A 72089-nucleotide genomic window follows, 5' to 3' on the forward strand; every position below is an offset into this window, starting at 1 on the left:
TGATCCACAGCTTTGTGTGGTAGGATGCCTATCCAACTGTTTGACTTGGTCAGACTTTGAGTAGTGAGAGTATAGATGACACCACACAAACACAATCATTTATTCCTTAAACATTCTACTATGTGTCAAACACTGAGCCAAGAAATGAAAGAGGAATGCGCATAATCCTCACTCAGAAGAAACATATAGCCTAATGTGGCAGCAAGGATAGTAACATATAAGTTCTATAAATGATAAGATCATTAACAGAATGAGAAGACAAGCCATAGACCAGACCAGGAGAAAATATTTGCAAATGCCATATCTGATAAAGAATTGTTATCCAAACTATACAAAGAACTCTTAAAATTCAACAGTAAAAAAAGAAACAACCCAGTTAAGAAATGGGCCATAGACCTTAGCAGATACCTTACCTAGAAGATACACAGATGACAAATAAGCATAGGAAAAGGTGATCAACATCACATCATCAGATGCAACCAAGCAAACCAAGACAATAAAATGTCACCGCACATCTATTAGAATGGACAAAATCCAGAACACTGAAAACACCAAATGCTGGTGAGGATGTGGAGCAACAGGAACTCTCATTCATTGCTGATGGGCATGCACAATGACATAGCCCCTTTGGAAGGCAGAAGAAAATTTCTTACAAACCTAAACATACTATGCGTGTGCTAAGTCGCTTTAGTCATGTCTGACTCTCTGTGACCCTATGGACTATAGCCTACCAAACTCCTCTGTCCATGGGATTCTCCAGGCAAGAAGACTGGGTTGCCAGGCCCTCCTCCAGGGGATCCTCCCAACCCAGGGATCAAACATGCATCTCTTATGTCTCCTGTATTGGCATGCAGGTTCTTTACCACTAGCACCACCTGGGAAGCCTGAAACAAACTGAATGATGTAGCAATCAAGTTCCTTAGTAATGGCTTAAATGAACTGAAAACTGATTTCTACACAAAAACCCGTATACAGATGATTACAACAACCTTATTAAAAATTGCCAACATTTGGGAACAACCAAGATGTCCTACAGTAGGTGATTAAATAAATAAACTTTGGTACTTCCAGATAATGAAATTTTATTTAGTGCTAAAAAGAACTGAGCTATTAAGACACACACACACACAAAATAAAACCTGGGAGAACATTAAATGCATATGATTAAGTGAAAGAAGCCAGCCTGAAATGGCTACATGCTATATGGTTCCAACTAAGCAACAATTTGGAAAAGGCAAAACTATGGGAAGTGCCAATGGTTGCCAGGAGTTTGGGGAGAGGGAAGGATGAAGCAGTAGAGCACAAGAGATTTTTAGGGCAGTGAAACTATTCTGTGCATTGTTATAATAAAGTATATACATCACTATATATATATATATATATATACATCTATCTATCTATATAGATATAGATATATAAACTCAGCAGTGGCTACAGGACTGGAAAAGGTCAGTTTTCATTCCAATCCCAATGAAAGGCAATGGCAAAGAAGGCTCAAACTACCACACAATTGCACTCATCTCACACGCTAGCAAAGTAATGCTCAAAATTCTCCAAGCCAGGCTTCAACAGTACATGAACCATGAACTTCCAGATGTTCAAGCTGGATTTAGGAAAGGCAGAGGAACCAGAGATGAAATTGCCAACATCTGCTGGATCATTGAAAAAGCAAGAGAGTTCCAGAAAAACATCTACTTCTGTTTTATTGACTAGGCCAAAGCCTTGGACTGTGTGCATCACAACAAACTGTGGAAAACTCTTAAAGAGATGGGAATAGTCTGGCCGTCCTAAGATGGAGGAGGAATAGGATGGGGAGACCACTTTCTCCCCCACAAATTCATCAAAAGAACATTTAAACGCTGAGTAAATTTCACAACACAACTTCTGAATGCAGGCAGAGGACATCAGGCACCCAGAAAAGCAGCCCATTGTCTTCAAAAGGAGGTAGGAAAACATATAAGAGACAAAAGAGGTAGGGGTGGAGCTCCGTCCCAGGAAGGGAGTCTTAAAAAGAGAGAAGTTCCCAAACACCAGGAAACTCTCACTGCCGAGTCTGTGGTTAGCCTTCGAAGCACAGAGGGCAACGTAACAGGGGGGAAAAATAAATAAATAATTAAACCCCACAGGTTACAAGCCCAACAGTAACTCCCCCAGCGGAGAAGCAGCACAGACGCCTGCACCCACCACTAGCAAGCGGGGTCTGGGCAGGGAGGCGTGGGCTGCATTGCTTAGAGTAAGGATCTGGCCTGAATGCCCCGAAGGCAATCTGAGCCAACTAACTTGGGCTAGCAAACCAGACTGTGGAATAGCTACCACACAAAAAGCCCTAAGATACCGCCAGGCCCGCGCACAGAACAAAGGACTGAACAGAACAAGCTGGCTGCAGACCATCCCCCTCCAGTGACAGGCAGCCAGAGCCAGAAGGGGGCAATTGTAGCCCCAGAGAGGCATTATCTACCAAACTGCAAGCAGGCTTCTTTGCTAATTAAGACTTCTTGGGGTCCTGGACAGTTAACATCTGCCTGAGAAGGTGCACTGGTTGTACACCCAGAAAACTGAGCGGCATGGATGGGGGAGGTGATAAGTCGCAGCGACTGCACTCACCAAACACCTCATCACCTGAGCTGCTCAGACCTGGGAAGGGCACAAAACACAGGCCCAACCGAGTCTGCACCTCTGAAGACTACGCGAGCGCCTGAACCTGAGCAGCTTAGACCTGGGAGGTGCATGCAGCCCAGGGCCGGTTTGGATGTTTCCCAGTGGAGCAACCTAGAGCCTGAGCAGTGTGGGCAGGGAGGGCACACGCTGCATGAGCGGGGGCAGGCCCAGTGTGGCTGAGGCACTGCAAGCACACACCAGTGTTATTTGTTTGCAGCGTCCCTCCCTCCCCACAGCTCGACTGAACAAGTGAGCCTAAAAAAAGTGTCCACCACCGCCCCACTTATGTCAAGGTGGAAATCAGACACTGAAGAGACCAGCAAACAGAAGAAGCTAAAACAGAGGGAACCGTCTTGGAAGTGGCAGGTGCAATAGATTAAAACCCTGTCGTTAGTACTGACTACATAGGAAGGGGCCTATAGATCTTGAGAATATAAGCCGGACCAAGGAACTATCTGAAAATGAACTGACCCCACAATACCCACAACAATACCAGAGAAAGTTCTAGATATATTTTTACTATTTTTATGATCATTCTTTTTTAATTAAAAAAATTTAAGCCCTCTATTACTCCTTTAATTTTCACTTTTATAACCTACTATTACTGTGCAAAAAAAAAGACCCTAAAAAAGACCCTATTTTTTAAAAAGTCTACATATATGTATACATTTTTTTTTACAATTTTTGTGACTTCGTTTTTTTTCTCTTTCTTTTTTCTCTTCTTTTCTTTAATATTGTATTTTTGAAATTCCAAGCTCTTCTTTTCTTTAATATTGTATTTTTGAAATTCTGAACTCTACTCTATATTTTTAATCTTTGCTTTTTGGTATTTGTTATCAATTTTGTACCTTTAAGAACCCAATCTTCAGTACCCATTTTTACTTGGGAGCAAGATTACTGGTTTGACTGCTCTCTCCCTCTTTGGACTCTCCTTTTTCTCCACCAGGTTGCCTCTGTCTCCTTCCTACCCCCTCTCTTCTCCACCCAATTCTGTGAATCTCTGTGTGTTGCAGACAGTGGAGAACACTTAGGGAACTAATCACTGGCTGGATCTGTCTTGCTCCTTTTGATTCCCCCCCACCCTTTATCCTCCTGGCCACCTCTGTCTCCTTCCTCCCTCTTCTTTTCTCTGTATAACTCCATGAACATCTCTGAGCAGTCCAGTTGTGGAGTGCACATATTGAAGTGATGACTGGCTAGCTTGCTCTCTCCTCTATTGATTCCACCTTATCTCATTCGGGTACCTCTAACTCTCTCCTCCCTATTCTCTTCTCCATGTAACTCTGTGAACCTCTCTGGGTGTCCCTCACTGTGGAGAAACTTTTCATCTTTAACCTAGATATTTTATCAATGGTGCTGTATAGAAGGAGAAGTCTTGAGACTACTGTAAAATTAAGTGACAACCAGAAGCAGGAGGCTTAAGTCCAAACCCTGAGAACACCAGAGAACTCCTGACTCCAGGGAACATTAATTGACAGGAGCTCCATACCTGCTCCTCCATTGACAAATGCCTCCATACCTACACTGAAACCAAGCACCACCCAAGGGCCAACAAGTTCTAGAACAAGAAATACCACACAAATTCTCCAGCAACACAGGAACATAGCCCTGAGCTCCATTATACAGGCTGCCCAAAGTTATTCCAAAACCATTAACATCTCATAACTCATTACTGGACACTTCATTGCACTCCAGAGAGAAGAAATCCAGCTCCACCCACCAGAACACCGGCACAAGCTACCCTAACAAAGAAACTTTGACAAGCCACCTGTACAACCCCACCCACAGTGAGGAAACTCCACAATAAAGAGAACTCCACAAACTGCCAGAATACAGAAAGGCTAACCCAAACTCATCAATATAAAAAAGATGAAGAGACAGAGGAATACCCAGCAGGTAAAGGAACAGGATTAATGCCCACCAAACCAAACAAAAGACGAAGAGATAGGAAATCTACCCGATAAAGAATTCCAAATAATGATAGTGAAAATGATCCAAAATCTTGAACACAAAATGGAATCACAGATAAATAGCCTGGAGACAAGAACTGAGAAGATGCAAGAAAGGTTTAACAAGGACCTAGTTCAGTTCAGTCGCTCAGCGTGTCCAACCCTTTACAACCCCATGAATCGCAGCATGCCAGGCCTCCCTGTCCATCACCAACTCCCAGAGTTCACTCAAACTCATGTCCATCGAGTCAGTGATGCCATCCAGCCATCGCATCTTCTGTCGTCCCCTTCTGCTCCTGCCCCAAATCTCTCCCAGCATCAGAGTCTTTTCCAATGAGTCAACTCTTCGCATGAGGTGGCCAAAGTACTGGAGTTTCAGCTTTTGCATCATTCCTTCCAAAGTAATCCCAGGGCTGATCTCCTTCAGAATGGACTGGTTGGATCTCCTTGCAGTCCAAGGGACTCTCAAGAGTCTTCTCCAACACCACAGTTCAAACGCATCAGTTCTTCGGCACTCAGCTTCCTTCACAATATAACTCTCACATTCATACATGACCACAGGAAAAACCATAGCCTTGACTAGACGGACCTTAGTTGGCAAAGTAATGTCTCTGTTTGGAATATACTGTCTAGGTTGGTCATAACTTTTCTTCCAAGGAGTAAGCATCTTTTAATTTCATGGCTGCAGTCACCATCTGCAGTGATTTTGGAGCCCCCAAAAATAAAGTCTGATGCTGTTTGCACTGTTTCCCCATCTATTTCCCATGAAGTGATGGGACCGGATGCCATGATCTTCATTTTCTGAATGGTGAGCTTTAGGCCAAATTTTTCACTCTCCACTTTCACTTTCATCAAGAGGCTTTTTAGTTCCTCTTCACTTTCTGCCATAAGGGTGGTGTCATCTGCATATCTGAGGTTATTGATATTTCTCCCGGCAATCTTGATTCCAGCTTGTGTTTCTTTCAGTCCAGTGTTTCTCATGATGTACTCTGCATAGAAGTTAAATAAGCAGGGTGACAATATACAGCCTTGACGTACTCCTTTTCCTATTTGAAACCAGTCTGTTGTTCCATGTCCAGTTCTAACTGCTGCTTCCTGACCTGCATACAGATTTTTCAAGAGGCAGGCAGGTGGTCTGGTATTCCCATCTCTTTCAGAGTTTTCCAGTTTATTGTGATCCACACAGTCAAAGGCTTTGGCATAGTCAATAAAGCAGAAATGGATGTTTTTCTGGAACTCTCTTGCTTTTTCCATGATCCAGCAGATGTGGGCAATTGGGTCTCTGGTTCCTCTGCCTTTTCTAAAACCAGCTTGAACATCTGGAAGTTCACAGTTCTTGTATTGCTGAAGCCTGGCTTGGAGAATTTTGAGCATTACGTTACTAGTGTGTGAGATGAGTGCAATTGTACGGTAGTTTGAGCATTCTTTGGCATTGCCTTTCTTTGGGATTGGAATGAAAACTGACCTTTTCCAGTCCTGTGGCCACTGCTGAGTTTTCCAAATTTGCTGGCATATTGAGTGCAGCACTTTCACAGCATCATCTTTCAGGATTTAAAACAGCTCAACTGGAATTCCATCACCTCCACTAGCTTTTGTCGTAGCAATGCTTTCCAAGGCCCACTTGACTTCACATTCCAGGATGCCTGGCTCTAGATGCGTGATCACACCATCATGATTATCTGGGTCGTGAAGATCCTTTTTGTACAGTTCTTCTGTGTATTCTTGCCACCTCTTCTTGATATCTTCTGCTTCTGTTAGGTCCATACAATTTCTGCCCTTTATGCAGCCCATCTTTGCATGAAATGTTCCCTTGGTATCTCTAACCTTCTTGAAGAGATCTCTAGTCTTTCCCATTCTGTTCTTTTCCTCTATTTCTTTGCATTGATCACTGAAGAAGGCTTTCTTATCTCTTCTTGCTATTCTCTGGAACTCTGCATTCAGATGCTCATATCTTTCCTTTTCTCCTTTGCTTTTCACTTCTCTTCTTTTCACAGCTATTTGTAAGGCCTCCCTAGACTGCCATTTTGCTTTTTTGCATTTCTTTTCCAGGGGGATGGTCTTGATCCCTTTCTCCTATACAATGTCATGAACCTCATTCCACAGTTCATCAGGCACTCTATATATCAGATCTAGGCCCTTAAATCTATTTCTCACTTCCACTGTATAATCATAAGGGATTTGATTTAGGTCATACCTGAATGGTCTAGCAGTTTTCTCTACTTTCTTCACTTTCAGTCTGAAGCTTCTGGTCTTGTTTTGGTTGACTGTATAGAGCTTCTCCATTTGGCTGCAAAGTATATAATCAATCTGATTTTGGTGTGGACCATCTGGTGATGTCCATGTGGAGAGGTCTAACAGAATGTAGTCCACTGGAGAAGGGAATTGCAAACCATTTCAGTATTCTTGCCTTGAGAACCTCATGAACAGTATGAAAAGGCAAAATGATAGGATACTGAAAGTGGAACTCCCTAGGTCAGTAGGTGCCCAATATACTACTGGAAATCAGTGGAGAAATCACTCCAGAAAGAAAGAAGGGATGGAGCCAAAGCAAAAACAATACCAAGATGTGGATGTGACTGGTGATAGAAGCAAGGTCCGATGCTGTAAAGAACAATATTGTGTAGGAACCTGGAATGCCAGGTCCATGAATCAAGGCAAATTGGAAGTGGTCAAACAAGAGATGGCAAGAGTGAACATCGACATTCTAGGAATCAGCGAACCAAAATGGACTGGAATGGGTGAATTTAACTCAGATGACCATTATATCTACTACTGTGGGCAGGAATCTCTCAGAAGAAATGGAGTAGCCATCATGGTCAAGGAAAGAGTCTGAAATACCGTACTTGGATGCAATCTCAAAAATGACAGAATGATCTCTTTTCGTCTCCAAGGCAAACCATTCAACATCACAGTTATCCAAGTCTATGCCCCAACCAGTAATGCTGAAGAAGCTGAAGTTGAACGGTGCTATGAAGACCTACAAGACCTTTTAGAACTAACACCCCCAAAAGATGTCCTTTTCATTATAGGGGACTGGAATGCAAAAGTAGGAAGTCAAGAAACACCCGGAGTAACAGGCAAATTTGGCCTTGGAATGCAGAATGAAGCAGGGCAAAGACTAATAGAGTTTTGCCAAGAAAATGCACTGGTCATAGCAAACACCCTCTTCCAACAACACAAGAGAAGACTCTACACATGGACATCACCAGATGGTCAACAAGGACCTAGAAGAAATAAAAAAGAGTCAATATATAATGAATAATGCAATAAATGAGATAAAAAACACTCTGGAGGCAACAAATAGTAGAATAACAGAGGCAGAAGATAGGATTAGTGAATTAGAAGATAGAATGGTAGAAATAAATGAATCAGAGAGGGAAAAAGAAAAATGATTTAAAAGAAATGAGGACAATCTCAGAGACCTCCAGGACAGTATTAAACGCCCCAATATTTGAATCATAGGAGTCCCAGAAGAAGAAGACAAAAAGAAAGACCATGAGAAAATACTTGAGGAGATAAAAGTTGAAAACTTCCCTAAAATGGGGAAGAAAATAATCACCCAAGTCCAAGAAACCCAGAGAGTCCCAAACAGGATAAACCCAAGGCAAAACACCCCAAGATACATATAATCAAATTAACAAAGATCAAACACAAAGAACAAATATTAAAAGCAGCAAAGAAAAACAACAAATAACACACAAGGGGATTCCCATAAGGATAACAGTTGATCTTTCAATAGAAACTCTCAGGCCAGGAGGGAATGGCAGACATACTTAAAGTGATAAAAGAAAATAACCAATAGCCCAGATTACTGTACCCAGGAAGGATCTCATTCAAATATGAAGGAGAAATCAAAAAACGTTACAGACAAGCAAAAGCTGAGATAATTCAGCACCACAAAACCAGTTCTCCAGCAAATGCTAAAGGATATTCTCTAGACAGGTAACACAAAAAGGGTGTATAAATTTGAACACAAAACAATGAAGTAAATGGCAACGGGATCATACTTATCAATAATTACCTTAAACGTAAATGGGTTGATGCCCCAACCAAAAGACAAAGACTGGCTGAATGGATACAAAAACAAGACCCCTATATATTTGTCTACAAGAGACGCACCTCAAAACAGGGGACACATACAGACTGAAAGCGAAGGGCTGGAAAAAGATATACCACGCAAATAGAGACCAAAAGAAAGCAGGAGTAGCAATACTCATATCACATAAAATAGACTTTAAAACAAAGGCTGTAAAAAGAGACAAAGAAAGACCCTACATAATGATTAAAGGATCAATCCAAGAAGAAGATATAACTATTATAAATATATATGCACCCAACATAGGAGCACCACAATATGTAAGACAAATGCTAACAAGTATGAAAGGGGAAATTAACAATAACACAATAATAGTGGGAGACTTTAATACCCCACTCACACCTATGGATAAATCAACTAAACAGAAAATTAACAAGGAAACACAAGCTTTAAATGATACAATAGACCAGTTAGACCTAATTGATATCTATAGGACATTTCACCCCAAAACAATGAATTTTACCTTTTTCTCAAACGCACATGGAACCTCCAGGATAGATCACATCCTGGGCTATAAATCTAGCCTTGGTAAATTCAAAAAAATTGAAATCATTCCAAGCATCTTTTCTGACCACAATGCAGTAAGATTAGATGTCAATTATAGAAGAAAACCTATTAAAAATTCCAACATATAGAGGCTGAACAACACGCTGCTGAATAACCAACAAATCACAGAAGAAATCAAAAAAGAAATCAAAATATGCATATAAATGAATGAAAATGAAAACACAACAACCCAAAACCTGTGGGACATTGTAAAAGCAGTGCTAAGGGGAAAGTTCATAGCAATACAGGCATACCTCAAGAAACAAGAAAAAAGTCAAATAAATAACCTAACTCTACACCTAAAGCAACTAGAAAAGGAAGAAATGAAGAACCCCAGGGTTAGTAGAAGGAAAGAAATCTTAAAACTTAGAGCAGAAATAAATGCAAAAGAAACAAAAGAGACCATAGCAAAAATCAACAAAGCCAAAAGCTGGTTCTTTGAAAGGATAAACAAAATTGACAAACCATTAACCAGACTCATCAAGAAACAAAGGGAGAAAAATCAAATCAATAAAATTAGAAATGAAAATGGAGAGATCACAACAGACAACACAGAAATACATAAGGATCATAAGGGACTAATATCAGCAATTATATGCCAATAAAATGGACAACGTGGAAGAAATGGACAAATTCTTAGAAAAGTACAACTTTCCAAAACTGAACCAGAAAGAAATAGAAAATCTTAACAGACCCATCACAAGCACGGAAATTGAAACTGTAATCAGAAATCTTCCAGCAAACAAAAGCCCAGGTCCAGATGGCTTCACAGCTAAATTCTACCAAATATTTAGAAAAAAGCTAACACCTATCCTACTCAGACTCTTCCAGAAAATTGCAGAGGAAGGTAAACTTCCAAACTCATTCTAATCACCATCACCCTAATACCAAAACCTGACAAAGATACCACACAAAAAAAGAAAACTACAGGCCAATATCACTGATGAACATGGATGCAAAAATCCTTAGCAAAATTCTAGCAGTCAGAATCCAACAACACATTAAAAAGACCATACACCATGACCAAGTGGGCTTTATCCCAGGGATGCAAGGATTCTTCAATATCCGCAAATCAATCAAGGTAATACATCACATTAACAAATTGAAAAATAAAAGCCATATGATTATCTCAATAGATGCAGAGAAGGCCTTTGACAAAATTCAACATCCATTTATGATAAAAACTCTCCAGAAAGCAGGAATAGAAGGAACATACCTCAACATAATAAAAGCTATATATGACAAACCCACAGCAAACATTATGGTGAAAAATTGACAGCATTTCCCCTAAAGTCAGGAACAAGACAAGGGTGCCCACTTTCACGACTGCTATTCAACATAGTTCTGGAAGTTTTTGCCACAGCAATCAGAGCAGAAAAAGAAATAAAAGGAATCTAAATTTGAAAAGAAGAAGTAAAACTCTCACTGTTTGCAGATGACATGATCCTCTACATAGAAAACCCTAAAGACTCCACCAGAATATTACTAGAGCTAATCAATGAATATAGTAAAATTGCAGGGTATAAAATCAACACTCAGAAATCCCTTGCATTCCTATACACTAATAATGAGAACATAGAAAGAGAAATTAAGGAAAAATTCCATTCACCATTGCAATGAAAAGAATAAAATACTTAGGAATATATCTACCTAAAGAAACTAAAGACCTATATATAGAAAACTATAAAACACTGGTGAAAGAAATCAAAGAGGACACTAATGGAGAAATATACCATGTTCATGGATTGGAAGAATCAATATAGTGAAAATGAGTATGCTACCCAAAGCAATCTATAGATTCAATGCAATCCCTATCAAGCTACCAATGATATTTTTCACAGAGCTAGAACAAATAATTTCACAATTTATATGGAAATACAAAAAAACTCAAATAGCCAAAGCAATCTTGAGTAAGAAGAATGGAACTGGAGGAATCAACCTGCCTGACTTCAGGCTCTACTACAAAGCCACAGTCATCAAGACAGTACGGTACTGGCACAAAGACAGAAATATAGATCAATGGAACAAAATAGAAAGCCCAGAGATAAATCCATGCACCTATGGACACCTTATCTTTGACAAAGGAGGCAAGAATATACAATGGATTAAAGACAATCTCTTTAACAAGTGGTGCTGCGACAACTGGTCAACCACTTTTAAAAAAATGAAACTAGAACACTTTCTAACACCATACACAAAAATAAACTCAAAATGGATTAAAGATCTAAACATAAGGCCAGAAACTATAAAACTTCTAGAGGAGAACATAGGCAAAACACTCTCCGACATACATCACAGCAGGATCCTCTATGACCCACCTCCCAGAGTAATGGAAATAAAAACAAAAATAAACAAATGGGACCTAATTAAACTTAAAACTTCTGCACAAAAGGAAAGTATAAGCAAAGTGAAAAGACAGCCTGCAGAATGGGAGAAAATAATAGCAAATGAAGCAACTGACAAACAACTAATCTCAAAAATATACAAGCAACTTATGCAGCTCAATTCCAGAAAAATAAACGACCCAATCAAAAAATGGGCCAAAGAACTAAACAGACATTTCTCCAAAGAAGACATACAGATGGCTAACAAACACATGAAAAGATGCTCAACATCACTCATTATTAGAGAAATGCAAATCAAAACCACAATGAGGTACCATCTCACGCCTATGGCTGCTATCCAAAAGTCTACAAGCAATAAATGTTGGAGAAGCTGTGGAGTAAAGGGAACCCGCTTACACTGTTGGTGGGAATGCAAACTAGTATAGCCACTATGGAGAAGTGTGGAGATTCCTTAAAAAATTGGAAATAGAACTGCCTTTCTGCTGCTGCTAAGTCACTTCAGTCGTGTCCGACTCTGTGCAACCCCATAAACAGCAGTCCACCAGGCTCCCCGTCCCTGGGATTCTCCAGGCAAGAACACTGGAGTGGGTTGCCATTTCCTTCTCCAATGCATGAAAGTGGAAAGTGAAAGTGAAGTCTTATGACCCAGCAATCCCACTGCTGAGCATACACACCGAGGAAACCGGAATTGAAAGAAACAGGTGTACCCCAATGTTCATCACAGCACGGTTTATAATAGCCAGGACATGGGAGCAACCTAGATGTCCATCAGCAGATGAATGGATACGAAAGCTGTGAGTACATATACACAATAGATTATCACTCAGCCATTAAAAAAGAATACATTTGAGTCAGTTCTAATGAGGTGGATGAAACTGGAGCCGAATATACAGAGTGAAGTAAGCCAGAAAGAAAAACACCAATACAGTATACTAATGCGTATATATGGAATTTAGAAAGATGGAAACAATAACCCTGTATGTGAGACAGTAAAAGAGACACAGATGTATAGAACAGTCTTTTGGACTCTGTGGGAGAGGGTGAGGGTGGGATGATTTGGGAGAATGGCGTTGAAACATGTATAATATCATATATGAAATGAATCACCAGTCCAGGTTTGATGCATGATACTGGATGCTTGGGGCCGGTGCACTGGGACGACTCAGAGGGATGGTACGGGGAGGGAGGAAGGAGGGGGGTTCAGGATGGGGAACACGTGTATACTTGTGGTGGATTCATGTTGATGAATACAATACAATATTGTAAAGTAATTAACCTCCAATTAAAATAAATAAATTTATATTAAAAAAGAGAGAGAGAGAGAGAGATGGAAATACCTAGTCACCTGACCTGCTTTTTGAGAAATTTGTATGCAGGTCAGGGAGCAATAGTTAGAACTAAACTTGGAACAATGGACGGTTCCAAATCAGGAAAGGAGTACTTCAAGGCTGTATATTGTCACCTTGCTTATTTAACTTTATGCAGAGTACATCATGAGAAACTCTGGGCTGGATGACACACAAACTGAAATCAAGTTTCTCGGGAGAAATATCAGTAACCTCAGATATGCAGATCATACCACCCTTATGGCAGAAAGTGAAGAACTAAAGAGCCTCTTGATGAAAGTGAAAGAAGAGAGTGAAAAAGTTGGCTTAAAACTCAACATTCAGAAAACTAAGATCATGGCATCTGGTCCCATCATTTCATGGCAAAGAGATGGGGAAACAGTGGAAACAGTGACAGACTTTATTTTGGGGGGCTCCAAAATCACTGCAGATGGTGACTGCAGCCATGAAATTAAAAGATCCTTACTCCTTGAAAGGAAAGTTATGACCAACCTAGACAGCATATTAAAAAGCAGAGACATTACTGTGACAACAAAGTCCATCTAGTGAAAGCTAAGGTTTTTCCATTAGTCTTGTATGGATGTGAGAACTGGACTATAAAGACAGCTGAGTGCTAAAGAATTGATGCTTTTGAACTGTGGTGTTGGAGGAGACTATTGAGAGTCCCTTGGACTGCAAGGAGATCCAACCAGTCCATCCTAAAGGAAATCAGTCCTGAATATTCATTAGAAGGACTGATGCTGATTCCAATGTTTTGGCCACCTGATGCAAAGAACTAACTCATATGAAAAGACCCTGATGCTGGGAAAGGTTGAAGGCAGGAGAAGTGGATGACAGAGGATGAGATGGTTGGATGGCATTACTGACTCAATGGACATGAGTTTGAGTTATCTCTGGGAGTTGGTGATGGACAGGGAAGCCTGGCATGCTGCAGTCCATGGAGTCTGAAAGAGTCAGACATGACTGAGCAACTGAACTGACTGATACTTCACTATACATTTGTCAGACATGAAGAGTTACAACACCAAGAAACACTAATGTAAACTATGGAATTTGATTGATGTATCAGGATTGGTTCATTGATTATAATAAATGCACTGCTCTAGACCAGGATGTTGATGATGTAAGAGGCTGTGCCTGTTTGAGGGCAGGGGACATCTGGGAACTTTCTGTACTCTCCACTCAACTTCCCTGACCCTAAAATTGCTCTTTAAAGAAGGGTATATATATGTGCGTGCGTGCGTGCGTGCGTGCGTGTGTGTGTGTGTTTGTAAGTATAATCAGGCCAGATAATCCATTCTGGGGCCTAGAAAGTTTCAATTAGTGGGCAAAGCTGTCAAATTAACCACATAAAACAAATTAGCCTATCCACTGGGAAACCTACATTAAAATTACCTGGGGTGTCCTTTAACGGTGAAGATTATGGAGTCATATCCTAGATTTCCTGAATCAGAATTTCTTAGTGCTGGGAGCTGGTAATCTGCAGTTTTGAAAGTTTTTCAAGTTGTTTTATATTCCATAAGGTTGGAGAATCATTCTCTTTCATTTCCACACTTCTTTTGTATATAAAGCAATACCAAATTGATTCCAAATGTTTTTAATAACTTTATCTTCTTATTGGGAATAATCAGCAAGTTTAATATTCATTAAATTACTACATTTTTTATATTTTATTAACGATATAAACCATGTAGATGATACTGAAATAGATTTATTGGGGACATATATAACTCTGACAAATTTTATTAAGAAGGAATAAAAAATGTAAATAATTTGTGGTTTGGGTAGCATGGTACAAATATAAGTATAAATCCTTTAAAGTGACAATCATCATTAATGCTATCTTTACCGTAAGATATGCTAAGAATGTCTCAATAATAGAAATATTTTGTTGTTTAAATTCAAGGAAATCATGAAGAAACCGTTCAGCTTTGTGTGTTTATCAGATAAGGAGAGCTAAATATATCCTCCCCATACTTCCTGTTTTTATTTCTAAAAGCATAGCAGCTATTCTAGTATATCTTTTGCAGTTAGTTGCCCATAAGTGTGTCTTGGCTGAAAGAGCCTCCCTGTAACTGGTTGTTCAAAATTCTAGGAGAGGTGCTATCATACTGGCTAGATGACAGTGACTCTAACACAACTTCCACAACCCCAATCCTATGCAGCAAAATCTGAATGCCAGTGTTACATAAGGAAAACTCTGCTACCAAATCTCAGTTGTGTCTTTCTGGAACAAAAACTTTTATGGAATGTCATACTCCCATCCCCACATCTTGTGGAATCCTTCCCCAAAGCCACAAGGCCTTCACCAAGGCCACAGAGGCTGAGCCATATCCAAAGTCATTTCTGGAACTGACTGAGCCCCTTTGGAACCATGGCCAAAGCTGTGCAGAACATCACCAGCAAGCTTCCTGACCCATATTAGGCAAAAATGCTCACTCTGGTACTCATCTTATAACACCCTAATCAATCACCCAACCTTCTGGAGGAATTTTCTTTATCTTGAGGCTATAAAAATTGGCTCCTAACCCACTAAAAGAATCAACTCTCACTAGCCTGTCAGGAGGTCAGCCCTCTGTGCTTGCAGCGTCCACATCCTCTCTGCCCTTTATTCTTAATAAACCTACTCCTTTCTGTGATACTACGTGTCTGGAAATTCTTTTGCCATCAACATATTAACTGCCATGACATAATACATTGTTTTCGTATATTTTCTTTAATGACCCATTTACTCTAATAGTTTGAGTTTCTTTAGTAAGCTGAAATGGAATGTCAGTTTTTTCCGTTTTTTTTTTTTTAACCATTTCTCTAAGTCATCTACCCTCCCTTCTATACAATAACATACACATACTTTCTCACATCCCACATTCACTTTTGCAGTAGTTTATGTATTTGCTGAAATAGATCCTAACCTTTGTTATCCACTTTGTATGAGGTCTATTGCATTATTCTCAGAAGCATCTGACCATCCTAAGAGCCTCAGGCTGTTGAATGTTACAAGCTATTTTTGAAATAATTAGACCATGTACACTGGAAATTCAGAAATTCATCTCTTCTTGCTTTACTTTTAAGTGGCTGCAACCTCATTATTTTAAAGTAAATGGCTATCAAATTGCACTACTTTACCATGTATGATCTGCTCCTAATCTTTGGTAAGAAGAACAGCAAGATACAGATAGAGTAAATTTTAGTATGTTGACCCATGCTGGCCAATTAAATATTATGGACTTTTCTCCATTCCATTAATTGTGCTTTTAATTTAGTATCAGGTAAACAATGAAGCAGTTTAAGCCATTAATCTGCACTTACTTGATTATACCTGTTGACAATGATTTTTACGTTTATTCAGACTCCCACTAGTATATTACTGTGTGTGCATGTGCATTCAGTCATGTCCAACTCTTTGAAACCCCATGGACTTTAGTCCACCAGACTCCTGTGTCCATGGAATTTTCCAGGCAGGAATACCAGAATGGGTTGCCATTTTCTACTCCAGGGGATCTTCTTGTCCCAGTGATTGAACCCAGGTCTCCTGCATTACAGGCAGATTCTTTACCAACTGAGTCACCAGGGAATCCTATGCTGCTGCTGCTGCTGCTAAGTCATTTCAGCCATATCCAACTCTGTGCGACCCCATAGATGGGAGCCCACCAGGCTCCCCCATCCCTGGGATTCTCAAGGCAAGAACACTGGAGTGGGTTGCCATTTCCTTCTCCAAGTGTGAAATCCATAGGTTGGTACAAAAGAAATGGCAGCTTTGCACTGTTGAACTTTGGCCTTTGATATTGGAACATATTCTTAAATAAATATGGCTATGTTATACATCATTTTAATGTGCATTTCTTTGTTTATGTTTTTCTGCTACAGATTTATTACTTGCTATTTATTTTATATTTATGTTAGACTATAAAAATGATGCTATACAAAAAGCAAATTCATGAGATCTTTTTATTCGAGTTCAAATAGGATGTAAAGCAGCAGAGACAACTCACAATATCAACAATGCATTTGGCCCAGGAACTGGTAGCAAATGTACAGTGCAGTGGTGATTCAAGAAGTTTTGCAAAGGAGACGAGAGCCTTGAAGATGAGTATAGCGGCTGGCCATTGGAAGTTGACAACGACCAACTGAGAGCAAGCATTGAAGCTGATACTCTTACAGCTACAGGAGAAGTTGCCAAAGAACTCAATGTTGACCATTCTATGGTCACTTGGCATTTGAAGTAAATTGGAAAGGTGACAATACTCTATAAGTCAGTGCCTCGTAAGCAGGCTGCAAATCAAAAAAAAAAAAATCATTATTTTGAAGAGTCGTCTTCTCTTACTCTATGCAACAATAACAAAATGTTAACGATTGAGAACTGTCTCAATCAGATTGTGATGTGTGACAAAAACTGGATTTTATATGACAGCCAGCAATGACCTGCTCAGTGGTTGGATGAAGAAGCTCTAAAGCACTTCCCAAAGCTAAACTTGCACCAAAAAAAAAGTCATGGTCACTGTTTGGTAGTCTGCTGCTGGTCTGATCCACTACAGATTTCTGAGTCCTGGCAAAACCATTATATCTGAGAAGTATGTTCAGCAAATCAATGAAATGCACAGAAAACTGCAACTCCTGTAGCCAGCACTGGTCAACAGAAAGGACCCAATTCTTCTCAATGACAATGCCTAAGCGCATGTCACACAACCAGCATTTCAAAAGTTGAATGCATTGGGCTATGAAATTTCACTTCATCTGCCATATTCACCTGAACCTCTCGCCAACTGACTACCACTTCTTCAAGCATCTGGACAATATTTTGCAGGGAAAATGCTTCCACAACCAGCAGTAGGCAGAAAATCCTTTCCAAGAGTTGTCAAATCCTGAAGTATGAATTTTGTGCTACAGGAATAAACAAACTTATTTCTTGTTGGCAAAGACGTGTTGATTGTAATGGCTCCTATTCTGATTAATAAAGATGTCTTTGAACCTAGTTATAATGATTCAAAATTCACAGTTCAAAACTGCAATTACTTTTGTCCCAATGTAATAACTCAGTAGCATTATGTCACATTCATATATATTAGTCTATGTTACCCACTCACAGTCACTTTATAAATGCATCATATATTAATTGCTATATTTACTACCTCTATTTGCTTAGTAATCTAACAGGATCGATATAAGCATTTGCTTGTCAGGCATGGGGAACATCTACCCTGTATCCAGTTGGTATATTCCACATCTTTATTGCATCATTTATTCTTTCCATTCTTTTCTTATATCATCAAGTTTAAAATTATTTCTCCTTTACATTTAAGAAATTCCAATATTAGATTGATAAAGAAAATTTTCTTATTATGAAAGACTGGAAACAGACACACAATCATCACCATATTTATGTTTAGTTATCTGAATTGGGACTTCTTTTTCAAGAGTATATAGTGAAATGATCTAGAGAATCTAAACCTTTCTGTCCTACATTCTCTGTAGTCCCAAAGAAAAGACTGAGTTTGTGTATCAGGTTAAATGTAGCTGGGTCTAAAAATGATGTCTAAAAATGACATCATTTGGCTTTGGAGAAAAGATTTTACTGCCCAAGGCTATAAACGTAAAAAGCTCCCAAAAAAGTTTCTGGGAGAAATTTTAGTCATTTGTCCTGTGGATGCTTACGACCCAAGCACCAAGGTGAACCTCCTGAAAGTGAAACTTCTCAAGCCAAGGGCCATTGTTTGACTTTCTGTTGGTCTTCAGTAGTAGTGCTGACTGACCCATCAGTTGCTGATCACTGGTGGGAGATCAGGACCAGATTTAACTCCTCACACATATGGTTGCATACTCCGTAGGTGCTTCTTGCACATTTGTTGCCTGTCTTGGGTTCATTCCAATGACTGAATGCTTCAGGGAAGCATAAACAATGCCCTGTTTGTTTTCTTCCAGACTTCGGTTAAAATAAACCCCAGACTCTCTCCGGACCCTAAACCAGGGGTCGTTATCATAAATTCCAGTTTCCAAATGCAATGTTTGGGAACTTTCCATGATGTTGACTTCAGTCGGCTCACTCCTAAAGAACTGGGGGACATCAACCTAAAAGAGAGAGAGAGAAAAAAAGATTTCTCTAATTACAACTTAAGGATGTGATAGTGCGTATCCACTAGGAAACTATGAGTGTAGGCTAAATTGAGTGTTTATACATGGAGAGAAATAATCTGTTCTTCATTGCAGGTGTTGACATCACTCCTTAAAGCAGATTCTCACTTATTAAAGGGTGAAAGGCTTAAAGACCACTATGTTCTTCTGAAAGAGTTATTTTGTGCTTAAAAATATTACTTATTTTTAATTGGAGGATAATTGCTTTACAATACTGTGAAGTTTTCTGCCATACATCAACATGAGTCAGCTATAAGTAAACATATGTCCCAATCCTCTTGAACCTCCCTCCCATCTTCCACCCCATCCCAGCCTTCTAGGTTGTCACATAGAACTGGGTTTCAGCTCCCTTTTATTTACCGTAATTTTTGAGTTCACAGAACCCTTTTTGGCCCCTCTTTGAAATGGAAACCACACATCAGATTAATAAGAAAAGCATAAAATATCCCTTCAGAACATTAGGAGATGTGTAATATAATGTATAGCATTAACACAGTTTAGGATAAAACAAGTAAAGATAAAGCAGAACAGTTACTCTCTAAGGGACAAAAAGAATAAATACTATGAAGAATAAATATTAACCAAGATATATTATTATGACTTGAAACCTGGGACTGGAAGTTGCTGTCAGTTTGATGTGGGTGGACAAAGCTTAGAAAAAGTTGTAAAAATATTCCAGTTGTTATTTCCACCACAAGGATATTCTTACACTTCCAAATTGAGTCAAATATCTTAAGGTTTTCAAGAAAGATGTGAACTTATGTAAACTAAAAGTACTGGAACCTGATTTTTTAAAAAACTTTTTTCAGTTATTTGTTAGCTATTTCTACCTATACAAGGGACCCAGCTGGTAAAAAATGAAGATACCGTGTTAATGCTAAGACTTGTTATTTCAATTTTCTAAATCCCAGTGTTACCAGTCAATTTATGTTCTTGAGGTTTGGCCTAATTTCTTTGAGGTATCAGGCCCATTACCTGATATGCCTAACCTGATAACCTATATGCCTTACCTGCTCTTTTGTCATCCACTTTGTGATGTATACAGAGTTCTATACTGGTGGCTCAGTGGTAAAGAAACTGCCTGCAATGCAGGGGAGCCTGGTTTGATCCCTGGAGAAGGGAATGGCAGCCCACTCCAGTATTCTTGCCTGGAGAATTCCATGGACAGAAGAGCTTGGCTGGCTATAGTCCAAGGGATCTCAAAGAGTCAGTTTTGACCAAGTAACTAACACACACCCCCACACACACACCATGCAAACATGTCTAACTCGGTTCTGACAAATGAAGTGTTAAATGCTGAGTATACTGCCTCCCTCCGATGGCTTAGCTGCCTAGGAAATTACACCGAGGCTGAATGATTGAAAGAAGCAAGATTCATTTAAGCTTCTTTGTCTCTTGACTCAGATGGAAAGTGTCTCAAAGAAGCCTTACTAAAGTTTCTGGAGGAGCTCTGGAGAAGAAGACTGTCATGTGACCTAATAACTGAAAGTTTGTTGCTGAACCATGAAAGACACCAGGATTCTTGGCCTCTGGAGGAGAAGAATTCAGTCCAGGGCCAAAGACGAGGCTTGATGGCTCAGAGCTTTTCTGTAATAAAGTTTTATTAAAGTATAAAAGGGATAGAGAGAGCTTCTGACGTAGACATCAGAAGGGGGCAGAAAGAATACCCGCCTGCTAGTCTGTAGCTGTATGTTATACAGTTACTATCAGTCTGTTAATGAAAGAAAGGAATGTCTCAAAACTCAGAGAATGGCACTAGGCTCCTCACCCACAAGATGCATTTTGAGATAATCTTGGCACCAGGGGAGTCATCCTGGGCCATATTATGATTGATTTGAATCTTGAAGAAAAGCAGATTACCATACAAATGGTTTTGTTTACATGGATTAAGAGAACATGTATGAGTATAACATACTGGTTTGTAAAGTCAGTTCTGAGCCTTTAGGAGAACTGACTTGAAGACAGAGTCTGGGGTAGATGCATAGCATATAACATAGCTTAAGACAAATATTTCCATGAGAAAAATGTATTGGTTAGCTCAAAATTTGAGAAAAGTTAAGTTCAAGTGGAACCAGGTGTCATTATGGCAACACAGTATTTTAAGAAAAACCTCTTTTTAAATTTGTATAGAGAAGGGGGAAAAGTATATCACTAGTTTGTTTCCTTCTGCCACTTAAGAGAGAGATAAAAAAATGTCTGATGCTTGCAGCCTATTTCCTCCGTTTGGAGACCCGTGGCCTTCCTGCCTGTTCAGTTCAGTCACTCAGTCATGTCCGACTCTTTGCGACCCCATGAATCACAGCACGCCAGGCCTCCCTGTCCATCACCATCTCCCGGAGTTCACTCAAACTCACATCCATCGAGTCTGTGATGCCATCCAGCCATCTCATCCTCTGTCATCCCCTTCTCCTCCTGCCCCCAATCCCTCCCAGCATCAGAGTCTTTTCCAATGAGTCAACTCTTCGCATGAAGTGGCCAAAGTACTGGAGTTTCAGCTTTAGCATCAGTCCTTCCAAAGAACACTCAGGACTGATCTCTTTTAGTGGTTGGATCTCCTTTGGACTGGTTGGATCTTCTTGCAGTCCAACAGACTCTCAAGAGTCTTCTCCAACACCTGCCTGTTCAGTTCAGTTCAATTCAGTCGCTCAGTCGTGTCTGACTCTTTGCGACCCCATGAATCGCAGCACTCCAGGCCTCTCTGTTCATCACCAACTCCCGGAGTTCTTACCCTCTCATAACTAGCCATAAATCTTTAACATATCAACAAGGTCTCTGTTGTATTTTTCAATCTATGTAGTTTGTCAACTCAATTACCTGCCTCCCATCCCAAAAGATGGCTAGTTTCCATGGAAAACTTTTTTAGAGTAATTATGTAAAAGAAAACATGGTGGCTGAACCTATTCTCTGGCACCTGATCAAAGTGGGTGGGTGCCACAAGGCTGGTGCACCATGGTGTGGTGGGTAGAGATGGCAAAACAGAAGCAGCTGTCTTATTCTATATTTGTATAGCACTCCACATTCTGTAAAGCACTTCAGAAAATACGTAATTCATTTATTTTTACTAAACAAGTACTTTCATATCCTCTAAGGACATCCTGGAATAGGATTAAAATTTTCACTTTTAAAGGTATGTTTTATATTATCCTTTCTCTACTTTGGATTTCTATTCCACTGGTTCACATATAATTCCCTCTTAACAAAATTGAAGTCTCAAAGATCTAATACAGTATCTCTTTGATTATTTTCTGAAATGCTTGATAACTCAAATGGGGCAAAACTCTGAATTCCTATGAAATACATGAAGATCATAAAACAAAATTCCCTGATAATTGTACACATAGAAAAACCCCCTCTTGAGTTCAACTGAAAATCATAAATAATTCATCCAGTTTACACAGAAAGAAATGTAACTATATTCTGGCCAACCTGGGCTTTACATGTCCAGTAAATTATTTAGATTTTTTTTTTTACCTTGCCAAAGCATGATTGATATTAGTACCCTGACCAGGGATAAAACCCAAGGCCCCTGCAATGGAAGTTCGGAATCTTAACCACTGGACTGGTTAAGGAACCAGGGAAGCCCCTAGATCATTGTTTTAAATGCTGTCATAGCTTTTAGGGCTCATTGTAACAGAGTGTAGTTTGTTGTTGTTCACTGTAGAAAGAAAGGAAATCACATTTAAGAAAATTTCCCTATGTGAAGAAACAAAACATTAGCACCCAACACAATAATACTAAAAATTTCATACAAGTTTCTTAATTTGAATTTATTTACTTTTATTTAATGTTAAGCTACCTGGTGGGGAATGCTGAGTACCATTTAATATTATATGTAGAACTATTGGTTATATCTGCCTCTGGCATTTCTGGAAATTTTAAGACGTTAAATACACCTTTATTAATACTCCTAATGGAAACACCCACACACACACAAATTCTTTTCGTGGTACCTTGTTTATGACTATCTGTTTTTAATCAGAGCTACATAAAATATTTTTCTTGAAATATGTTGCTTCATTTTGCATTCTATTTTGAGTTCCAGTATTTACAGAACATTGAAGCCAAAGGAAAGGTCTAAACTGATATTCCAAGAACTTGTGGGGAAACTGCTCTGCTTCTGAAGAACCTTTTGCTTTGTCTACCAGGTCTCCTCCTTAATGAACACACACACATTATGAGTGATTTTGCATAGTAACTAGACCTGTTGTCATGCTTCTTTATCTGCTGGTATGACTCATTAAGAAATCATACTTGATTTTATGAGGTTATTTATGATTCATTCTTTTATTTACTCCCACCTGCAGGAGATAGTGAAGAGCAGGGAAGCCTGGCCTGCTGTAGATCATGGGGCTACAGAGAGACGGACACGACTTAGTAACTGAACAACAACCCTTCTGGAAACACTTAAGGCACTTTTGTGAGAATAAATCAATAGACTGAAGTCACATAACAGGTTGAGAACAGAGTCAATGTTGTATAGTTCAGACTCTGACTTTTCTGCTTAGATTCTACACTGCCTTCTATGCCTAATAAGACTCACTTATGAGATTTGCTAATCTCAAGGAAGAGCTTCCCAGGTGGCTCAGTGGTAAAGAATTTGCCTGCCAATGCAGGAGACACAGGTTCAATCCCTTGGTCTGGAAGATCCCTTGGAGAAGGAAATAACAACCCACTGCAGTATTCTTGCCTAGGAAATCCTATGGAGAAAGGAGCCTGGTGGGCTATAGTCCATGGGGTTGCAAAAGAGTTGGACATGACTTAGCAACTAAACAACAATCTGGAAGAATCTTTGCTACCGACTAAAGTAAATGTAAAATAAACACATTTTAAAAGTAAGTAAATGCATATAGCATTTAGAATAGTGCTTGGCACATGGTGTTACATAGACTCAATTAAATTTTTTAAAATATATAAATATTAGCATGGTATAACACAGGTTGTGTTATATACCATTAAACATACCAGGTTAGTATCCCTTCCTGTTGAATTAGAAAGCTTCTTTTGTCTCCCTGCAATTCAAAAGGAAAAATAAAATAAAAAACCAAAAGAGGTAAAGAACAGCACAAAATAAAATTCTTCCTCAATTCCTTGTAAGTTAGGGTCATTTAAGAATATGGATTCTAGAATCAGATTGCTAGGTTGAAATTCAGTCCCAGAAGTGGGGATGCCTCCCCACGCACTCTCACCCACGTGCACACCATCTACAGCATTATTATTAGTTTGGGCTTCTTTATTTGCTATGTCCATCATGACACACAAACCTCTGTTTGTGAGAATTCGTGCTGTCCATTTTGTTCTTTGGTTCTTCACTTCCCATTCCAGAAGAGCCTATGGCATAGCCAAGAGGAGGGCACAGGACCTAGCCCAGCACCTTAAAAACCTGGGGATCTTTTTTCTGGGGACATTCTGTATGTAATGCCACACTCCCAGCTGTCCTGTCACCTAGACAGCTGGGATCTCCTCTGGCCTAGTTCACTTTGAATGTGGTAAATCAAAAGATTTATCCTTGCTTTTTTTCCTGAACCTCCAGCTACCTCAAGAAAGGTGGTGGAAACTGGAGGCGGGGGGCAGCATTGAAAGAGCCTTGGTGTTGCAGAAGTGGAGTTGGAGTCACAGAGGAGTCTCTCAGCATCCTGAGAAGGTTCCAGGCTCCAGAATTCCTCACCACAAAACACCAAGAGCACTTTTGCTCAGACAAAGCTTTCTCTTGTGGCAGCAATAAGGATTGCTCTGTCCAGCTTAGTTTCTATAGCTACACTGTGGCTGCTGCTGTGGAAAAAGGAATTAGACAAGATGACTGAGGGGGAAAAAGGAAAGAGAGAGAGGAGTGACCTGGTTTCGACCCCAGCTAGACCAGAATTCGTCATGCCCCTCTCTCTTACGTGTTTAAGTGCTTGCTAACGACCTTAAGTGAATTCTTACAGAAATAGAAAGTAATTGTTTTCAAAATACCACCTCTCTGATCATAGTCAACCACGTTTTTCAAATGCATTATTGTTGGGTAGGGATTCAGTTCAAGCATCTGTTTATGATCGCGACAGTCAGCACAGACGTAAGAATTTCCTTTGGGGACATTGGGTTTTCATTTAGACTGGGGTGTGGATGACTGGCATAATGTGAAATGACTGTGGAAAACAGGACCAGACAAACTAACTCAATGCACATATGTTGATCTATGAAATTATTTCAACCTCCTTTTCAACACCCTGAATGTTAGAAGAATTCCTCCTATGATGGACCCAAGTAGAATGAATAAGTCCCAGCAATATTACCTCCTCACCACAAGCCTTTGTTGTGGTGAGCATGCCTGTTTAAGACTAGAGGAGATCTGAATTTATCCATTTGCCTTTCCAGTGGAAAGATGAGTTATTCCCCATGACATCACTGTCCATGGTTTATAGTAGAATATTGTGGGAAAACCCACCGGAAACTAACTAAAAATCTATCAGCCACTGTAAATGAACCTCAAATGTGTGGCACAGAGCAGCAGAGAGAAGACGGAACTCACCTCGGTGCCTTCTAAGGCAGCAGAATAGGTAGAAACAGGTAATAAGCAGAGGTAAAGCCCCCAAAGGAAGCAAACTATAAAGGATCCATTGTCGGTCTACCATCTCTTCCTTGGAGAGCGGTCTTGAGGCATTCTTTGTATCTGAAATGTTCATTAATACTCAAGACGGTTAGAAAATATGAGACAAATGAAGTAACACCCTCTAAACTGTCAGAACTTGAATGGAGTTCTAGCTGATGCCTCTATTTCTCTTTTAAGAGGTTTCTCCCAAGAACCCCAGGACTTAGTCCTCTCCCCAACCTCTTGCTTTAATGCTGAGTGTATGTGAGTGGCTATAATTTATCTTTCAATTCTGCTAGGGCTAATCGCCTGTAAAACACTATCCATAACAGCTCTCAGAAAGTATTTCACCATGCCCTTTCATTTACAATGTCTTATTCAATTTTCAAAATGATCACTTAAGAAAAGTAAACAGAAAACAACAAACAGAGGAGAAGAAAAGTAAGGAGTATATATATATATTTAATCCAGTCACTTGTTCTGAGAAGAGTAATTGTCCCAAGACTTGCCAGAAATCCAACAGCTAGTAAATGGCAGTTACCGGGACTCAACCCAACATATTTTTGAAACAAAATTGAAGTTCCTTTAATGCTTTGTGTTGTCTCATTAACCCTGATATTTCCAAATACTTTTATTAACTTCAAATATCTTTGGTATCTCCAGATATGCTTCTATGGGCATACAACTGGTTCCCATTATTATTGATCAGTGTTAATGTGCGTTATGGAGAAGGAAATGGCAACCCACTCCAGTACTCTTGCCTGGAGAATCCCATGGGCAGAGGAGCCTGGTGGGCTACAATCCATGGGGTTGCAAAGAGTTGGACACAACTGAGCGACTAACACACACAGACACACACAATGTGCATTAAGGCCCTGTTTTTCCATGATAGGTTGTAACTTACTAGTGGGTCGTGCAACAACTTAACAGATAACAAATGAAGCCAAAAAATGAAAGATAACAAAATAGAAAATATCAGAATTCATCATAAATCTTTTAACTTTGTACTTGTGCTCAATTTTGTTTGTTCAGGAAGGCTTTATTTTTAGATATATTAACCTAGCTATACATTCCTTCCTCATATGCTTGGTTTTGGGGTAGATGTGGTCAGGAGCTACTGGATCTGGGCATGAAGTAGTTTGGTAATTGAGTGGTAACAAATACTGTATTGTTCATGTGGCAGCTGCTATTTAGTTTGGGCGAGCAGCCAGCTTATTACAAACAGTGACAAATTTAGCTGTCTGGGGGAGGGGAATGGATAGGAGCACAGCACTGTTTCCCACAACAGATAACTTAGTACAAACAAATCCACTCAATGAAGAAGATGGAACCTGTATTACTTTCCAACCACATAACAATCTATTTCCTTGATTTTATTTGGCAAGTTTGATACTTACTTATAAGAGGATGCTCTGAATTATTTTGAGTCCGTTCTGAAACAGAAAAACAAGATAAAGAATTGAAATTGGTTGTGAAAACAACGAAGGTTCTACTCAGTTTTGTCCAAAATCAGAGCTAGTCTCTGAGAAGACATTTGTATTTACATACTAACAAAGAATTCAATAATTCAGCTGAAAGGCAGTTTGGAAAATGTGTAGATCATCACTTCAAGTTCATGGACAAAAGTCCCTGGGTTTATTTTGAGTCTTAAAGAAAGACTATAAAACACTGCTACACTTAAAACGGAAAACCAAAATGTGTATAGTACATGGAACTCTGCTCAATGTTATGTGGCAGCCTGGATGGGAGGGGAGTTTGAGGAAGAGTGGATACATGTATATGTATAGCTGAGTCCCTTTGCTGTTCACCTGAAACTATCACAATATTGTTAATCGGCTATACCCCAATACAAAATAAAACTTTTTTTTTTAAAGAGAGACTGTATAAATACAACCGAACTTTCTCTGTCCGCTTTGACTCCCTCTTTCCACCTCCGTAAGTATAAGGAACCCATTCAGCCTATAGGACTTCTTTTAGCACTTGGAATAACAAGATATACATTCAGCAGGTGCTCCAGGGGAGTACAGAATGAATGCTACGAGGAAAGAAGGCTTTTGATGATGTGGTGGGAACTAATTCTGAAGAAAAGATAGTGCTTCTCACCTTCTGCCCACTCCTGCACACCCACTCTCCTGCTAAAATCATCACCATCTGCCTTTGTGAAGCTCCTAATCAGGGAGTGGTTGACCAAAGGCAGACTGGAAAGAACAGAGTTGCAGGCCAGTGTATGTTTCAGAGACTGTTCTGTTGACTTTCCTCCCGAGACTTTGCAAACTGTTTTTCTTCCTTCTGGAAGATAATCGCTTTCCTGGATAACAATTGGATAAGCATCCAAACCCGGACTCTGTCACAATCCTGCTTTCACAAGGGCTAATCGACCCAGGGATCGAACTGGGTCTCCTGCATTTTAGGCAGACTCTACCGTCTGAGCCACCAGGCAACCCACTGATTTTTAACTTGAACATAAAAAGCAAAGCAGAGTCAGGCACAAAAACAGGAAAAGTTCCAATACTCCATAAGAAAGATACTTCAAGGGAAAAAAAATGAAAGATTTTATATCATAGCTCCAAAATTTATTTACCAAAAACATGGTCCTGAAATATAATTTCAGAGTATATTTTTCTCCTTACATCATGCTCAGTTCATTGAGTACTCCCTGATACAGAAAGAAAATAATTTTTCTTTGACACTCTTCTTGCTATGTTTGTTTTAATCACTTCACAAAAGGAAAATCCACACCCAATTCAAAGACAATTTCTAAATGAGTCATTTGACTATTGTAAAGGAAGCAAGGATGATCCAAAGAAATATGACATAGTTCCTGCTTGCCAGTGTATCATAACCCTTCATGGGATAAAAGACATTTCCCTACATATCTGTGGTACAAGGAAATCTGTGATAAATGAGAGGCAAAGACCTTAAATAACACAAAAATTACTAGGAAAGAGAAGTCACTTTCTCTAGGGTAAACATAGACAACGTCATATAGAATTAGAAAATGAGTTGGGCTTGACAGGAGGGGTAGAATTTTGATAGGTGGAGGCAGATTGGTGTCAGCCCAATAGTGTAAGCACTGAGAATGCTCTGCAGGGGACTCAACTAAAGAATGGCATAATGAAAGAAGCCTAAGTATGTCAGGAAGATTTTTGGCTGAAATGAACCAAAAGAGGGGATAATTAAAAGACAAGTAGTTCATACAACTAATTGGAATCTTTAGAAGGAAGATAGTGAAGATCTGAGCTGATTATGAAGCTCCAGGAGGGAACCAATTACAGAGTGGAAGGCTGTTGACAGACAAGAGTAGAAAGTCAAAGCAAAGTCTTGGAGAATTTCTACTGGGCTCAGGAGCACGAATCATCAATGTGATAAAAAGGGAATGATAAGAAGGTGAGAGAGTAGGAAATTAGAATAGAAATCTTGAGAAGGAACTCAAAATGCCCTTCATGTCTCCTACACTGCTCTTAGATGTCCCCTCTCACTTCTTCACCCTTCACACTCTTCTCCAGTCATCCCCTTGGGACATACAGTTTAGGAGGGAATGCTGCCTCCCTTCCCTCTGAAGTTAGGCCTCAAGGGAGACAGATTGTAGATCTTAATTTCAGCTCTGACTTAACCTCTATCCTTCTCAAACTATTCCCAAAAATTGAAGAGGAAGAAAAGCTTCTGGACTTATTTTACCAGGCCAGTAATATCCTGATAGAAAAATAAGAAAACTACAAGAAAAGAGTATTTTAGGGCAATATTCCTGATGGACATACATGTAAAAATCATAGTGAATGATCCTGAAGCAAAGAAAACAAAGATATCATAAAAAAAAGAGAAAACTACAGGCAAACATTAATGATAAACATAGATGGAAAAATCCTCACAAAAATAATAGCAAACAGAAACCAATAATACACTAAAAGGATCATATACCATGACCAAGTGGGATTTATCCCATGGATGCAAGGATGGTTCAATATCTGCAAATCAGTCACTATGATATACCAGATTAACAAACTGAAGAATAAAAAACATATGCTCATTTCAATAGGTACAGGAATAGCTTTTATAAAATTCAGTGTTCACTCATGATAAAAACTGTCTGCAAAGTGGATACAGAGGAGATACACCTCAACACAATAAAGGCTATATATGACAAGCCCACAGCTAACATTGTAATCAATTTGAGGAAAGCTAAAAACATTTCCTCTAAGATCAGAAGGAAGACAAGGATGCCGATTCTCATCACTTTTATCTAATGCACTACTGGAAGTCCTAACCATAGCAATCAGACAGGAACAGAAATAAAAGGAATTCAGATTGGAAAGGAAGAAGTAAAACTGTCACTGTCTGTGTTCATAACACAAATTTGTTGAATTCATTTATTGGATCTAGTATAATGGTTTGTGCAGATTTTTAAGGATTTTCTAATATTTAAAATCCTGTCATCTGTGAAAAGAGATAGTTTCACTTCTTCCTTTCCAAGTTATTAATAGATGTCTTTTATTTTTCTTACCTACTTGCTCTGGCTAGAACCTCCAGTTCAATACTGAATAGAAATGGCAAAAGTAGACATCTTTGTCTTGTTCCTGTTCTTGAGGGGAAAGCTTTCAATTTTTTATCATTGAGTATGATATTGGGCTCCTTTGTCATTGAGATTCTCCAGGCAAGAATATTGGAGTGGGTTGCCATTTCCTTCTCCAAGGGCACCTCCTGACCCAAGAATTGAACCCAGATCTCCCATATTGCAGGCAGATGCTTTACCAACTGAGTTATGTGGGAAGCCCAATGATATTAGTCGTGGAATTTTCATAGACCAACTATTTTTTACTGTCTTCTGCTTTTCTCTATTTGTTTCTCATGTTTTATTCAACATAGTTTGGCCCAACATGACCTGTCCTTCCTCTGTTGTTGAGCCTATTGAGGGCCTCTGAGGAGGGATTGGGTGGCAGTGAAACCCATGAGTATTCTCAAAACTCATCAAGGAGTCAGATTGTTTGTGTGCTGATTGCCCTCTGTGCAAGCTGTGAACTATTAACAAGGGTGTAATTGTCTGAGCAACACAAACATAAGGTCAAGGATTTATTATCAAAAAGTCAAGAACTGATAAATATAAGAAAAAAAATTTAAAGGGCAAAAAGTAAAAAGCTGTCTACTATTAAATTTGATATTCACCGCAATTTTTCTCATGATTCTGTGATAAAATTTTAGACTTACCAAATAAATGTTATGTCCCCTAGAGGCAAGACCAACAATTTTATTATATATTTTTCTCTACTCTTCACTGTCTCATTCCAAACACACAGACACGTATATGACCACACATCACAATTTATGATTTAACATGAGTTCAATGTCTAACATAATCACTTGAGAATCTGAGCCCTCTTTTTCTTAAAACATGACCAAAAAAAAATTAGATAGTCTTGATATCTAGAACTCACCTGTCACATTAATGGTAACTGAGTGGCTTTCAATGAATCCAGATGAAGAGTTCACAAAACAGCGGTATGAGCCACTGTCACTAGCAAGCACTTGATTAAAATGCAAAATAAAAACTGAAATAAGCTTCCTTTCTTCCCAACCCATAGACCCCTGAAGTCTGTCACCAAGATGTAAACAATTGTTTCCTTCAAGCTTGCACCAGGTCACAGCAGGTCTATTAGCACAATATTTCATAGGGCATTCCAGTTCAAATGGGTCCCCTGATGATACAACATACATGGAATATTTCTTAATGTAAAGTTGTATATCACATGACTTGTCTCCTGGAAGAAAAAAGCAAAATTAAAATCAATTCTGTTTTGGAAGGACTAAATATTTGCCACCTCAACAGTTTCAGTGAAAGATTTATTACGCATGATTTTACAATTTTCTCAGATAACATTTTACAGTATATTAACCCTTACTAGCAGAGTGTCTGCTGTGACACATAGTAGATACATAATAAATATTTGTTAAAAAAAATTAAACAATTTTCTCAATTGTTCAATGATTTCCTCAATTTCTAAAATGTTGACAGTTTATTATTATAAAATTATATTTCATTCTAATTAGGTTTATTTTATTATCATGTAGCTACTCCAATGTGAGAGTCACTCAGTAATGGAATTCTCCATGGAATTCTCTAGGCCAGAATACTGGAGTGGGTACCCTTTTTCTTCTCCAGGGGATCTTCCCAACCCAGGGATTGAACCCAGGTCTCCTGCATTGCAGGCAGATTCTTTACCAGCTGAGCCACAAGGGAAGCTATTTCAATAGTATCAAATAATAATAACTTCTTGTTACTTATATTCCAGAGGCTGTTTAAAACATACTACATATTTTAGTCATTTAATCCTCACAACAAAATAATATATTGTATTATTATGAATCTTGTTTTCTGCATAAGGAAACTGAGGTAATAAAGACCTTACCTAAAGTTATATTTTAATAATTAAAATAATCAAGATTTAAACTCATACTAGAATCCATTACTCTATAATTCATTATCCACTACTCTGCTGTTGTTTCTTGAGTAGTAATTACTAATTTTCTATTACTAGCTCAGGTATAGTTCAATAACTGGGAGAGAAGAAATTTTTGTAGACAAATATTTCCCTATGATAGTTGGCATTACATTTCTCTAAACTTGTGTTTCAATGGCTTTAATGACACATACCTTGAAAATTTTCCATTCCCTTATCTTGTATTGCATGTACAAGATAAATGCAATACAAGATAAATTTCTGAAGAGAGGATGTTTTGAAATAATTGAATTTTTTATGTTTTCCTAAGTGGGAAGAAGAGCAGTTATCCACCTCTTTTGGAATTTCTGCCTACAGACCTGACATACAAGAAATATATTTTCCTTTGTTTTGGTGGGAAGGGCAAATTTTCCTGGAAACAGATTTTTCTATTATCTTCTTTGAGCCTTCTGTTAGTAATAGTCAGTTGCACATAAAATCTGAAGCTAAGAAAAAATGTTTTAATTCTCTATGTTATTGAATAAGTTCTGTTACCCTTAACTTATCAGGAAAGGTTATACCTGGTTACCTCAGCATCTGAAATATAATTTATAGCCAAGATATGTGAAAAAGAAATTCTCTCCAAGCAAACAAAATAAATATTACAAGATTCAAAATTTATCTCATTTTTATTCACAATTCTTACAATTCCATTATTATTTCCTATTTAACCCAGAGCATAATTATGTTATATAATACAGATTAATAACTTATTTATAATAACATTGAATCAACAATAAAATTTTATGTTTAATATTAATACCATCCAATTTTAGAAACAAAGAAGTGTTTAGTCTGTTTTACAAAGAATTTCATCAGAAATGATTACTTCAAAAAATGTTTTGGCTTCCAAAGGGGCAAGTTCAATTGTTTAGAATGTACGTTTATGTGGAAGTATCCATCTATTACGGAGAAGGCAATGGCACGCCACCCCAGTACTCCTGCCTGGAAAAATCCCATGGATGGAGGAGCCTGGAAGGCTGCAGTCCATGGGATCGCTGAGGGTTGGACATGACTGAGCAGCTTCACTTTCACTTTTCACTTTCATGCACTGGAGAAGGAAATGGCAACCCACTCCAGTGTTCTTGCCTGGAGAATCCCAGGGACGAGGGAGCCTGGTGGGCTGCCATCTATGGGGTCACACAGAGTCAGACACGACTGAAGTGACTTAGCAGCAGCAGCAGCAGCATCCATCTATTAATTGCTGGAGAATATCATGTTTTTGACTGTGTGGATCACAACAAACTGGAAAATCCTCAAAAAGATGGGAATACCAGACCACCTTGCCTGTTTCAGACATGCAGATGATACTACTCTAATGCAGAAAGTGAAGAGGAACTAAAAAGCCTCTTGATAAGGGTGAAAAAGGAGAGGGGAAAAGTTGGCTTAAAACTCATCATTAAAAAACCTAAGATCATGGCATCTGGTCCCACCACTTTGTAGCAAGTAGATGGGGAAAAAGTAGTAGTGACAGATTTTATTTTCTTGGGCTCCAAAATCACTGCTGATGGCAACTTCAGCCATGAAATTAAGACACTTGCTCCTAGGAAGGAAAGCTATGACAAGCCTAGACAGCATGTTAAAAAGTAGAGACATCACTGTGCCAACAAAAGTTCATATAGTCAAAGCTATGATTTTTCCAGTAGTCATGTATGGATGTGAGAGTTGGATCATAAAGAAGGCTGAGCACTGAAGAATTGATGCTTTCAAATTGTGCTGGAGAAGGCCCTTGGACTGCAAGGAGATCAAACCCATCAATCCTAAAGGAAATCAACCCTGAATATTCATTGAAAGGACTGATGCTGAAGCTGAAGCTCCAATACTTTGGCCATCTGATCTGAAGAGCTGACTCACTGGAAAAGATCCTGGGGCTGGGAAAAATTGAAGGCAAAAGGAAAAGAGGCCAGCAGAGGATGAGATGGTTAGATAGCATCACAGACTCAATGGACATGAATTTGAGCAAACTCTGGGAGGCAGTGAAGGACAGGGAAGCCTGGCATGCTGCAGTCCATGGAGTGGCAAAGAGTCGAACATGACTTAGCTACTGAACAACAACATGGTGCTTTTAAAGACTTATGCATAAAAGGAGCACGAGAAATTGCACCAGTTCATGACAACTGCTTAATCTTTTTGTCAGTTACCTCATGAGTGCATATAAATCATGAAATATTCTACTATGGGCCCAACACTGTATGGTGGTGAAACAAAATAACTAAAAGAGGCCAAGGTGCCTAGGCGCTATATAGCGATTCATATCTTTTATCTTATTTTTTTTCCAGTAAAGTCTTAAGAGTGTTTTCTCTCTGAGTTCTTTTCCTCCTTCCTTATAGTTCTTTTTTGGCTCTTTCCCCATTTTGTACACTTCCTCAGATTGTGGCTCAGCTGGTAAACAATATGCCTGCAGTGCAGGAGACCTGGTTTCGATCCTGGGTTGGGAGGAAGATTCCCTGGAAAAGGGAACAGCTACCCACTCCAGTATTCTGGCCCTTGAGAACTCCATGAACTGTATGGTCCATGGGGTTGCAAAGAGTCGGACACGACTAAGTGACTTTTGCTTCAGGAACATATTCCACCCATCCTCTTTATTAATTTCCTTCAGTGATTGCAAATTATTAGATTTACAGACTTTAATAGATTCATAGTATCATAGGTTACAGTTATATAAGTATAACTGAGATTATAATCAAAACTCTTTTTTAAAGATAAAGAAGGTTGAGGACTAGTCAGGCGTTCAGCTGGGGGGCAAATAATGGTCCTGCATTCCATGTATCACTTTACCTAGCGTAATGTTCCACTTTATTTCCATATTTTGGACAGCATAAATATTCTCATTTTTAGCTATTTCCTATCACTTAATAAATCTCTCACTGTAATTTATGCTTACATCTCAAAAACACTGTTCAAAGTTAATTGTAAACTGTTTGGATTTTCAAGAATCAGATTGAGATAAGTGGCCTGCACAGAACATTTAGAAAACCTTGAATATTTAGATATTTACAATTGCTCTGAGACCATAGACAGTTCAGTTCAGTTCAGTCACTCAGTCGTGTCCGACTTTTTGTGATCCCATGAATCACAGCACACCAGGCCTCCCTGTTCATCACCAATTCCTGGAGTTCACTCAGATTCACATCCATCGAGTCAGTGATGCCATCCAGCCATCTCATCCTCTGTCGTCCCCTTCTCCTCCTGCCCCCAAACCCTCCCAGCATCAGAGTCTTTTCCAATGAGTCAACTCTTCACATCAGGTGGCCAAAGTACTGGAGTTTCAGCTTTAGCATCATTCCTTCCAAAGAAATCCCAGGGCTGATCTCCTTCAGAATGGACTGGTTGGATCTCCTTGCAGTCCAAGGGACTCTCAAGAGTCTTCTCCAACACCACAGTTCAAAAGCATCAATTCTTCGGCGCTCAGCCTTCCTCACAGTCCAACTCTCACATCCATATATGACTACTGGAAAAACCATAACCTTGACTAGACAGACTTTAGTCGGCAAAGTAATGTCTCTGCTTTTGAATATGCTATCAAGGTTGGTCATAACTTTTCTTCCAAGGAGTAAGCGTCTTTTAATTTCACGGCTGCAGTCACCATCTGCAGTGATTTTGGAGCCCCCCAAAATAAAGTCTGACATGTTTCCACTGTTTCCCATCTATTTCCCATGAAGTGGTGGGTCCGGATGCCATGATCTTTGTTTTCTGAATGTTGAGCTTTAAGCCAACTTTTTCACTCTCCACTTTCACTTTCATTAAGAGGCTTTTTAGTTCCTCTTCACTTTCTTCCATAAGGGTGGTATCACCTGCATATCTGAGGTTATTGATATTTCTACTGGCAATCTTGATTCCAACTTGTGTTTCTTCCAGTCCAGCATTTCTCATGATGTACTCTGCATAGAAGTTAAATAAGCAGGGTGACAATATACAGCCTTGAAGTACTCCTTTTCCTATTTGGAACCAGTCTGTTGTTCCATGTCCAGTTCTAACTGCTGCTTCCTGACCTGCATACAGATTTCTCAAGAGGCAGGTCAGGTGGTCTGGTATTCCCATCTCTTGCAGAATTTTCCACAGTTTATTGTGATCCACACAGTCAAAGGCTTAGGCATAGTCAATAAAGCAGAAATGGATGTTTTTCTGGAACTCTCTTGCTTTTTCCATGATCCAGAGGATGTTGGCAATTTGATCTCTGGTTCCTCTGCCTTTTCTAAAACCAGCTTGAACATCAGGAAGTTCACATTTCACGTATTGCTGAAGCCTGGCTTGGAGAATTTTGAGCATTACTTTACTAGCATGTGAGTTGAGTGCAATTGTACGGTAGTTTGAGCATTCTTTGGCATTGCCTTTCCTTGGGATTGGAATGAAAACTGACCTTTTCCGGTCCTGTGGCCACTGCTGAGTTTTCCAATTTTGTTGGCATATTGAGTGCAGCACTTTCACAGCATCATCTTTCAGGATTTGAAATAGCTCCACTGGAATTCCATCACCTCCACTAGCTTTGTTTGTAGTGATGCTTTCTAAGGCCCACTTGACTTCACATTCCAAGATGCCTGGCTCTAGATGAGTGATCACACCATCGTGATTATCCGGGTCATGAAGATCTTTTTTGTACAGTTGTTCTGTGTATTCTTGCCACCTCTTGTTAGTATCTTCTGCTTCTGTTAGGTCCATACAATTTCTGTCCTTTATCAAGCCCATCTTTGCATGAAATGTTCCCTTGGTATCTCTAATTTTCTTGAAGAGATCTCTAGTCTTTCCCATTCTGTTCTTTTCCTCTATTTCTTTGCATTGATCGCTGAAGAAGGCTTTCTTATCTCTTCTTGCTATTCTTTGGATCTCTGTATTCAGACGCTTATATCTTTCCTTATCTCCTTTGCTTTTCACTTCTTTTGTTTTCACAGCTATTTGTAAGGCCTCCCCAGGCAGCCATTTTGCTTTTTTGCATTTCTTTTCCATAGGGATGGTCTTGATCCCTGTCTCCTGTACAATGTCATGAACCTCATTTCATAGTTCATCAGGCACTCTGTCTATCAGATCTAGGCCCTTAAATCTATTTCTCACTTCCACAGTATAATCATAAGGGATTTGATTTAGGTCATACATGAATGGTCTAGCGGTTTTCCCTACTTTCTTCAATTTAAGTCTGAATTTGGCAATAATGAGTTCATGATCTGAGCCACAGTCAGCTCCTGGTCTTGTTTCTGTTGACTGTATAGAGCTTCTCCATTCCTGGCTGCAAAGAATATAATCAATCTGATTTTGGTCACTTAAATACTTTTGGTTTCCAAAAATTCAGAAAAAATTAAGCAAATTCAAAGTCAGGTTATGAGGTTATTGAAAAATTGAGGAAGAAGGGTAAAATCATTCACCAAAAGAAAGTGTTTAAAAACATTATGCCTGGAAGTGGTTGGAACTGCAACAAAAATAGGGAAGAGGTCAAAAGCAGAAAGGTCAAGTGAAACCCATCTTTTAAGAAGTCCATTCCCCTCCCTGAAGTTAATAAACTACTTCAGCCTTCTAATTTCTGTTTTCATTTTCTTGGATAAGTCGATCATAGTCTATGAAGCCTGCAACTCTGTGCCAGCATCGTGAAAAACAAAATAGTTATAGGTAAAGAGCTTTTTAACCTCAAAGAATGTATCATTTAATTGGTGAGGTAAGATTACCCATCAATGACACTTTTCTGGAATAAATTTACTAACTACCACTCTTCAAGTTTAACTGAACTGAAAGGAAGGCTCAGAGGGACCTTGTATGCTAGTTATTAGGGGGTATAGAAATAAATAAGACAAGGTACCTCCCTTGAAGGGGCTTGTCTTCTAATGGGAATTAGGCTTGACAGATGGGAGAATGAAATAACACTATAAAAGGGTGCAGACCTTGCTTGGGTGTGCAGAGGATTAATTTCAACTGTGACTATAGGGGTAAAGCTGAATGGAAAGTTTATATTTGAGATGAACCTTAGTGAGTGAGTAGCTTTTTGATAATCAGAGCAGTAAACAGGACAGGGGAAGTATTTTAAGTCTGAGGAAGTTGAAGGGGAAAAGGTACACTATCCAGGTATCTCATGGCAGATTCAGGGAACTGATACACTCTTGGATCATGGTTTTCTGAAAAGACTGATATGTAGATCACTAGTTGTTTCAGAGTAAATGGAATAAGCACTGGGGTATGGGGAGAGAAGTTTAAATGTTGTTTATCTATCATGAGAAAACACAGAGCCTGATTCTTTTGGAATATTTATAAAGTTCATATAAATAGCTAAAAATGAAAATATTCAATTAAACCTGGTTGTTCAAATGCTAACAGACTGTGTGATATTGATAGCCACCCAGCCTCACTGGCCCTCAATTCTTTAAAAAATAAGATGAAAGGGGATTTCTCTGATGCAGTGGTTAAAGAGTCCATGCTTCCACTTCAGAGGGCAGGGGTTCGATCCCTGGTCAGGGAACTAGGACCCCAAATGCCACATACTATGGCAAAAATAAATAAATAAAGCAGATGAAAAAATTTTACAACAACAACAAAAAATAGGAAGTCAACCTCTCCTACACACATATATTCAACTTCACTTCTCTCAGTGTGTTACTGATGCTAAGTCTCTAAGACATCTAGGCCTCTCATTCTATTACAATGTTACCTTTCCATTTGGGCCTCCCAGATGGCTTGGTGGTAAAGAATCTACCTAGCAAGCTGCAGACTAGACTGATTCCTGGGTCAGAAAAATCCCCTTGAGAAGGAAATGGCAACCCAGTATTCTTGCCTGGGAAATCCCATGGACTGAGGAGCCTGGAGGGCTACAGTCCATGGGGTTGCAAAGAGCCAGACACGACTTGGCAACTAAACAGCAACAATAGTCACCCTTCCATTTAGCTACTGGGCTATCACCCAATGCTAGTAGCACTGTTGAACATCCTGACTAGTTCCAGGATTCCATGACTGTGGGCTTGGGAGGAGTGCATAAAGTGAATTACAAGTAGAGATGAGCTAGCTGTTAGCCCAAACCATATCAATGACCTGCAGTGGGATAATAGAAACATCACTGTGGTTCTTGTATGTTATCAGAAGGATGAAGATCATTGGCTGTCACACTGAGTAGCATAGGAATTTTTCTTGAGTGAAGGAAAGAACAGATGGAGACTTGAGAACAGGCATTAAAAGTCATCAAGGGTATTCTCTCTAGAAAGAAGACGTTAACACTGTCTACCTGCCTGAAACTAAAATGGATGTTTACAGTCAGGAATAATGCACTGAGGTAAATGATACAATTCTAATTTTCCATCTGACAAGCATGTTGACATTTTCTTGCTGCTTTTCCCAAACTATTAATATGCACAACCATTTTATGGGCTTCCCTGTTGGCTCAGATGGTAAAGAATCTGCTGGCAATGTGGGACACCTGGGTTCTATCCCTGGGTTGGGAAGATCTCCTGGAGAAGGGCATGGCAACCCACCCCAGGATTCTTCCCTGGAGACTCACCATGGACAGAAAAGCCTGCTGGGCTACAGTCCATGGGGTCACAAAGAGTTGGGTACGACTGAGCAGCTAAGCACAACACAGCACATAATCATTTTATGACACTCAGGAAATTCAAAGCTCTTCCCAAGGGGTTTGTCTTGCCAAACATCTCCTGGAAAAGAATGCCGATCACAGTTGCTTTTGGCTGGATATATCAGTCAATATTAGTTGTTGTTTCTGCTGTTTCCTCAAATATTTATATCTAATGGGTAGGACATTTTCAATGCTAAAAATAATTAAAATAAATGCATGCAGTGAATGATGAAACCTCTACTATCTCCAGGCTCTTAAAGGATGAAGTATCCCTTTTTATGTCACTATAGGTTTAGGAAGCCTCTCCTTTTAAAAATTCTCATGAAAATTGCTACTGCATTATTATAGAATATATATTCCATGGCTAGGGTATACCTAGTATAATTGATGCCCAGAGTGCATCATTTTTAACAACCTTTTTTTTCTGTATTCAGAAATAATCATGAAATGAAACAAATAATAAAATGGCCAGAAAAGAAACTGGCTTTTTTTTTTTTTGTCATTAAACTTCATATATAAAGCAATGCAGGGACTTCCCTGGCAGTCCAGTGGTTAAGACTCTGTATTTCCAATGCAGAGGGCACGAGTTTGATTCCCAGTAGGGGAACTAAGATCCCACATACCACATGGCTAAAAAATTTATTTTAAAAAAAAATGAAAGTTTTAAAATATCTGAAAAAGAGAATCCAAAAAAAGGAAAAGTGCATAGGTATTTATTTAATACTTTTATATGTATCTAAATAGTGTGAGGCCTGGCGTGCTGCAATTCATGGGGTCACAAAGAGTCAGACGCAACTAAGCGACTGAACTGAACTGAACTGAAACAGTGTGAACTCGAATCCTTTAGTTGCAGCCTGATATTGTGGTTTATATAAGTAATTTTCCAGTAATTAAAACTAAAGTTCTATAAAAAATATAATATAAACAATTACCATACTGTACCACTACTACTATCATAAAGTTTTATTTTCTTGATTCATTCTTTAATTTTAAAACAACACTTTAAAGATTATAAAATATAAATCTACAACTATATAGCTATTAGTCAATAAAGCATTTCAATTATAAAGATATCAATCAATAAAACATTTCAGATATAAACTTCAGTTCATGCATGAAAAAATATTGCACCTCACAGTCTGTGTTTTGTTTCACTGTTTAGAATTTTAAACAAATATTCAAAATATTTACATGGAACAAAAGAAATGAAACTTTACATTGTGTTTCCTTGTCTCTCTAATCACTATGATATTATTGCTTATTTAAAATCTACTGTTTAAATGCAGAAATATGTAGTACCACAGGGGTTTGAGACACAAACTATGCCTAAAGTAAGCTCAAGTAATTCTGAACATTATAAATTTACTCTTGAAGTGAACATGCCTGTGTGCACGCTAAGTCGATTCAGTCATGTCCGACCCTTTGCGGCTCCATGGACGGTAGCCCACCAGGCTCCTCTGTTCATGGGTTACTCCAGGCAAGAATACTGGGGGTTCTTACAGGGTTGCTATGCCCTGCTCTAGGGGATCTTTCCAACCCAGAGATCGAACCCCATAGCTCCTGCACCTTCTGCATTGCAGATGGAGTCTTTTCTACTGAGCCACCAGGAAAGTCCATATGTAGCTGAATTTGTATGTGTTCAGGGCCACCTCTCTAACAGGGATGTTTTCTAAGTTAACTTTCATGTAGATGTAATATTTATCAAAGGGAAAGTACTGAAAAATGTACTCATTTGAAACTTACATATAAATTATTAAAACTCAGGAGTAACCATAGTGTTTATTTAGAACTTAGACCAAAGTATTTGGGTGTGGAGGAAATATTTTATCACTGATATTGTTCAGAATTGCTGGTATGTGGTCATTAAAAGTAGATTGACTTTGGTTGTTTGTTTTCAAACTCTGTACAGATAATGTATGCCCTTACTGCCCACATCCCAGGAGTGTGGACATCACACTGTTCATGTTTATTTAGTAATGGAACAGTTTCCAGTGCTAAGGGGATACAGAAAGAGCCTCACTTGGCTCTTCAGTTTTCCAATATGATTTTTTTTTTCTTTAAATCTTGACAAGATATAATCTCTCAGAGTTTTCAGATCTCTTAGAGGGAGAAAGCCTTTCTGTCTGTCTGGACTATCACAGAAAACTTCAAGGAGGAGGTTGAATCTTCTCAGCCTCCAATTCTCACCCCAGGGCAGTCCTGGTGCCCTTTCCATTATCACAGTATAATATCACTGTCTACCTAATCACATGGCTAGAGCCTGGGTGCCATCCTTGTCTCCTGCCCCATTCCTTCAGCCACCAAATTAAGTTAATTCAGCATCCAAAATATCTTTTGAATTTGTTTTCATGCCACTGCCTTAATTTGGGTCTCATTCTACTTCATGAGGATTATTGTCACAGCTTAACAACTAGCCTTCTGCATTCCAAACTTGACCTTTTTCCCCTTCCCCAACCAAACTGATTCTCCACAGTACTGTCACAGTTTATATTCTTAAAATTAAAAGTCAATTGCATGATTTTTTTTTTGCCTGAAACCCTATAGAGTCTTCAGTGCCTACTGAAAAATGTCCATCCTTCACCAAATGGCATTTATTCCCTGCTTATTTATGCAACCTTATCCCCCTCCCCCTTCCACAACACACTCTAGCAACCCACATCCACTTGATGCCACACAAAATGCCCCATGCTATTTTGCGTGACATGCATTACTATGTTATAGTTAAATATGTATTTATGCTTCAGTCTTCTGATCTTCCCATCTTTCCAGGGATGGCAAAAGGAGATCTTCTGCTTCCCAGGGATAGCAAAAGGAGATGGCCTTAGAAAAAGTATGAAAGTGAGAAGCATGATGTACCCTGAGACTGAACAGAGAGAGCTTCATGAAAAGAAAAATCCCCTGCTCACAACTCCTATCCTGTCTGTGTGCTAAGGACACAGAACAGACACAGCTGACTCCTTAGAGTATGTGTGCTTAGTCCCTCAATCATGTCCAACTCTGCAGCCTCATGGACCGTAGCCCACCATGGAATTCTTCAGGCAAGAATACTGGAGTGGGTTGCCATTCCCTTCTCCCAGCTATCTTCCCAACCCAGGGATCAAACCCAGGTCTCCTGCATTGCAGACAGATTCTCTACCATCTGAGCTACCAGGGAAGCCCTGAGTCCTTTGTGACGTGGACTCAAAATGTCAAGGTGAAGGATATATGCATCTCAACATACCCTTTAGTGGTTATAACCTAAGCACGAAAGAAAAACTAGATCTTATAAGTATGTAGTGTAGAAAGGCCTGATTTATGTCCATTTGGGGTGATACTCAAAATATTTAAGAAATGACACTCCGTGGTCATCCAGATACCCAGATCAACCAATCAGAAAGGCATGCCAACCACAAAAAACTGGATGGCCCAATATCTTCCAGCTGAGCAAGCCTAGCCACAGGTGTAAATACCATAAGGAGCTGAAGAGAGTAAGTAATTTGTAAAACTTAATAACAACTAAGAAAAAAAGAGGTTTATAGTTATGAATCTTGAATGAAATAGTTATTTCTTATTTTTAAAGATGATATACCTTGATTACAACTATTGCCATGAGGAAAACCCCAACAGATTTTAACCTCTCTATTGAAACATTCTTACATTTATGGAAAGTTCAAAATAGTTACATTCACTGAAATAAATGAATGACAGTAATGAAGCCTGAGTGCCTTAGTTTGACCTAAGATTGTTTTAGAGTTGACCATAAATATGTACATAAATAACTTTTTTAAGAGCTAAAATGACTGTGACAAGTATGTGTACGTGCTAAGTCACTTCAATTGTGTCCGACTCTTTGTGACTCTATGGACTGTAGCAGGCCAGGCTCCTCTGTCCATGGGATTCTCCAGCCAAGATTACTGAAGTGGGTTCCCATGCCCTTCTCCAGGGGATCTTCTCAACCCAGGGATCAAACTCAAGTCTCTTATGTCTCCTGCATTGGCAAGCAGGTTCTTTACCACTAGCATCACCTGGGAAGCCCATGACATAATATGCCAATAATTTTCTCTTACATGAACCAGGATTTTAGCTTCTATCAGAAGGTACTATGGTAGAAAAACAACTAACAAAAACTTCAGATATGTGATGGGGAGGCCTCAGAAGATTAGTCTTCAGACTCAGGAAGAAACAGGCCTTCAGAGGATGCTGGTAGTGTGATCTTTCTTGCTTTAGAGTGCAGAGGGGTAGAGCAGAGAGATGGGTACTAATAAGGAAGGGAAACATGCGCCTCTCCTTTGCAAACTGGTGTGGTTTAGGGGGTCCCATGACACAGTGACTTGAGCATGTTGTTGTTGTTTAGTGGTTAAGTCCAACTCTTTTGCAACCCCATGAACTGCAGCCCACCAGGCTCCTCTGTCCATGAGATTTCCCAGGCAAGAATACTGGAGTGGATTGCCATTTCCTCCTCCAGGACTTAGGGCGTAGGCAAGGCCAGTCCACACATAACAACAGCTGCCGTGTAATCACACATCAAAGATCCTGGAAGGACATCCACCCAGACAGCCTCAAGGAATCTCATGTACAGCATCAGGAAGCCCACATGACCTACTTCCCATCACAAGCTGGCTCACAAAATCAGAAGTGTGGTGACTTGAGATGAGGGTAGGGGAATTCCATTGCATGCAGAAACCACTAATTTAATGTTGTATTACGTAGTGTTGATTAAACTTATTATTTTAACTCTGTTGTAAACACACCCATACCACAAGTCAGATATTTCCAGAAGTGCTGGGAATATCTGGGGAAATTTGAATAAGGGTGTACACATCCATTGTTAAAATCAGAAACTCTGTTTTAAAGGATGATCTTTGTTAATGGAAAACCCTGTGGCTTGATTTCAGGGTTGCAATGAAGATTTGCTGATCTCAGTCCTTATGGTGAGATGAAGGATTCACACATTTTTACCTGACAAACAAGATGTAATATAATAGAGGTCACAGACATAGAAATAGTATGAAAAAATAGTTCAAGGTTTTTTCCCTTTTCTGTGCATATTGTCTGATACTGGTTGCCTTAGGGAGAGGCAATCCATCCTTGTCTAAACACAAATACACCACACATAGCCACACACAGACTTATAAGATATAAAATTCCTTTAGCAAAAATGGAGCTGGAAAGAATGAACTTCACCCCAAGAATACATATGGTATGAATTCATATTTATTCCCTTTACTTAAAAAACAAAGACCATGAAATGAATAGAGAGAATTTTCACACTCATTTTCTATTACTATATTCTTCTTAAAATCTTCTTAAAATGGTATGTGAAAACTTTAAGTTTGCTTTCATGTGGTATTTATAGAGCACATTTTGAAACAATTTCTTCTAGGGCTAGAATTTCTCATAATGTGATGTGATTACTCTGGAGAATAGTTTGAAGTCTATCTCTTTAATTCAGTAGTATTGAGTAATCTAAGATTTTAAGCCATATAGCTCTTGGTTTTATCTAGTTTCCCATAACTCTGAAATTTTTTTTAGACTTGATACAGTCATTCTAGTATTTGCCACAGCTTTGTCAAACAGCAAAGTATACAAAGTGCCTGCACCATTTCCTTTCCCTGAGATATTAAAGAATAGGACAAGCAGAGAACTTCAGTGATCACCAGGTCAGATAGCTTGTCACATTTGGAAAATCAGCCTTCAGAATCACTGCCTCCTCTTCACTGCCACTTGCCCACAATTGCATCATATTTCACATTATCAAAGTACTATGAACCCATCCTAGGTGCTCCCAACAGAAGGAAAACAGGGATATGCTAATATTTTTGAGTTCTTATTATGTACCCTACATAGTTTCTTTTGATCCTCAAAGCAATTTTGTAAGGTAGTTATTATTATTATTATCTTTATCTTAAGTGGGAGAAACCAAGTATAGAGAAGTTAAGCCACATACTTAAGATCCCCAGCTGGCGGGAGTCAGAGCCAGGACTGGGACTTGAACCCAGGCCTGGCTAACTCCAAGGCACAAACTCTTATCTAGAAGAGTAGTTGTGAAAGCACATGGGAACACACAGGAAGGTTGTTGGCACTGTGGTTGGTTCACAATACATAATAATCAATGCCAGGCATTACTATATTTTGGATAGGATGAATTTACAGAAGTGACACGGCAGTTGAGTAATTGTCCAAGGGCACAAGGCCTGTGGGCAGCAGAGTCCAGGTGGAAACCCACAGTGCCTGCCCCAAGTGCCTCTGCTCTGAACACTCACTTCCAGCTGCTTTTGGGGATCAGCAGTGATCTGTATATTCACCAGCCAAACAAAAATTATAGAGATAGAAAACGGGTTCTATTCCAAAGAAAAATGTCCTTTTATGTGTATGTTAGTCACTCAGTCGTGTCCGACTCTTTATGACCCCACAGACTGTAGCTTGCCAGGCTACCCCTGTCCATGAAATTCTCCAGGCAAGAATACTGGAGTGGGTAGCCATTTCCTCCTTCAGGGGAATCTTCCCAAACCAGGGATCAAACTCAGGTCTCCTGTATTGCAGGCAGATTCTTTATTGTCTTATATGAGACATGAAATTCTTCAGAATTATACTAATGAAGAAGGCCAGTCTTGGCCAAAACTAGGAAGTAAAAAAATCTTTGTTCTGGGTGCTTTATCATGCTTTCTCTGAGTACTTCTTCATTACTTTCCCACCAAGTGACAAATGACCCCCCTGTGACTCTTCCCTACCGGTCATGTCTTTGTCTCCCCAGGCCAGAGGATTCACTCCAGTCTTGCAGAGTTCTGCCTGTCCTATATGATGAGGATGAGTACCTGGTGGAGAGTGTGTTAGCCGGTGTGTAATCACCTCTCTGGAATAGCAAAAGTGTCTAGCCAGTTCAATAGACCCTACAGAAAAATGATTCTTACTGACAATTTAGAGGATAGTTCTAGGCAGGGAAGACTCTGGCAAAGCTGGGCCAGTCCTTCAGAGATGCTAGGGCTTCCACCTTGCTCACAGTGACCTTAGGAAAAAAAGCAGGACAGGAAAAGCCTAGAGCATACCTTAGAAGCTGTAAACAGTAGCATTCAAGAGAATCTTTGGCATTTTATAAGAAACCAACATTTCTAAATATTGCCTTTGGTGTTTGAGTGGCTATGTATGATGTTTAGAGTAACCGTCCTTCCATTTTGTGCTGCTGGAAGGACACAAGGAAAGTCCATCTCTACTTCTTTTATAGATACTTCCTCACCTTCCTAAGATATTATACTACAGAGATTATACTGAGATTCATTGGTATCTTCAAAGCCCTAGAAGATACTTAGCATTATCATTGTGGGCAGAAACTGCCAATGGCCCTCCAATATTAATTCTCCTAATATCACAGAAGAAAAAAAAATGGGATAATCACCACCCAGCTGGAATCTAAATGTCCCAGCCCTCCTCATAGTCACTTCTGGACAATGGGTTGTTTGTGATATATTTAAGTTCCATGTTATGCTTATAAGATAAATGTGGTTATCAGGAATGAGAAAAGAAGTTAGAGAGCTCTACCAGACAAACCTAATGTTTCCCCATGACTGTCGAGATGGCCTCTCTATCCCTCTTCTTATCTGTGTTCAATGTGAACCTCATATTGTACATATTTAGATTCTAAGCATACTAACACGATTCCCCTGCATGTGTACACAGGCAAACAAGTAATTTCTTCTGTTGAGAACCATGGAAATCAGAGTCCATAACCAAGGAGATGATGATATAAAGAGTTGTTTATAGCGACTTCTCTGATGGTCCAGAAGCTAAGACTCCATCCTCCCAAAGCAGGGGGCCTAAGTTCAATTCCTAGTCAGGGAACTAGATCGCACATGTGTGTGCTCAGTTGCTCGTGCTATCTGACTCTTTGAGACTCCCATGGACTGTAGCCCACCGGCTCCTCTCTCCTACCCATGGGATTTCCCTTCTCCGGGGGATCTTCCTGACCCAGGGATCAAACCTGCATCTTTGGCATTGGCAGGCAGATTATTTACCACAGCACCACCTGAGAAGCTCCAGATCACACAAGCCACAACTAAAAAGAAAAAGACCCCACAAGCTGCAACTAAGAGCTAGCTCAGCCAAATAAATAAATGATATTTTTTGGTAAAAAAGAGTTGTTTACAGACAACTTTTTGTAAACCTCAAATGAGAGATGATCTCCCAATACTGCTTTAAGGAGACTATCAAGCTAATAAAGTTTTGTACTAAATGGGGGGAAAAAGAAAACTAAACCATTATCAGTAAACTTACACAGCACTTACTGTGTAATTTTAGCTAATAAACTTCAGGTACTATTTTAAGAGTTTTACAGAATTAATTCACTTACTACTAACAACATCCCTATAAGTTCAATATCATTGTTGTCCCCATCATTTAGAAGAGGAAAGAGAACCAGAGAGGTTATAATCAGAGAAGCAGTAAACGGCAGAGATGGGAGAGTAATCTAGTAATCTGGAATGATCTTACCTGCTCTACCATTGCCTTTCCAAGAAAAAAAGCAAAAGATTGGTTTTATCTTTGAACCTGGTTACAAATGCCTGTGAATATTTTTCTTTCAACAACTCTAAAATGTAAGTAAAGGTGAAACTCACAAATAATGGAAATTAAGTTGGAAAGTCCCAGAGAAGTAAGATAAACTGACTTCAATATTACAATAGCGGAAATTTTGATAGTGGGACAGAGGAAGTAATAATTAAAGAGTTCAGTAATAATTAATTAAAGTCTATTCAAGGCTGTGATCAACACAGGAATTAGTCTTTTCAATCCTTAATCCAGGAAATCCTGTAACTGCAGAATGTATTCGTAGACATCTACATATAAATTACTCATATCTTATAGCAGGCACTTTTGTGATAACAATATACAGGCATTTGGCAGAAGATTGAGCTCCATTTCTGGCATAAAACATGTGTATTTCAAGAGGAACAAATAAGCACATCCAGATAAATAATCCTGATAAAGACACTGTGTTACAAAACCAGAATATGAAGGAATGAGAGATTTTGCTCCAGCATTTCTGCTCTGACCCAAGGATATGGCCTACTCATACTGGAGAAACACAATGTGGGAGGAAGGTGGAGTATGGATTCAAGAGTTCCTCCTGCCTTTATTCAGAACGTGTATAGTCTACACAGTAGCCAGACATTAACTGCAGTGCTCCTGGATGCTTGATGCTGGAATCCTTGGCTGATGTTCAGATTGAATAAGTTGAGCATCAAGTGGTCCAGGGCCTCTCAGCTGGAGTCACTCACTGAGGATGGGGCAGGCTACTGACAAGAGCATTTCCACTCGGAGCCTTGTTCTTACCAGCATAATCAACCCATCCGTCCATGTATATGTGCTAACACTTCTATTACTTCCATCCAGACAGAAATCATATGCCAGATACAAAGGGACAAAGCTCCCCCTAAATTTTTTTGATAAACACAAAATGCAAGCAAGAATTATTTCATTATGAAGGAGGACCTTCAACAGGAAGTTTGTAGAGAACATTACCTTCTTCACAACCTTATTATTGATGCAGCCACATTCCTAAGAAGATATACACATACCTCACATTGCTTTGAAGTGGAAAGGAAACATTATTTTAAAACTGTTCTTAAAGACTTTGAAACTTTGTGCCTGTGTAAAGAATTCAGTAACTATATCACAGGAAATCCCTAAGATATAAAGGTTAAAATAAATGAGGTTTAAAGGAATAGAGTCATCAGCTGTCAGGAGTACAAATCTCACCAACCTATGTTGTTGTTCAGTCACTGAGTAGTGTCCTACTCTTTGTGACCCCATGGACTGCAGCACGCCAGACTTCCCTATCCTTCACTGTCTCCCTGAGTTTGCTCAAATTCATGTCCATTGAGTCTAGTGCCACCTGGGAAACCCCTCAACAACATATACCCCTAATTTAATTCAAGTAATGCTGCAATCCAAAAACATATATAAGCTATCTGGCTAATTCTTTGTCCAAGGCTTTCTGTTTTATCGTTCAAATAATTCGAGTCACTATGCTGCTGCTAAGTCGCTTCAGTCATGTCTGACTCTGTGCGACCCCACAGACTCCGCCATCCCTGGGATTCTCCAGGCAAGAACATTGGAGTGGGTTGCCATTTCCTTCCACTTTGGGCTAAATATATTGTACAATATACTTCATTTATTAATTCTATTTTTAGCTTCAAAACCTCAACTATTTTAAATGATAATGTTAAAATTTGTTTCCCATTTATTTGAATATTCTGTGGATTGTTTGGTATAAAGAATATTAGCAAAAATAACATTAATATTTGTAGTTTAGTCACTAAGTTGTGTCCAACTCTTATCAAACTTTTATTATGTGAGTTTACTATGCTGTGCACTTTACCTATTGTATCTGTAGTCTTCACAATAGCCCCATAATTTAGAGAAATTATTATTATCTCTATTTTACAAGTGAGGAAACTAAGGGTAAGAGAGGATAAGAAACTAAACCAAGGTCACGCAGAAAGTGGCAGAGCCAGTCAATGAACCCAGTTCTGACACACACTGAAAGGAGGAGCAGAGTTGAACTGTACTCCTGTGTGACACAGCACTGCACACTCTTCAAACTGGTATGATTTCTCTTTAATAATATTTAACCTCAGTTGTAACTAAAGTGAAAAATACAGCTGGCCATCTACACATTTCATCAGCACAATACCAGCTTTATTGTTGTTGTGCTTGGTTGTGTCTGACTCTTTTGCGACCACATGGACTGTAGCCCACCAGGCTCCTCTGTCCATGGGATTCTCCAGGCAAGAATACTAGAGTGGGTTGCCATTTCTTCCTCTAGGGAATCTTCTTGACCCAGGGATTGAACCTGAGTCTCCTGCATTGCAGGTGGATTCTTTCCCACTGCACACCTGGGAAGCCCCTTAATACCAAATACTTAAAAACATAAAAATGCTTAAGAGAAGGGTACTTTTTATTTTGCAGCTGTTTGTGTGCCATCCTGGTATCATGAAGACAAATTTCAAAACACAATTTCAGAACTGAAGATGACATGCTAAAGGATTTCAGTGACCATGTTTTCTGATTTGAAACTTACAAGAGTATGTGCTTGCAGGGATAAGGCAGGCTATTTACAACCAGGGAATTAGAAACTTCTGTTGTCTTTCACGGCCCCTCCCTCTTTACAATATATGGGCATCTCTGACAAAGTAAAGGAGCAAGTGAACTCAACACTTTTTCACTTGTATAAAATTTTTGCAAAAGTGGCCAAACATGAATGCAAAATTTAAGCTGTTTTCTATATCACATGACACCTTTAACCTACAATATAATAAAAGCAGTGACAGAATGCACTGATCCCATATTTCTCAGCATTGTCTCATTCAGTATTCTCAAGGCACATGCCCCATGAAGCAATTAAGGAGATTTTATTTAGCCACATGCCTGCAACACAGGAGACCCAGGTTCGATTCCTAGGTCTGGGAGATCCTCTGGAAAAGGAAATGGCAACCCACTCCAGTATTCTTGCCTGGAGAACCCCATGGACAGAGGAGCCTGGCAAGCTACTGTACATGAGGTTGCAAGAGTCAGACATGGCTTAGCGACTAAACCACCATTCCAGAGTAACCATGGAGTCATGTATAATCCCAGTTATCCAACACCTAACCTAACCAACACTCCTCTAGTCTCAGTTTGAAAAGAAGAAGTTATTTGTTCACCAACAGCATGACATCCAGAACAATTTTGCTAGTATAGTGATAAATTTATACTGAACTATTTATAGCATTTGCCCAATTCTCTGTTCTTACCATCAGAATATGTTTTTAAGAAAACCAGCCAAACTCTGACTTAAATACTGTTTTCTAATTTGGTCTATGTTCTTTCTACCATGTCTTCAGTGAGCAAATCCAGCTACTTGGTTTCATCTACCATTATCCACTAGGCAAAAACACTACATCCTACTAAGATCAGCAAGGGAGAACATTGCTTCCAACATCCCCCCAGAAATATATAAGAAGTCGGTGTCTTACCATTGATACTCCAAATGCCTGCATGAAGAATTAGGAAGAAGCCCCAGAACAATTTCCCAGTTCCAAGCACAGTGAGTGATGTCTTCATTTCCTGTTTATATCAGGGATGTTCAGGTAGAAAGCTTCCCTTCCTCCCCTGAATCTTTCAGAGTTGGATCAGGTTATCTACCTCAATGACATCTATAAAATAAACAAAGAGAGAGGAGGTGGGAGAGGACAGTAAGAAGAGCCCAAATATTTTGTGAAACAAAACAAAGACTAGGTGGGACTCTGTTCTGTGGTTTTTGCTTCTTGTCAGATTGGCTGTTCAGTTTCAAATGCTTTGATCCGTAAAGCAGCTCAGTCCTTAAATACTCCTTTTGTGTCAGCCTTTTTGCCCCACATTGGGCTTTTTCTCATTCCAAGTTCAGTGAAATGAACAATTAAATTCTAAAGAAATTTATATTGGTGAAATATTTAGGTTGAGATTTTAATCAAACCAAGGTCAGAAAATTCATGGTAAAAACTACCTATAATAAGTATATATTTCCCCACCTTTTCACAGTTTGTGATTACGAAACTTCTTTTATGTTAGAGATTTTAGATTTATCTTCCAAATATCATGTCATAAAAAGATGAGAATGCTTCCTGTCATTAGGCCAGTGGAGATTCATCTGAGGTTATGGAGAAAATGAGTTATAAGAAACCCTGCCTCAACAAAGGAAAGAAAGGCAACTGTCTTCAGTCTATAGATAAATATCAATGGGATAAGATCATCATTAGTACTGGCTACATGTTTTCTCTAAATATTCAAGTTTTAAGCTAAATAACATCTTGAATATCAACTAAAGGAAACTTCCAATTTCAGCATTCTTCAACATTCTTATGGTTACTATCTGAATTACATAGAATAGAAACAATAAAGGAAGAAATGAAAAGTTCAAGATCAGATAGCTCAGGATCAATGTGGAACCGTTTTCGTCACCTCCACTTCTAATAATAGAAGATAGTTAAATTCACTCATTTGAGATTCCAAGTGAGAAATCCAGATTTGTGACATATGTGGTCATTGACAAAAGTTGATTTTGTAAGTCTTTGTCTGAGAGGCTGGTGATTTTCTTCCAAGGCCAAATTTCATGACTTTAAGTACTCAAGGTCAAAGGTTAAATTTAGAGCTTCCCTGGTGGCTCAGACAGTAAAGAATCTGCCTGCCATGCAAGAGACACAGGCTCATTTCCTGGGTTGGGAAGATCCCCTGGAGAAGGAAATGGCAACACATTCCAGGATTCTCTCCTGGGAAATCCCATGGACAGAGGAACCTGGTGGACAACAGGGGTTGCAAAGAGTCTGACATGACTTAGTGGCTAAACCACCAACACTGAGGTTAAAAGACAGTTATCATGTATTCACTGATTCAAATAGACACTGAATGGTTGGAGGCACAAAGATGAAAAATAACTTTTCCTGATTTTAAAGAGCTCAGTCAACCAGCACTGTACTTTCCTCATATCAGCCTTTACTGTTGAGACTTAAATATTCAGGCATTTCAACCACCACACTGTAACCCAGAGCAACTACATGTAGCTTCTTAATACTTCCATTACTGGAGTAAACATCCTGCAAAATATTTATGTAATATTTACACAGCTTTCTTTCCCATGCTCAAGGTGGAATACAGATGACCTATAGCAGCTGAGATAAGTTCACTGTGCCTTTAAAATTGTCCTAGGAGTCAAAAGATGTAAGCCACAATGCCAAGGATCTCAGGATATTATCCCAAATCAGAAAGAAGTTCTAAAAATGTTGTTTATCTCAGCTAAAACCTTCATGATTCCCTACTCTGAAGATTTTTTTCATATAAAAATGTCTATGCTAATTAGATAAAATTTGGAAAAAAAATTTATAACACCTAATATATTTTTTAAAAGATATCTATTTGGGGCCAGCCATGTTGACTCCAAATGGAATGCTGATGGCCAATACTTGACTCAGAGCTCCCAGCTGACACAGCTAAGATTATGTCAGGCTTACAGTCTGACGTCTTTCTCTGCCCGATCTCCCTTCCACCACCTTTCTTTCACAGATGTTGATCTGTAGTCTATTTTGATGTCTGCTTCCAGAGAACTAAATCTGTTCTACATCTCCATATTCTGTTCTTAGAACACAGATGGTAATATCTGTTATGTTGGCTAAATGTGGTAATGTATGCAAAGTGATCCGTAACTTGTATCAATAATTATTTCTGAACCAAAGATGGGTGTTCATTTGGATAATATGAATACCAGGAAGCCCTGTATTAATAAAATGGTGGAACAAATTGAAACTGCTAATTTGCTAACAGCAGTCATCGTTGTACCGAGAATGGGACTGAAAAGTCATAGCAAAGCTTTGATTTGAGCAGAAGAAATGTAACAGCTTAAAGAAGATCTGAATTCCAGAAAATTTACAAGGATGGATCAGCTTCATAAAGAGGCCACAGGAATGAAGGGCAAAAAGATCTACAGGCTTGAGAACAGGAGATGTAAAAAGGGTCTAGCCATTGGGCCTCTTCCTCAGGGAAAGAGCTATATCCTCCAAAAGCCTGGAAGAGGTCAAAGTATCAGTTCAGTTCAGTTCAGTTCAGTCACTCAGTCGTGTCCGACTCTTTGCAACCACATGAATCACAGCACACCAGGCCTCCCTGTCCATCACCAACTCCCAGAGTTCATTCAGACTCATGTCCATCGAGTCAGTGATGCCATCCAGCCATCTCATCCTCTGTCGTCCCCTTCTCCTCCTGCCCCCAATCCCTCCCAGCATCAAAGTCTTTTCCAATGAGTCAACTCTTCTCATGAGGTGGCCAAAGTACTGGAGTTTCAGCTTTAGCATCATTCCTTCCAAAGAAATTCCAGGTTTGATCTCCTTCAGAATGGACTGGTTGGATCTCTTTGCAGTCCAAGGGACTCTCAAGAGTCTTCTCCAACACCACAGTTCAGAAGCATCAATTCTTCAGCACTCAGCCTTCCTCACAGTCCAATTCTCACATCCATACATGACCACTGGAAAAACCATAGCCTTGACTAGATGGACCTTAGTCGGCAAAGTAATGTCTCTGCTTTTGAATATGCTATCTAGGTTGGTCATAACTTTTCTTCCAAGGAATAAGCGTCTTTTAATTTCATGGCTGCAGTCACCATCTGCAGTGGTTTTGGAGCCCCCTCAAAATAAAGTCTGACACAGTTTCCACTGTTTCCCCATCTATTTCCCATGAAGTGATGGGACCGGATGCCATGATCTTTGTTTTCTGAATGTTGAGATTTAAGCCAACTTTTTCACTCTCCTCTTTTACTTTCATCAAGAGGCTTTTTAGTTCCTCTTCACTTTCTGCCATAAGGGTGGTGTCATCTGGATATCTGAGGTTATTGATATTTCTCCTGGCAATCTTGATTCCAGCTTGTGCTTCTTCCAGTCCAGCATTTCTCATGATGTACTCTGCATATAAATTAAGTAAGCAGGGTGACAATATACAGCCTTGACGTACTCCTTTTCCTATTTTGAACCAGTCTGATGTTCCATGTCCAGTTCTAACTGTTGTTTCCTGGCCTGCATACAGGTTTCTCAAGAGGCAGGTCAGGTGGTCTGGTATTCCCATCTCTCTCAGAATCTTCCACAGTTTATTGTGATCCACACAGTCAAAGGCTTTGGCATAGTCAATCAAGCAGAAATAGATGTTTTTCTGGAACTCTCTTGCTTTTTCCATGATCCAGAGGATGTTGGCAATTTGATCTCTGGTTCCTCTGCCTTTTCTAAAACCAGCTTGAACATCAGGAAGTTCACAGTTCACATATTGCTGAAGCCTGGCTTGGAGAATTTTGAGCATTACTTTACTAGCATGTGAGATGAGTGCAATTGTGTGGTAGTTTGAGCATTCTTTGGCATTGCCTTTCTTTGGAATTGGAATGAAAACTGACCTTTTCCAGTCCTGTGGCCACTGCCGAGTTTTCCAAATTTGTTGGCATATTGAGTGCAGCACTTTCACAGCATCATCTTTCAGGATTTGAAACAGCTCAACTGGAATTCCATCACCTCCACTAGCTTTGTTCGTAGTGATGCTTTCTAAGCCCCACTTGACTTCACATTCCAAGATGTCTGGCTCTAGATGAGTGATCACACCATCGTGATTATCCAGGTCGTGAAGATCTTTTTTGTACAGTTCTTCTATGTATTCTTGCCACCTCTTCTTAATATCTTCTGCTTCTGTTAGGTCCATACCATTTCTGTTCTTTATCAAGCCCATCTTTGCATGAAATGTTCCCTTGGTATCTCTAATTTTCTTGAGCAGTTGTGTATTCACAGCATGACTGGAGGGCTGGATGGGTAAATAAGGCAGGGGTCACTTACTGACAGTGGAGTACAGAAAAGGATAACAGTTATTGCCACCACTCCTGAGATGGGCAAGGATGCTGACTTGATATCGAGCTCCTCCTCTTGGCTCTTTAAAGTGTCCCTTTGGTGCGAGAATCAGTCTCATATTGTGAGGTGGATAGGGTTAATAAAAAAATTAAAAACCAATATAAAATACCCTTGAATGCAAAAGTTTGAAGATGCTTTGGGGGGAAAAAATTCCTTGCAATCAAAAAGTATATATACATGCAATATGCCCAAACACCATGTTCCCTTTACTTCTGTATTGGTAGACTTAAAATGTATTCTGGTTCTGTTATTTACTAGATATGTGTCCTTTAACAAGTTACTTAATTCTGAATCTATTATCTCTTTGAGTCCGATTATTTCCTCTGTAAAGCAGGAATCATTAGACTTACCTGTAACCTCGTCATGAAGTATTCAAGAAGAGACAAAAATAGTTACATATATTTTAAGTTTAACAAACATGAAACCACTTATCATAGCCACAGGAGCACAAAACTAGGATTCTGGTAATTGTGTTTTCCTGTCTTTCCTCCCACTCAGATAAATTGTATAGACTGCTTATGTCTTGTTTGGTTGTATCCTTGAAGCATGGGCACAGAGAGAGAAGACTTCTCCTTAGGCACCTGTGTGTACTATATTTGTATGTGCTTCTATTTTTATGCCATTTTGTATGTTTATCTCATTGTTTTTGTCATGAACCAGTTTATACATGCATCATTGCTCTGCAAATTGTTTCATCTTCTGCTTTTGTGGGTATGCACATGCTCTGATGTGCCTGCAGTTTCAGATCTCAGCAAAATGTTAGGGTCTGAAGCCATGAACTTGTTTGGGTTTACATGGAAAAGACAGGTGGCATACCCTGTAGATTTACAAATACAAGGGTTGTAATTGACCAAAAGCCCCAGGTTCTTCACACTGAGATTGATCACCCTGTTTGTGCCATGAGGTTCTGTTTCCTAGCCAGTGACTGAGTACAACAGAAACACCAAGGCAGGTGCGTTTCTGAAAGACACAGGACTGTTCTTTATTATTATTATTATTATTATTATTGGAGTATTATTGCTTTACATGTTGTATTAGTTTCTGCTGTACAATAAAGTCAATCAGCTATATGTATACATATATCCACTTCTTCTTGGACCTCCCTCCCACCTTACCTCCATCCTATCCCTCTAGGTCATCACAGAGCACTGAGCTGAGTTCCCTATGCTGTACAGCAGGTTCCCACTACCTATCTATTTTACACATGGTAGTATATTTATGTCAAATCGAATCTCCCAATTCATCAACACTCCCTTTCCGCCTGTTTCCACGTGTCCATTCTCTACATCTGTGTCTCTCTTCCTGTTCTGGAACTAGGTTCATCTGTACCATTTTGCTGTTCAGTCGCTTAGTCATGTCTATCTCTTTGCGACCCCATGGACTGCAGCACACCAGGCTTCCCTGTCCTTTACCATCTCCCAGAGCTTGCTCAAACTCATTCATGTCCATTAAGTCAGTAGTGCCATCCAACCATCTCGTCCTCTGTCATCCCATTCTCCTCCTGCCTTCAATCTTTCCCAGCATCATTTTAATGATCTACTTTAGCTTAAAGATCCCCCGAGAATCTCGCCAAACCTCCCGCGCAGTAGGCAGCACTCAAGCATGGTTCCATGCAACCTGCTTCCTGCTTTCACTCAGGATCACACTTACTTTGTAATCTAATAGTTCTCCCTGGCTTTTTTTTTTTTTTTTCTCATAGGGATTTCCCCTAATCTAATCCTTGCCTATTTCAAGGAGCCTGCTTTTTGGATCACCCAGTCTAACACATCAATTTTGCACACTTATGACAATGTTGAATATACAACTTTTTATTTTGCTTTTCTATATGCCTGTTCAATGGGTAATATTCTTCATAAGGGGAATCTATTTTGTAGAAAGTGGGAAGACATGAAAGCTAGTTAGTAGAAATCACAGTATTAAGTTAGTCAATTTGGGAGAAATTGTGAAGATCAGCCAATCAATGGGAATAATAGTAAAAAAAAAAAAAAAAAAACACCAAAATACACAGGCATGTAAAGCAGGCAGAAACTTGAAAAATTCACATCACTTTAAGTATAAAAGTGAAAGTAGCTAAGAGCACAGTGGGAATCAGACCAAATAAAGTGGAAGTCTTTTTCAGAGCAGCACTGCACATGCTTCGGGAGAAGGCGATGGCACCCCATTCCAGTGTTCTTGCCTGGAGAATCCCAGGGACAGGGGAGCCTGGTGGGCTGCAGTCTCTGGGGTCACACAGAGTCGGACACGACTGAAGTGACTTAGCAGCAGCAGCAGCAGCACGTGCTTCACTTGCATTTGTTGTAGCACTAGAATCCTCTCCTTATTTACATGGCTTTATGAGAAAAAGAACATGCAAATGAAGTAAATAGTATTTCACAGCAAAGCAAAATGGAGTTAGCTTTATTTTGGAATAAGTCAAAGAAAGAATTTGGGAGAAATTTGTCTTGAAGTTACATGTTGTTCAGTTGCTAAGTTGTGTCTGAGTCTTTGCAATCCCGTGGACTGCAGCACATCTGAAATTATATAGTTATGTATCCAGCAGCTTCCTGGATGTTCAATTGTGCCAGACATTTCAGTTGCTTAGTAATGAAGAGATCCCCAAATGAGAGGTCTAAAGGAAGGTTCCCAGGGGACCAGAAAAGCAGGGAGGACTCAAAGTCAGGGCAGAAACTAATTGCCTTTCACCAATCAGTTCAGAAGTATAGCATTTCATTCTGCATTTCGTAGACTCATATAAATGGTATCAGTGGTAACTGACTAGATTTGGGGCCTGGTTATCCTTTTCATGCTAACTGGAGTCAGTGCTAATAAATGTAAATAATTATATATTTAAATTTTCTCCCCTGATGGTTTGAAAGGAAACTCAGAAAGGCCAGGTCCAGGAAAAGCATGTTCTCCCAACTTCTGAGCTGACTTTTAGCTGCTGCTCAGTTGCCTTGTAGGACTGCTTTCCATGCCCTTACCTTAGGCATTTCTCCAAGTGATTTAGGAAAAAATACTCCCCAGTAGCATACATCTAAATAGCTAAGTAATATTTCATTTTATAATTATAGCAGTATTTATTTAGTCATTTTCCTATTGCAGAATTTTTAAGTTTTCTTAATTTTTCACATAAAGATAAGCATTTTTGCTCTGCTGCATTTTGGATGATTTCCCAAATGTAGTATTACTGAGTAGAGCATTTTTAGCATTCTTGAAACCCTGTGCAACACAAAGAAAGGCCAATGTACATTTCTAGAGGCAAGATATGAAAGCATCCAGATTTGGTTATCTGTACCCTTACCATTAGTAATATCTTATTATTATCATCATAATTTAAAAAGTAAACCTTTCCATTCATTTTGGATTTTTATGCTTAATATTTTTGTCATTTGTGAATTGTTATTCTTGTACAATTAACTGTTTATCAAAATAATGGAATCAGTAGTTTTCTTACTGTTTAAAAATTTTTTATAGTGCATATGCTGCATATATCAACTCTCATCACTGTGCCTATTATATTTTCAGCAAATTGTTTTTTCCATTAATCATTTTAATAGTAGTTTTCAATTTACTGAAAGCACCTTTTTTAAAAGGCAACCCTATCTAACAGTAACCATATGTAACAATTTATACTGCTTTTAAATTAGGAAAAAAATCTTTCCTGGATGATTTCTAATCAAGATGCCCAGATAAATGTGGTCAGCCTCCCAAATGTGTCCACATCCTAAGCCCTTTGACCCCTGCTACCTTATATGGCAAAAACTAATTCACAGGTTTGATTAAATTAAGGGTCTTGAGAGAAATTATCCTGGATTGGTCAGGAAGGCCTGATGTGACCACAATCATCCTTATAAGAGAGAAACAGAAGGAGTTGGGGTTAGAAGAGAAGGAAATGTGACAACAGAAGCAGAGATTGAAGTGATATGGCCACAAGCCTAGGAATGCCAGCAGCCTCTAGAAGCTGGAAGAGACAGGAGTGGATTCTTCTCTCTGGAGCCACCAGAAGAAACCAGCTCTGATGACATCTTGATTTTGGTCTTGTAAGACTCACTTTGGATATCTGATTCTCTAGAACTGTAAAAGAATACATTCGTGCTGTTTTAAGCCAGTTTGTGCTATTACAGTGGCAGTAGAATAGTAAAGAATAATGTTTTGTTCTCCATCATGCAAATTCCCAGCAAAGGTCAAAATGTTAATGTCCAGTAAATCTTCTATCCTAATACAAAAGGAAACTTGCTACATTTTTAAAACTTTCATGGAATTTCTTTTAGAAATAGTGTGGGTGAGGCTGAACCATAAGAAGCTAGAAATTCTCAAGCCTAGCTCATCTCCTGTGAAGCTTCATGCACCTGGTAACTATGGAGACCACTAGGCAGCACTTCCCTAACCTTCTCTAGGAAAAGTGATGGCATGGGTCAAAGGGCTATTCTAGGATTACATCACTTGAGTTCCATATCAGTGTAGATAGAATTCACCTATGTGCTTCCCTGGTGGCTCAGCTGGTAAAGAATCCACCTGCAATGCGGGAGACCTGGGTTCAATTCCTGGGTTGGGAAGATCCCCTGGAGAAGGGAGAGGCTACTCACTCCAGTATTCTGGCCTGGAGAATCCTGTGGACTATGCAGTCCATGGGGTCGCAAAGAGTCAGACATGACTGAGCAATTTTCACTATGTATAGAGGAAAAGTCCAAAGTAGTAATGGTTTTAATAAAATAGAACATTGTTTCTTTTACATGCAAAAGAAGTATGGAGGTAGGTGGGACAGGGCTGATACTGTGGCTCCTCATTAATCAGCACCCCTGTATCCTGGTTTTTCTTGCTTCACTATCTTAACTGTGACATCCATCTTCTGGGGCCAAGATCTAAGATGAGCGGGCTCAGCTCCAGGCATCGTGTCTGAGTTATAGGTTCAAAGAAAGAGGTAGAGGACAAGGGGAGCAGACCTTGGGGGTGACTGAGATGCTTTAGGGAGATTTTCTGGTAATCCAATACCAAGCTTGCACTTAACAACACTCTGAACATGACTTAGTCATATAACCACATTTTCCTGCAAGGAAGACTTGGAAATAAAATCTTTCATTTAGGCAAGAAAAATATACACAACTAAATTTCTAGATTCCATTACTAAAAAGGCCCAAAGCTTCAAGCACTTACACATTCTTGAACACACATCCCTCTCCAAAAGAAACAATATCAACATCTTACCTTACTAGTTTGTCCAAAGTTGAGCTATTTGAAGGACATATTCTCTGCATCAGATTTGCATGTAGCTTCTCATGGTTCTATGACTTATGAACTAAAAGTTAAGTCATATGCTCCCTACATTTCTATGATAGTATTTTTAAAAAAATTCATAAGCATTTTTGATTATTGAGTAAAGTGTTATTTGCAATGATATAACAACATAAAGGAGGCCTGCTTTTAGAACAACTGGAGTCCCCAAGTGAAGAATAAACATAGTACCCATAGTTTAAATTATTATATGACAATAATAAATTCTAATCAGTTAATCTTTTGTCCATTGTGATATAAATAACATATTTCTCCATATCTTTTCTAGACTATGGTTCCTCAGTGTTCCATATTATATAGAAAGATACTTCAAACCAAAAGTAAAAATGTTGATATGATTTATTTTCAGCTTGTAGGAAAAAGATAACACACATTTCTATACAGAAAAGGGTATAAAGGAAATAAAGGTAGCTACTGATAAGAGCAATGATGTCCTGCTGCAACACTGGACAAGTTCCTACATTTGTGCTTCCAATTGCCCTAACCCTTGGGCTCTGAAGTCTCTTCCTAGTTTTTGAAGGTTAAGTTTCTTGGACAGCAGTCTCAGGCTGAGATGAGCATGCAGGAAATTTAGTAAAGAGTGCTCTAGGGATCACTGAATGGAAGGACAGAGAAGACAGAAGTGTTAAGCAGAGGGATAATGAGGCTATGATACAGTCTCAGGAAAGACTTCAGCCAACAAGGGGAACATCTGGAACTGGACTGGTCCGTTAGAGAAGTTTCAAGTTTGGCTGAGAGGACTGGGACCGTACATACTTGTGCTGACAAGTCATTGGATGCAGGCTGTCTTCAGGAAGGGTGGTGTGTCCTTTAGTGAAGTATTGATACCTCTCTTCAGTTATTTCCCAGATAAGACTGACAGCTAAGAACACTCCCAGCAGCTGAAGAGTTGTCTTTCAGTCCTAAAGGGGGTCTGGACTGTGCATCATGGCTTCTAACACATCAGTCCTTTTTCCTTTATGACCACAGCTGAGCACGTGCTGTGAATTTTTAAGCTAGAAGACTTATCGGCCACCATCCTTTGTCCACCCTCCAGCTCTGTTAATGAGAGCTATGTTACACCTGTTTTAAAGAGGATTAAATGGGAAGATAATGCTTAGTCTGATCTTTATTAATAAACTAGCTCCCATTATCAGACAAACAACTCTTAAGGGACTTGCTTGAAAAAACTGGAGATCTGAAACTTATTTCTTTCTAAGGTTAAACATTAGTCTTTACTTTTGGAGTAAGAAAACAGTTGATTTTTTTTTAATAGACTTTGTTTTTTTAGAGCAGTTTTAGGGTTCACAGCAAAATTGGGCAGAAAAAAGAGTTCCTATATACTCACTTCCCCTACACAAGCACAACCTCTCCCACCATCAATATCCTGCCCCAGAGTAGAAGGTTCGTTACAACAGATGAACAAAAATCAACAGATCATTATCACACAAAGTCCACAGTTTATATTATGGTTCACTCTGGTGTTGTACCTTCTGTGGGTTTTGACAAATGCGTAATGACATTTAACCACTATTATAGTATCATACAGAGTAGCTTCACTCTCCTAAACTCACTGTGCTCTGCTTATTCATCTCTTCCTCCTGTCTAACCCCCAGGAAACACTGTGGCTACAGATTTACTGTTTCTAAAATATTATAGAATTGGAATCATACAGCTGCCCTTTCAAGTTGGCTTCTTTCACTTAAAAGTATAAAATGCTTTTAAGTTTCCTTTATGGTTTTTCCATGGCTTGATAGCTCATTTCTTTTTAATGTTGAATAATATTCCATTGTCTGGATATACCCCATTTTATTTATCCATTCAACTGAAGGGTATCTTGGCTACTTTCAAGTTTTGGCAATTATGAATAAAGCTGCTGTAAACATCTATGTGGAGGTTTTTGTGTGGACATAAGTTTTCAACTCATTTGGTTAAACACCAGAGTTGAATTTTGTTAACTCTGCAAGATTCCAAATTACTGAAGACTTAACCTACTTAGATTGCAGGCAACAAGCCTATGGCCTCTTTTAGCCAAGTTCTATTTCCTTTCGCCTATAGTTTGAGTTGATCTGTATCTTGCCAGACTTTGATGAAAGCAGCAATAACCAGCACATACACATTAACATTTTGAATTTTCCCTAACATATTGGTTAATGTAACAAGCTTGGTCAGCATGAGTTCTGCCATCTAAGGATTGTTGAACGTCATATAACTAGGTTCACAAGCTTTCCAGTCTTCAAAGTCTAAATTCTTAGTATTGTTTCCCTACCTTTCCCATGAAACCAAAGCCAGTTTACATTGTGATGCTTTCTGCACACAGTCCTGGAAAATGACTGCATTTCAGATAACAGAATCATCTGTATCCAGTTTAACCAGAAAAGAATTCATTTCAAATTTCTTCAAGTGCCAAGAAACCAACGTAGATGTTACATAATGAGGAGAAATAGAGCGAAGAGAAATATCCAGTTATCCAGTTGTTGTTCAGTCACTAAGTAGTGTCTGACTCTCTGTGACCCCATGAACTGCAGCACACCAGGCTTACCTGTCCTTCACTATCTCCTGGAGTTTGCTCAGACTCATATCCATTGAGATAGTGATGTCGTTCAACCGTCTCATTCTCTGTTGCCCTCTTTCTCCTTTTGCCTTCAATCTTTATCAGCATCAGGGTCTATCCAATGAGTCATCTCTTCGCATCAGGTGGTCAAAGTATGGATTGTTATAACAAAATCACACTGCTGCCACTGCACTCAACACACATGAGGCCTAAGACTAGGCCATCATCACTACTGTTCTAGAAACAAAACAAAACAAACACCTCAATGACTGTGCTTGTCAGATAAATCACTTGTCTGCTGCTCTTTGATGTATGTTCGCAGCCATGTTCTGAGTCTCACACACAGAATCCTGTCTAAAGAGAGTCCAGGGAATGTGATCATACTTTCTGCCTCTGGGGTCCCAGAAGGCAGGAGGCAAAGGAGTTGGAGTTCCATGGGTAATGGTTTTCACTGCAGGTGATTTCATTCCTTCAGGATAGTGGATAATGTCTGGAGATACTTTTGTTTGTCACAACTGAGGTGGGAGTGAAAATAACATTTAGAGGGTGAAGGCTAAGGATGCTGGTCAATATCTTACAATGTGCAGGATGGACTGTGTGGAGGAGCTGGAAGGCTTTGAGCAAATACTGAAAATGTATTTGCTCCACTCATGATGAAGGTTGGAAGCTGGAACGAGCATAACAAAGGGTTATGAGCATTCACCGAGGGCCTGAGGCTGGGAACGGATAACGAAGGGTTATACGCCCGGTCCTGAGGCATTCGAAGGCTTCCTTCTGACCACCTGTTTCTGGGAGCAAGGACTGTTGTTTCATGATAAGACTCCCTTTAGAGTTTCGCCAAAGCTCTGTTATGTCTTGGGTGGTGGGAACTGTATTTTATGCTTGAATGCTTTGATGTTTTTCGAGAAAGGCTACGTGCAAGTCTGCTTTATGCTCTGTTCCCTGAGACCATAAAACTGCGCAGCTGGATAATAAACTTTGTCAGTCCACTAGAGGCTGTCCCTGAGTATTCCTTTCAGAGTGCGGTTCTCCGAGCCTTACAGACTGCAAATAAAGAATTATCCAGGAACTTCTCTGGTGGTCCAGGGGCTAAGAATCTACCTACCAATTCAGGGGACATGGGTTTGATCCCTGGTCCCAGAAGATTCCATGTGCCATGAGGTGACTAAGCCTTTGTGCCACAACTACTGAGCCCGCATGCCTAGAACATGTGCTCTGCAACAAGAGAAGCCACTGTACACTTTGACTGGAATAACCCCCGCTCACCACAACTAGAGAAAAGCATGAACAACAACAAAGACCCAGCACAGCCAAAAAAAAAAAAGAATTATCCAGCTCAGTATATCAATGGTACCACGGTTGAGAAACTCTGGTGTACAGTGAACCAATCTACTGTATGTGCCTTAAAATTCCAACTCAGATTTATAGTCCCTGGTGTCTGTCTGGCTTCAAGTACTGCAGAAGCACACAATGAAGGCATACAAAGAAGAAGGGAAAAGGCAGTGACTATGTTTTGTCACCTGAGTCTTAGGCTTCCACTCACTTCCCAAGGCTCCTCCATTCCTCCACCTTGGAAACTTCTCATAAGCAAATTTTATGATAAATTTCTCATAAGAATTTTTTTTCATAAAAATTTCTCATAAATACAGAACTCTCTTCTTCAGTCCAAACTGAAGAATTTAAACAAGTACTGTATCAGTCTCTCACCAAGACCATCTCAACTTCTGTTTTAGATTGTTTTCCCAGAAGCAAATCTCAGTTCAAGGACTTGAGTGTAAGCAGTTTTTTCAGAAGTGTTTCCAACACAATATGAGAGTGAAAAAATTAGACAGGAATGGGAAGGAAGCAAATATATGGCTTGTTTTCAAGACAATTACCGCTGTAGATAAGGCACTTAATCCCCACCTCCAGAAACTCTGAGAGCAAACACAAAACCTACGGACTGAGGAAGCTGGTGCATATAACATTAGTTTCGTACTGCTCCTATAACAAACTCCCACAAACACAGTGGCTTAAAATAACACAGTATCTTACAGTTTTGGAGGTCAAAATTCCAAAGTGTGTCATATTGGGCTAAAATCAAGGTGACAGCAGGCTGCAGCTGAAAGCTCTTGAAGAGAATCCATATCCTTGACTTTTTAGCTTCTGGAAGCCACTGACATTCCCTGGCTGGTGTCTCCTTTCTCCCTCTTCAAAGCTAGGACAAGGCCTTGGATTCAGAGCCAACTTGAAGAGCCTCCAATTGGCCAAAGATAAGATACATAAGCAAATAAATGGGTAGCTGCAATATGTTAAAATCAATCAAATGTGATCAATGAAGTAGACAGGAAGAGAAAAAAGAGCATGTCTATCCTAGCAAAGCCAAGAGAGGAAGCTTAGTGTCACTTCAAGGGTTTTTCCTTCCATGTTAGATTGAGCATAGTGATTATTGAATTATGATTGACTGCAAAAATGATTCTAGGACAATCTATTACTCAAGAAACATCAGAACAGCTATGGGTCAGCTGGAACTCTACTCAAAGTAAGGAGTAGATTGCTGCTACTTAATAAAGTTTGAAGGAATGGTGAAAGATAAAAATAAAGTTATATTTTGATTATAATCCATGTGTCAATGTTATTCAACATACCAGCTGCTGCTGCTGCTGCTGCTGCTAAGTCACTTCAGTCATGTCCGACTCTGTGCGATCTCACAGACGTCAGCCCACCAGGCTCCCCCGTCCCTGGGATTCTCCAGGCAAGAACACTGGAGTGGGTTGCCATTTCCTTCTCCAATGCATGAAAGAGAAAAGTCAAAGTGAAGTCGCTCAGTCATGTCTGACTCTTAGCGACCCCTTGGACTGCAGCCTACCAGGCTCCTCCGTCCATGGGATTTTCCAGGCAAGAGTACTGGAGTGGGGTGCCATTGCCTCCTCCGAACATACCAGCTACATGCATAAAATATGTGAACTCCATTCCCATGGAGCAGATAATCTAGGAAAGATTTTACATGTGCACAAATAACTATAATGCAAAATAATATGAAATAAGTGCCACAATGGAGGCACAACCAAAATTCTTTAGTTCAAAAGGCAGAAATATCAGTTCTGAGAATGCTGAGAAGAGTAAGATCTGAGCTGGGTTTTAAAGGATGAGTGGTATTTAGTGGGCAGAAATGAGAGGGAGAACATGGTAACCTAAAGAAATAACTTGAACAGAAATGCAACAGATAAAACTAAGTGAATGTCTTAAAACCCTTTAGGAAATTCCACTTGTCTGGCAGCAGATGGTATGTGATGGAGGAGTGAGAAGCAAGACTGGAAACATGGATTGGGACCAGGAAATTAGACGTGGCCTTTATCACTGAGTAAAGGTTTGGAATTTATCTTACAGTTGGTCATTGAAGGTTTTTAAATGGGAAAAGTTCTACCAACTAAAAGCATTTTAGGAGTGCCTGAAGAATATGTTCAAAAGAAGGGCACGTGGAAGCAGAGAGACCAGCAAGGAGATCTCAGCCATCAAAGAACTGAACTGCCATGGTGGCAGAAAGGGTGAAAGAAGAGGGAGCTGCCAAAATTATTTTGAAGGAAAAATTAAAATATGTTTTTGATGAACGATGATGAATAATTAGATAGGGGGCTGAGAAAGTGGAAGGGAGTAAGGATAACTGAGGGTCTGAGACTGAGTGTTTGAGCTAGGGAGAAGAGAATTTTGTGCTTTATAAACTTGAAGTAAGTTGATGAAGAGAAACAGGACAATGAAAATGAGAGACTGGAGTCACAGAGAGGGCCTGAGGCAGGAAGTAGAGTTTTAGGAGACAGGTCTATAAATACAACCCAGAGAGAGGAAATGAGGACTCAAGGGAGTGGAGAGAAGGAAGAGAAGGGAATCAGCGACGAGCCCTGGGGAGAGACTGACATTTGTTGTGGCAGGAGGAAATGGATGGAGAGCAGGATGGAGCAGAGCAGGGACCCAGCGCTGTTCTCTTGGATATGCCAGGGTCTCCCAGTGCTTAGGCTGCCCCCAGACATGGATTAAATCAACCTAACCACTCTACCAGGTACTGTCTGAGAGTTGGCACACTAATTGTGGTGAAAGACCAATTTTCTTCTTTCCAATGTGTTGCCATTTTTTGTAAAATCAATAAAAGTTAATTAATAGAAAAATGATCCAGTGCTTGGATGTTGTGGCAATGTCAAATTGCTGTGGAACTTTCTGTGGGCTTTCAATTTCTTTACTTAAAATTTCTGTACTTACACATTGTGAAAATAAACAACAGCACACCTGAGTAGCACTAAGAGGAACTGAGCCAGGAGGCTATTCTGGGCTCTGTCAATAGCACTCTGTGTAGGCAAGCTTTTTTAATTTCACTGGGCTTACATTCCCTTGTTTGTAAAGTTGTTATTCAGTTGCCAGGTCATGACCCCATGGCCTGCAGCACACCAGGCTTCCCTGTCCCTCACCAACAAGGGAATTAAATTTGCCCTAAAGTCTAGAATGTGTGGTCCTTAAGTATTAGTTCACACTGAAAGGCCCTGACTAAAATCATTTTTGCCCAGACTCTCTTCCTTGCCCAACTGAGAAAGGTATTCTTTTCCTGGGAGCCTCCCCTCACCACGGACTCTAATATTTTGAGGTGTATTGCTGTGTGTTGAGGCTGGAGGGCTAATCATAAAAAAAGCAAGTCTCCAGGGAGCCTCATTTTCTGCAAAACTCTTCTGAGCTAATCTCGAATTATCTCTAATTGTGGCACATAGAAAACACAGGAAATTTAAAACAAAAATATTAACCCTGAAACAAAGGTCCCAGCTTACACAACAGGATCCATGACTCACTAGCTCAGGATTCCAGGCTACTGGCATCCTGCACACATCTGAATGTGTGCATTCCCACATCCGCCAGCTGACTTGACATGGTCAATGGCATTTACCATATTCCTGTTCATCATCTATGGTCATCTTATGTGTTCATGTATGCTCATCATATATGTTTATCAAATGCTAACATAACATGAGGCATAGTGGAGATGTCCAATAACTCTTTCTCAAATAAATAAATGAACGAGAAAGACTCATTTCCTTCAAAACCCCTCCATACCTCAGGCTAACACTACTAAACTTTTCTTTATTCACTGTCCCCCTAGCACTTATTCTGTGAAGAAATTACCTGTTTCTGGGACTTCCCTGGTAGTCCAGTGGCAAAGCTCTGGGCTCCCCATGCAAGGGAAGGAGAACTAGATCCCACATGCCACAACTAAGATCTGATGCAGCCAAATAAATTAAAAAAAAAAAAAAACCCAAACCTGTTTCTTGCCATTTACTACAGGCATTGTGATTCATATCACAATAGAAAATGCCTATTTGGGCTAAACTGTGTCTGCCTTCTCCTCCCCCTGCTATTCCCCTGCCTTCCAAATTCATGTGAAAGCCCTAATCCCAGTGAGACTATGTTTGGAGATAGAACCTATATGAAGGCAATAAAGTTTCAGAGAAACCATAAGGAGATAAGGCTGGTGGCCTGATAAGAAGAGGAAAAGATTTCCTTCTCTCCCCACCAGTCTCTGCACCCCAGAGAGGACAGGCCTTGTGTGGACACAGTAAGAAGGCGGCCACCTGCAAGCAAGAAGAGAGTCCTCACTACAAACAGATTTTCCAGTATCTCAATCGTGGACTGTGAGAAACTAAATTTCTGTTAAGACACACAGTCTGTGGTATTTTGTTTTGGCAGCCCAAGCACACTAATATAATACCCTTACTTGATTTCTCCCATGCAAACATCAGAAAAAGGTGACTGAGATCCCCTCACATAGAAGGCTTCTAATTTCCTTTACCACAACCTGAAGGGGTCAGGGGATTATGTTTCTGGAGTTTATATTTCATACCTTAGAATCATCATTAACACAGCCCATCTCTCAAGGACAAAGCTATTTTTATACATGAGGCAACTGCCTGTACTAACTCAATCGTTTTTACCCTTTTTGCAATCACAGACTCCTTTGATAACTGACAAAAGGTCTACAGTAGCGTTGTCCTCCTGAACTTTCTAGGATGATGAAAATGCCCCATATTGGCACCGTCCATCTGGCCTACCTGGCCAGAAATGAACTATCAAGCTTTTGAAATGTGGTTAGTGCAAACTAATGAACTGAATATCTAATTTGTTTAATTTTAATTCACTTAAAATTAAATAGTCCCCTGTGGCTTGCGGCTACCATATTGTATACCACAGCTCTTTAGTGTATAGACTTCTAAAAGTGCACATATGTATTTACAATCAAAATGTTGCAAACCACTGTTCAGGGATCCAATAACAGCCATGAACAACAGTTTTATCTACTCAGGTCAGGTGACTTGTATTGAAAACAAAAACCTATGCAAGAATGAATTTTTTTTCAGTGTACAGTTGATGTGTGGTCAGTAATTAGAAGTACATAGAGCAGATTAAGAAATCCAATTTCTTCTTTTTTAAATATGTATTTGGCTGCATCTTAGTTGCAGCATCTGGGATCTTGATTGTATCATACAGGATCTTTCACTGTGATGCATGACTCTCTGGCCATGCCGCATGAGCACAGCAGTTGTGGCACATGGGCCTCCGTTGTTGCAGTGTGCAGTGTCTCAAGTTGTGGCACTGGGCTTAGTTGCTCTATGGCATGTGGGATCTTAGTTCCCTGACCAGGCATTGAATCTGTGTACCCTGCATTTCAAGGTGGATTCTTAACCACTGGACCACCAGTATGTGTGTTTAGCGGCTCAGTTGTGTCCGACTCTTTGTGACCCTAGCCCACCAGACTCCTCTGTCCATGGGGATTTCCCAGGCAAGAATACGGGAGTGGGTTGCCATGCCCTTCTGCAGGGGATCTTCCCAACCCAGGGATCAAACCCAGGTCTCTCACATTGCAAGTGGATTCTTTACTGTCTAAGCCAACAAGGAAGCCCCCCAAAGCCCAACTTCTGTTTCCAAAAAATAGTTAACTAGTGCTTACCAGGTTCTTAATATACACATCCATCCCAACCCCTCTGGCTAATGAAAGATGTCTATCAGTTCAGTTCAGTCACTCAGTTGTGTCCGAGTCTTTGCGACCCCATGGACTGCAGCACGCCAGGTCTCCCTGTCCATCACCAACTCCTGGAGTCTACTCACACTCATGTGCATTGAGTCAGTGATGCCATCCAACTATCTTATCCTCTGTCATCCCCTTCTCCTCCTGCCTTCAATCTTTCCCAGCATCAGGGTCTTTTCCAATGAGTCAGTTTCTAGCATCAGGTGGCCAAAGTATTGGAGTTTCAGCTTCAGCATCAGTCCTTCCAGTGAATATTCAGGATTGATTTCCTTTAGGATGGACTGGTTGGATCTCCTTGCATGTCAAGGGACTCTCAAGAGTCTTCTCCAATACCACAGTTAAAAAGCATCAATTCTGCACCACTCAGCTTTCTTTACAGTGCAACCCTCACTCTTTCTATATCTACCCTGATTTCTGGACCTTTGGGGAAATAGCAGAGGTATTTAAAAAAAACCATGGCTTTCAATTTAATAAACCTGGATTCAAACTCCAGCTCCCTCTACTTTATTCAGGATAGATTTTTTTATACACTAACAACTCCCAGTTCTCAGTGTTTAACAAAATTTTCTTCTCACTTCTCAAATATCTGCTTGGTGCAACTACAGGGCACCATATTTCCAGTGGTGACTCAACAGTTCAGGCATTCTCCATTCATAGTTTAATCTCTCAGTACCAGGGGAGGGGAAACACTGAAGAATTTTGAGGGACTTTTTACTGCTATAGCTCATTGATAATAACTATTACTCAGCTCCACTTAATTACAAGGGAGATAGGAAGCAAACTTTTCAAGTTTAGGCAGGAAAACATTATAAATATTGATGGACACAAAGCATTGTCTTCTGCTATGCTAACCTCATAAACCTGACAATTAATCTTTCTTAGTTATGTTACTTGGAAAATAGTGATGATATATCTACCTCATACATGTGTTAAGTTTATTGCACAATGTTTTGCAAATAGAGTGAACTCAGTGATGGTGGATTCCTTTTCTTCAATAGAAAGGGACTGCATAGCAAACTTGCCACAATACAACATACCATGTCTCAGTTCAGTTCAGTTCAGTTCAGTCGCTCAGCTATGTCTGACTCTTTACAACCCCATGGACTGCAGCATACCAGGCCTCCCTATCCATCACCAACTCCTGGAGTTTACTCAAACTC

At 39.5% G+C, this 72089-nt stretch overlaps 1 protein-coding gene across 1 annotated transcript; it reads right to left on the minus strand.

Moving 5' to 3' along the window:
* Positions 1 to 18730: 18730 nt before the first annotated feature.
* BTLA (B and T lymphocyte associated) lies at positions 18731 to 51743 on the minus strand. Its single transcript, XM_068986776.1, has 5 exons — positions 51656 to 51743; positions 31067 to 31390; positions 25578 to 25718; positions 24032 to 24078; positions 18731 to 19006 (listed from the first exon to the last, which is right to left on the minus strand). The coding sequence occupies exons 1-5, from the start codon at positions 51741 to 51743 to the stop codon at positions 18731 to 18733; spliced, it is 876 nt and encodes a 291-aa protein (XP_068842877.1).
* Positions 51744 to 72089: the final 20346 nt, after the last annotated feature.

Source organism: Capricornis sumatraensis, chromosome 1 (assembly GCF_032405125.1).
Source record: "Capricornis sumatraensis isolate serow.1 chromosome 1, serow.2, whole genome shotgun sequence".
Classification (NCBI taxonomy): Eukaryota; Metazoa; Chordata; class Mammalia; order Artiodactyla; family Bovidae; genus Capricornis; species Capricornis sumatraensis.

Excerpts from the sequence above, each read along its gene's own strand:
- BTLA (XM_068986776.1), bottom strand. The coding sequence starts at position 51,743 with ATGAAGACATCACTCACTGTGCTTGGAACTGGGAAATTGTTCTGGGGC. Across the intron at positions 31,391-51,655 it reads AGGCATTTGGAGTATCAATG|GAGACAAGTCATGTGATATA; the intron begins GTAAGACACCGA and ends TTTTTCTTCCAG. Across the intron at positions 19,007-24,031 it reads CAGGAAGGGATACTAACCTG|GTTGATGTCCCCCAGTTCTT; the intron begins GTATGTTTAATG and ends TCTCTCTTTTAG.